At 35.6% G+C, this 72089-nt stretch overlaps 1 pseudogene; it reads right to left on the bottom strand.

Annotated features, from left to right (window-relative positions):
- Nucleotides 1-28132: 28132 nt before the first annotated feature.
- LOC149191010 (putative sodium/metabolite cotransporter BASS3, chloroplastic) lies at nucleotides 28133-35409 on the bottom strand (annotated as a pseudogene).
- Between the last annotated feature and the right edge of the window lie 36680 nt (nucleotides 35410-72089).

The raw sequence follows: 72089 nt of genomic DNA, 5'->3' as shown, positions 1-72089 counted from the left end.
TTTCATTAATTAAAATATCTACATACACAAATACTCATAAACTCTCTTCCTCTCTCAACCCTATTCTACATTCATTTGGCCATTAGCCCTTCCCCTATGGTTAAAATGATTAAATACAAAGTTAGAAGAAAAGTAGATTTTCCTACATCCATAAATCACTCCCTAATTTATACGCTAAATCTCTCATGCTTTTCAAGGTAAATTACATTTTTCCTTAGGGACAAGATCATTCCTATCCAAATATTTTCTAAAACTATAATTCATACTTTCTACAATAATTAAAGAATCTAAGATTATTTACAAATAAGGAATTAGAATTCTTTTTAAATGTTGAGGACCCTTTTGGATATTTATCTTCAAGAGGCCTTTATTTTTCAAAAATAACCTGTAAGTTTGGATGCTCCTACATCAAATTTGATCCATCTAGAGGCACTTGGTTAATCCCTCTAGGCACTTGGTTGATCCCTCTAGGTCCATGGTAGATCTCGAATCAAGATGAATTTATGGTGGTATAATATATTTGTCAAACATTGGTCAAAGATTATATATATATCATATATTATTAATAAAATAGTTTTCAAAATTACCTATCTATCAAAAGGATTTGGCAATTTCTTATAGATATAAGTTTAGGGAGTGTTCTTAAAAAATTTTGTGCATATAAGGAACGAAAGTGATGAAAAAATTAAAGAGTAGTTTCTTAAACAATATTTTATTCATATCCCATACTCAAAGATCAAATATCTTAAAACATTTTCAAGTTGATAATAAGTTTTTTGCCATCCCTTTCTCCTTTTCCTACTTTTATTGTTCAAGGTAGGTATGATTTGTGATCAAGATCCATTAGTAGATATTTGTATGAGTTACTTCCACCAAGATTTCTAATGTGATTAATATTTTTGGATTTTATTATTATGAACTATATTTTGTTACTTTATTATGTTAATGTTTACCTTCATAACTATAATATAGAAAAAAATTGTTGGAGTTTCTAATTTCTTGCCAATAGTGTAGGGAATGATATCCATAGGAACAATATCATCAATCTAAAGTACAAGGATGAGTAATACACTAGTAAGAGTCAAACCTAATTCTTCTAAAAACCCTTTAACATCTTAATGTGTATGAAAAGAGAGACAGGGGGCAAGACAAAATATTAGTTAACTCATATAAGGTATAACATTATTCTGAAACCTTAGCATAGTGGAATATAAAAACAAACTTTACATATTTAAAATTATTGAAAACATTAGTCCTTTCCATAACAACATAATAGAATCTAAAAACAAACATTACATATTTATAAATATTCTAAATATTGGTCATTTCCCTAGTTTTAAAATATTTTCTAAATTCAATGAAACAATATATAAGATTTATTTAGTTATTGTGACACTCTTTAATAATATTAGGCATAACAAGGTGGTAAATAGTTGAATGATATCTCCTAAATCAAGAGTGGTTTTTATCTCCTTTTGAATGTTCCTCTAGCCATAACTTCATCTTATTTCTCTATAAAATTTCATATCACTTTGCTAAAATGGGGAAAATTATCATTGTCCTGTGAATAAAGGGATGGTTTTTATCTCCACCTTTAAAATTAGGTACAATGATAATTTGAACCTATGAATTAGAGATACCTTTAATGACCATTAAATTGAAGAGATTCTAGATGTAAAACATGAAGATATACACTTTAATGTCTAATATTTTTTATTTGTGGCCTTTGATTTCCTTATATTTCCCATTTTAAAATAGCCTAACCCCAAACATTATGCCATATATTAAAAATAATTCTTCCCCTGAAGAAATAGTTGAATGTTGTCCCTAAAATTAAGGTATTCATAATGATTGCTAAAATAAAAATTATTTTCCCTAAATGGAGTTGTATTGTTTTCCTTGTTTATATGTCAAACTTTATGTAGACAATTTCTTAACATCTAGTTTAAATAGGTGCAAAACCTTCTCTTCTTTTATATTTATTTAAAATATTTTTTCTCTTTTAACTAGAATCTTGTATTTATTAATTCACGGACTCATTAAATACATATGCAATGAATTTTCTATAGTAATTATACTCTATCTTATACAAGGTTGACTATTTTATTTTTCCTTCTATAAAAAACTTGTTTTTAAAATAAAGAAAATTGTAAGAAAAGTATGATAAAAATACTCAATACTAGCACAACCAGATTGTTAAATGTGGTTGATATAAACCGATAGGTGCCAATGGATATGGATTTAATATCAACATTAATATTGACATTAATAAACATATAATTATAATAGCAATACAATAATTATTATTATATTATAAGATATTATTATCATTATATTATAAATATAATAATAATTACAACAATTATAATGGTAATTTCCAATAATTATTATCATATTATAATAATATGATAATATTATTGATATTATGAATAATATAATAAATATTGATATTATTAACCAAACAGATTATTAATATTATAAACCCAAGGGAATGGTATTAAACATTTCAAGGATTAATATTGAGAACCAAGAGATTAATAGTATAAACCCTTGAGATTAATATTATAAACATAGGCACCTAGATGCGGGTGTCACTGCAGTTCATTTATGGAGGAATAACTCCCCGCGGGCAGCTGTCCCTGCACTTGGCTCGCGGGCGCGGATCCCACAAACCCACCGCATTTGATATGAATTCTTCAGGGTACAGAATTATGGTCACGCATTTGGTATTGAATGCACGCTCAGCTCGAGAGGCTGCGCAAGGTGATTTATCCATGGCTTGGTCTCTGGTTCATGCAATTGCCCTCCTTGGCTCCTTCCATTTCCGTCCGGTATTCTTCCCGCACCCCTGCTTTGTTCAGGCTTCTTGGAAGCTCATCTGGTTTCTGATTTTGGCCTGGTCCGCCTGCGCTCGGCCCTTTCCCATTTGGTCCTGTCGAATTCCCTTCCCTGGTCTCTCAGTTAATTTGGAAATGGTTCGTCGTCATGGAGTTTCTCACCGTGGAGGCACCACTGGCAATCGAGGCCGCGCTTCTCAGTCTGCTCCCCAGAACATTGTCCCTCTAGCCTCTGCCTCCCCATCCTCTCCACCTTCTGGTCATGCCAGGCCTCTCCCGCACAACTCCTTCCAAAAAACCCGCTTCAAATTCCATAGTAGGCTCAATAGGCCCGTTTTGTCAGTCAGTATTGTTGTAATCCTTGCTGAGGAGGAGGATAAGCCTAGCAGCTCGGCCCACACCACTACGTCTCAATCTCAGGATGATAGTGTTCTTCAGGGAGAGGTGGCTGGTGTCGTGTTCAATGGTGACAACATGCAGGAAGAAGGTAATGTGCCTGAAGCTCCTCAGCCTCCGGTGGACTCTACTCAGCGCAATGTGCTTGCAGGTGAGCCGGAACATCCTCCCAGCGGCATTCTGAATTTGGAGACTCCTCCAGGTGGCGGCAACACGGGAGATGCAGACAACGCGGTCGTCACGTGGATTGGCTCTCCTAGCCAGGTGGAAAAGGATGCTCTCGACTCTCCTAAACATGTTTAATGAATTTGGTTCAATGCCTACTGATGGCAATTTCTCTTCTGGTCTGTTTCTTTTTCTGTTATGCGTCTCTGGATATTGCCAACTCTGTTTTTGCTTCAGCTCTTGGTTTTGTATCGGTGCGCGCCATTATAGTCCTATGAACTGTAACAGGTCATGGCTCAGCAAGCCTTGTTTTTGGTCTAATTTTGCATATGGCTGTCAAGGCAGAATGTTTATCAGCAAAGCCATAGTCGGCGATAGTACTGTAGTGTTAAACACAGCTCTGGTTTACACTTTTGTCTGTCAGGGACTCATAAATTATGCTTCAAGGTCTCTCAATCCCGGAAAGGTTGTCAAAGGGGTTTGTGTGTATCAGAATTTCTGGTTGAGGGCAGGCTTCAGCCCCCCTCTGAGGTCTTGACCTCTTTGTACATATATTTTCTCTTTTTTTTCAAATAGAAATAGCCTTTACGCAGAATATATATATATATATATATATATATATATATATATATATATATATATATATATATATATATATATATATATATATATATATATATATATATATATATATATATATAGATATATTATAAACATAGGCAGTCTTGGGGGGTAGCTTAACTAGTAATGTGAGATATGTGAAATCGTTGAAACTTGAGAGACCAAGGTTCAAATTCCCCCTGTTATGACTCGGTCTACGAGGAGGAGGACATACCTTAGCCCTGAGTGGTTTATTAGTAGTTATGTGTCAGATAGGCTCTTGGGTTCCTATAGGTTACAAAAGAAAAGAAAAAAAGAATAAAAAAATTATAAATGTAAACAATTATTAACATTACAAACCCAAGGGATTTATATTAAAACTTAGGATTAATATTATAAACCCTATCAATAATATTATACCATAGGAATATCATCCCTTGGATTAATAAAATTAAGGGATTGATACTACAAACCTAAGGCACTAATAAACCCAAGGGATTAACACTAAAATCCCATGGGAATAATATTAAACTCAAGGGATTAATATTGTAAACCTAAGGTATATAAACCCAAAGTTACATATTTTAAAGCCTAAAACAAACATGGCTGACCATGGTTGACTTTTATATTGAGACAATCTTTGTCACAATGTGACATTGGACCATGGTAGAGTAGGATTGATTTTCATCTTAAGAGAATTTTTGTGGGAATGTGATGTTGGATGATGATTGACCATGGTTGACCATGATTGTCAATGATTGGCCATGGTTGACCATGCTCAATTTTCGTATTAAGACAATCTTTGTCACAATGTGACCATGGTTATTGACAATGGTTAACAGTGATTGACCATGGCTGACCATGGTTAATTTTCATATTGAGACAATCTTTGTCGCAATGTGACCATGGTTATCGACCATGGTTGACCATCAATGACCATAGCTGATTTTCATCTTGAGATAATTTTTGTCACATGCAACATTGGACTATGGTGAACCATGGTTGACCATAATTGATGATGGTTGATGATCTTTGATTTCTATATTGTGACAATCTTTGTGACAATGTGATGTTGAACAATGATTGACCATCGTTGACAATGATTGGCAAATATTAATGATGTTTGATTTCCATATTGACTATGATTGATCATGGTTAAGCATGATTCACCATTTTTTAACATGATTGATTTTAATATTGAAACAATCTTTGTCACAATGTGACATTAGGCCATGGTTGACCATGGTTGATTTTCATATTGTGACAATCTTTATGAGAATGTGATGTTGGACCATGGTTTACCATGATTGACCATGGTTGACAATGGTGAATGATGGTCTACCATGGTTTGTTTTCATATTGAGACAATCTTTGCCATAATGTGATGTTGGACCATGGTTGGCCATGATTATAAACCTAGGTGATTTATGTTAAACCCTAGGATAAATATTATAAACCCTATGAATAATATTCTACCCTAGGAATATGAAAACTTAGATTAATAAAGCTAAGGGAATAATATTAAGTCCTATGTATTAATACTATAAACCCAAGGTATATAAACCTTATGATAAATATTATAAACCCTAAAATGAACATGGTTGACCATGGTTATAAACCTAAGGGATTTATATTAAACCCATAGTTTAATATTATAAATCCCATGAATAAAATTATACCCTACGAATATGAACTCTTCGATTATAAACCCAAGGGATTGATATTATAAACTAAAAGGATTAATACTAAAAACCCAAGGGAATAATATTAAACCCACGTGATTAATATTATAAACTGAATGTATATAAACACTAAGATAAATAGTATATACCCTAAAATAATCATGATTGACCATGCTTGATTTTCATATTGAGATATTCTTTGTCATAATGCAACATTGGACCATGGTTGACCATGGTTGACTATGGTTGATTTTCACACTGAGATAATCTTTGTCACAATGTGACATTAGACCATGGTTGACCATGATTGACCATGGTTGATGATGGTTGCAAATGGTTGACCATGCTTTATTTTCATATTGAGACAATCTTTGTCACAATATGACATTGGACCCTTGTTGACCATGATTTACCATGATTATAAATCCAAGAGATTTATATTAAACCCTCAAATTAATATTATAAACCTTATGAACAATATTATAACCTAGTAATATGAAACCTTAGATTAATAAACCCAAGGGATTGATAATATAAACCCATGGGAATAATAATCCCAAGGGATTAATGTTAAAACCCAAAGGGATTATAAACCCAAGGGAATAATGTTAAATCCAAGGGTTAAATAAACCATAGTCAACCATGGTCCAACATCGCAATAGGACAAATATTTCCCCAATATGAAAATCAACCATAGTAAGGAATGGTGAACCAGCTTTATTGTAGGGTTAAAATATTTATCTTGGGAATTTTATACCTTGGGTTTAATATTATAAACTCACGGTATGAAATTTTGAAGATAAATATTATAAACCCTGCAATAAAGATGGGTCACCATTTTTTACTATGGTTTATTTTCATATTCAAGCAATCTTCGTCACAATACGACGTTGGACCATGGTTGACCATAGTTGACTATGGTTGATTTTCAAATTCATACAATCATTGTCCAAATGCGACATTGGACCATGGTTGACCATGATTGACCGTGGTTCACAGTGCTTGAAAATGATTGACCATGGTTGGTTTTCATATTGAAATAATCTTTGTCACAATGTGATGTTGGGCTATGGTTGACCATGGTTGACTATGACGATTAACCCAAGGGATTTACATCAAACTCTAGAATTAATATTATAAACCCTATGGATAATATTACGCCCTCGGAATATGAACCCTTAGATTAATAAACCCAAGGGATTAATGTTAAAATGCTAAAGGATTATAAACCCAAGGGAATAATATTAAACCGAAGGGTTTAATATTATAAACCTAAGGTATATACACCTTAAGATAAATATTATAAACCCTAAAATAAACATGGCTGACCATTGTTTACTATGGTTGATTTTCATATTGAGGCAATCTCTGTCACAATGAGATGTTGGACCATGGTTGACTATGGTTGATTTTAATATTGAGACAATCTTTGTCCCAATGTGACATTGAACAATGGTTGACCATGATTGATCATGGTTGATTTTAATATTGAAACAATCTTTGTCACAATCTAACGTTGCACTATGGTTAACCATGGTTGACTATGATTATAAACCCAATGGATTTATATTAAACCATGCGATTAATATTATAAACCCAATGATTAATATTGTACCTAGGAATATGAACCCTTAGATTAATAAACCCAAGGGATTGATATTAGAAACCCAATGGATTAATGGGAAAACCACAAAGGATTATAAACCAAGGGAATAATATTAAACCAAAAGGATTAATATTATAAACCCAAGGTGTATAAATCCTCAGATAAATATTATAAACCCTAAGATAAACACATTTACCATGTTTTTCCATGGTTGATTTTCATATTCAGGCAATCTTTGTCACAATGCAACATTGGGCCATGGTTGAGAATGGTTTATTTTCATATTGAGACAATCTTTCTCTCAATGTGATATTGGACCATGGTTGACCCTCATTAACCATGGCTGAAAATGGTTGAACATAGTTGACCATGGTTGATTTTCATATTGAGACAATCTTTCTCACAATGTGACTTTTTACCATCATTGACCATGATTATAAACCCAAGGGATTTATATTCAATCCTACGATTAATTTTATAAACCCTATGAATAATATTATACCCTAAGAATGGAGAGGCTAGAGTGGGAGGGGTTATAGTAAACCTCAAAGAAAAGGCATAATTAAAGTTCACAGGTGGACTAGGAAACACCACGAACAATCAAAAAGAAGCTCTTTCCCTTGGCAGGGTTTGAACATCAGTGTCTCTATGGGTACCAGGAACATGATAATCATTGGTGATTCTATGATGGTAATGCAAAAATGCTTGACTCTTACCAAGAATGAGAACCTCCTTGAATCTGAATCCTCCCCAATCATTATTAGGATAAATTATATTTTAAAACAGTTTGAAAATGTTAAAATGTTCCATGTGTTGTGAACAAACAAGCATGTGCTGAACACGCAAGCCAACATCAACATGGCTTCATATCAAGGCTCCTTACAAATTAGCTACTTCATTAGAATATGTCACAACCCTTGATTTGATATAAATATTTCAGACCAGTGAAATACAATTGGGGTATGGTCTCCAACACATCAATCTGGCAGTTATTATAATCAGCTTCCCGATGGCCTTCTGTAGTGCGTTGGGAGTAAGGGAGGTTACTAGGAAGTTATGGAACAAGCGTGATAGCCAGAATTCGAAGGCCATGATTTGTGATAGGTGGGAGATGTGTCCTTGGTTATTTACCTATAGATTTAATACAATTCCATTAGTGGGTTGGGTAGGTACCATCGCAAATTTCTCCAGGCTTGTTTCAGCAGTGCAGGTGATGGAGGGTAAATGTTATGCCATGATGCATAATTGATTCTCATTAATTAAAGGTAAGATGTGAATGAATGTCATGATGAACCATGCTATTATTTATATCACCTGGTTACATATGGTTAATCATAAGAACTGATCAGTTCAGGGTAGAGTCGCCAAGAAAATGGCATCTGCTAGCAATGGAAGTGGTGGCAAAGCTGGGTCAAGTCGCAATGGGGATTTAGAGGACATGGTTGATATCTTCTACAATAATATGATAAAGGAAATTATGAAAGCAAGTAATGAGAATATGGTGGTTTTGTATGCCTAGTTATCGGGTCTTGGAAAAGACATGGAATTACTGTAGTAAACTATGGAGAGTTTATGTATAGACATGATGAATCTGGGTCACAAGGTGGAAAACATTAAATTCAAAGTTGAGACTGCCATAGTCGGGGTGTTCAAAGAAGTATTCAGATTTAGGGGCAGCTTTGTCCATCATGTTGAAGGTGTTGCGGGTGCTGTTGTTAGGGACCTTGAACCTGGGGTTGGCAGTGTTGAAGAACTAGATATGACTGCAGACAAAGCCTTGGGAGAAATCAAACCTGGTAGAAATGTGTAGAAGTTTCCTTTTAATTTATATATATGTTTTGTCAATCTATAGAATATGGTGGAGTCTCTCGGAAGGTCTCTAGTATAAGCTATTTTAAAAGCCCGTTTGTAAATAATGTTGGTAGGAATAGGGTCCTTCTTTAGTTGAAAATGATGAACATTTCTGAGAGCCTTCTCTCCAAGGTTGTAAGGGACCTGGCCCACTTCCAATTTATCTAATGAAAAATCTACTATTCTATTTAAAAAACAAATTATTATACCCTAGGTATATGAAACCCTATATTAATAAACCCAAGGGATTAATATTACAAAACGATGGGAAAATAAACCCAAGGGGTTAATACTAAAACCCACAAGGATTTAAAACCCAAGGGAATAATAATAAAACCAATGGATTAATATTATAAACCCAAGGTATATAAACCCTAAGATAAACATTTTAAACCCTAAAATAAACATGGTTGACGATGGTTTATTTTCATATTGAGACAATATTTATCACAATGCGACATTAGACCATGGTTTATCATGGTTGATCATGATTTATTTTCATATCGAGACAATCTTTGTCACAATGTGACGTTCGACAATGGTTTACTATGGTTTACCATTGTTGATTTTCATATTTACATGATCTTTCTCACGATGTGACGTTAGACAGTGGTTGACCATGATGGACTAAGGGATTGATATTATAACCCCAAGGGAACAATAAAGCCAAGGGATTAATACTAAAACCCCAAGGGATCATAAACCCAAAGCATATAAAACCTAAGTATATAGACCGTAAGATAAATATTGTAAACCCTAAAATAAGCATGGTTGACCATGGTTGACATAAGATTAATATTAAATCTAAGATTAATACTATTATCATATTATCGAATCCTAGGATTAATATTAAATCTTAAGATCAAACCCTAAGAATAAGATTAATACTAAACCCTAGGATTAATATTGATTTTAAAATTAATAATGTTATTTTGATTTTAATGTTATTTTAATTTTAATATTATTTTAATATTATTTTTATATTAATATTATTTTAATACTAATATTATTTTAATATTGATTTCAATGTTAGTTATACTTTATAGTGATTAAAATTAAATTAAATTTCATAATTTATAATTAAAGTTCTTTTTTTTTTTTAAGTTAACAATTTCCCATAATAAATTTAATAAACATTTAAATTTATAAAACCAAAAATATTAGTTATTTATTCATTTTAAAGTATCACATACTACGATAGGAAAAAAAATAATTAATAGTAAAATTAATTACTATTAACATTAAAATATTAAAATTAATTAATTAAAATATTAAAATTAATATTAATATTAAAATTAAAATTAAAATTAAAATATTAAAGCGTGGTAGGAGGGAGAGGGACTCTCACTAACCCTAAAGGAATAATAGTCAACCAACAGGCCTGGTGTAGGAATTTACAGGGTAAGTTCCTCAGAAAGAACACCAAAAGGACACCGCTCACAACCGGATCACAGATCAATACACCAGTATTTTTGACATGGTTAAAACCCTCAAACAGGGAAACAGTCCACGGCCTGAGCCAACGCGGCCACTTCAGGAAATTTATTAATCAAAGAATGAAAATTTACATAAGCTTCTCTCATGCACGGATTACCCTACAAATGACCCTCCATGTGCTTTAAATAGAATTCATGGACCAATCAGGTGTCAAGCCACGGATCAAGTGTTGGTAATACCGAGGAGAGAATGAACCGTCGGATCACTACATATCGTGACCGTCAGATTGTAAGTTACAAAATGTACAATGGTAAAGAAACACACTTTACCTAACTCTACACTAGACCAAGTTGTAATTAACTATTTCCTATGTGTCGGAATATCCTGACATCCCCCCTTAAGAACAACTTGGGATAGGATTGAAGGATTTACAGATATGACACAATAGGAGAAGGAAGGAGGCACTAGAGCCTATCCCCCCTTAGTGACAACTTCCTGAACTCCAACCATAAATCGAAGTTTAGTGAACTTCACCTCTGTGAGAGCATTTGTGAAGATGTTTGCAACTTGATCATCTGTTGAACAATATTGCACTTCAAGAACATGGTCGTGAATGAGCTTTCTGATGAAGTGCATGTGAAGTTCAATGTGTTTGCTGCACTGATGTTGGACTGGATCTTTGCATAGCTGAATGGCACTTTGATTATCACACCAAAGTGTAGTCGGATGCTGCTACTGAAGGCCAAATTCTGACAGGATCTGACGAAGCCACAAGGCTTCCTTACTAGCTTCTACGGCACCATGATACTCTGCTTCTACTGATGAAAGAGAAATGGTAGCTTGTTTCTTACAAGCCCATGTAATAAGTCCTGAACCAAGAGTGAACACATAACCGGCAGTAGACTTCCGATCATCAGGGTCACCAGCCCAAATGGAATCAGTGAAACCAACCAATAGAGGAGATGCTTTGGCACTGTAATGAATCCCAAACTGAACTGTACCTCAAACATAACGAAGTATTCTTTTAGCTGCTTTCCAATGACTTTCACGGGGGTTTTGCATGAACTGAGCAACAAGGCCAACAGCAAAGGAAAGGTCAGGACGAGTATGGGTTAGATACAAAAGTTTTCCTACAAGTTGACGGTATAAGGTAGCATCAACTTCAGGAGAAGTACAAGTGACTGAGAGTTTGACTCCAGACTGAAAGGGAGAAGGGGCTGGCTTACAATCTTCCATGTGAAAATGATGTAGAATATCACAAGCATACTTGGACTGGGAAAGGGAAATACCCTCCTTGGATTGCAAGACTTGAAGACCGAGAAAATAGTGTAAGTGTCCTAAGTCTGTCATTTCAAATTTCCTTTTAAGGCTAGACTTCACATGGTTTATAAGGTTGGGATCACTACCAGTAAGGATAAGATCATCAACATAAAGAACAAGGATGATAAGAGAGTTGCCCACTTTCTTGGTGTAGACAGTATTGTCAGAATGACACCTAGAAAAGCCAGATTCTAAAAGAAAGCTATCCATTTTGGCATACCAAGCCCAAGGAGCTTGCTTGAGACCATAAAGGGATTTCTTAAGTCGACAAACAAGGCTGGAGTCTGTTTGTATGAAGCCAATGGGTTGTTCCATATAGATTTCTTCATGCAAGTCCCAATGCAAGAAGGCAGATTTAACATCCATCTGATGGACTTCCCATTTGAAAGATGCAGCAAGGGAAAGAACAAGGCGGATAGAGTTCATTTTGGCAACAGGGGAGAAGGTTTCAATGTAGTCAATGCCTTCAACTTGTGAAAAGCCCTTAGCAATAAGACGAGCTTTATGTTTATCAACTTTCCCATCTGGTCCATACTTGGTTCTGTAAACCCATTTGCATCTAACAAGTTTTCGTCCCTTTGGTAAAGGAACAAGATCCCATGTATCATTTGCCAATAATGAATGATATTCTTCATTCATAGCTGCTTCCCAATCTGGATGTCCTGAAGCTTCTGCAAAAGTGTCAGGATCATAATTTACTGGAGCTTGAGCCAGTAAAGAAGAGGCTCTCTCGAACTGAGAACGTGTGCGTCGCTGATCTGTAGGATCACCGGCAAGATCACCTGCTGCATCTCGAGTAGCACGAACCCATTTTGGAAGCTCAGGAGCTGAAGGAGGATCCTGAGATGGTGGGGGAGGATTGTCATCCTCACTTTCATCATCTAAAGAAGAAATGTTTTCAAAGGTAGAAGAGATAGGGAGAGGTGGCACATCCGCCGGACTAGGCTCGCAGGCCGATATATTTTCATCAAATTTTACATCTCTTCTAATGATAACATTTTTGGACTTAAATGGAATAAGTCTATAGCCTTTTACATCTTCAGAATATCCAACAAAAGTACATTTTTCACTCTTAGGTTCTAAAGCTTTATGCTTTTCATCTGGAATATGGGCCCACGCTTCACTTCCAAAAACACGAAAGTGACTTACATCTAGTTTGATTGAACTCCATGCTTCTTCTGGAGTGATATTCTTTAAAGCCTTAGTAGGAGAGCGATTTATTATGTAATTTGCACAGTTAATTGCTTCTGCCCAAAAACTAAGACCAAGTCCTTTAGATTGTAGCATACAATTAGCCATTTCCTTTAAGGTGCGATTCTTCCTTTCAGCTACACCATTTTGTTGTGGAGTATATGGAACAGTATGTTGCATTTGAATTCCATTCTCAGTGCAATAGTTGATGAATGTGTTTTTAACATATTCTCCGCCATTATCAGATCTTAACTTAAGAATTTGATGTCCAGATTGTTTTTCAACAAAGGCCTTGAAGGCCAAAAAAGTGTTAAATACTTCACTCTTGAGTTTTAAGAAGTATACCCAAGTGCGTCTGGAGAAATCATCAATGAAAGTTAAGAAATACTTGCAACCAAAGAATGACACAACTGGAAGTGGACCACATAAATCACTATGCACAAGTTGTAAAGGGGCTGAGGCGTGCCAAGAGGCACGTTTTTCAAAATTGTCCCGATGATGTTTTCCAAGTACACATCCGGAACAAACACCATCTCTGCAAGATACCATAGGAAGACCTGTCACCATATTTTCTTTACATAGATGCTGAAGGGAGCGATAGTTTAAGTGACCAAATCGCTCATGCCAAAGTTTGCTCACTTCATCGTTATGAGCAACAAATACTGAGGGAAGATTTGATGACCCAAAGTTGTGAAACTTATACAACCTTGTAGAATCATCAGCAATGCCAGTAGCCAAAATCTGTTTAGGATCTTTTAAGTCCTTGATTACAACATCATGAGGTGAAAATTCAACGATTTTACCTTCACCTGAATGAGTTATCTGATATACAGATAGAAGGTTGCAGGATAAGGTTGGGACACATAATACATCATTAAACTGACCATTGTCTAGATGAACAGTTCCACTCCCTACAACATTAAGAGATCTATCATCACCAACATATATATTTTTGGTGTTACAATCATTTAAAGAAGAAAACATGGCTTTGTTTTTGGCCATGTGATAAGAAGCTCCAGAATCAATGAGCCACTCATGAGAATGAGAAGAAGAAGATACATTTAATGCATAACCAGACCGAGATGATTGACAATGACATGCAGAAAGTGTCATTCCTGAAGATGAAGTTGAAGTTGAAGATTGCCCCAAATGAATGTTATGCTTCTTCATTGCTGCTTCCAAGGCTTCCATCTTTTTAAAGCATTTTGATTCTAAGTGGCCATCTCGATTACAAAAATTGCAATGTCTATCAGTCTTCTTCCATTTGTTTTTATTGGTCTTATCATTTTGCTGAAATGATTTTTCATTTTGGGGCTGAAATTGCTTAGGACCCTTGTTTGGTTTAGGACCATTCTTTTTAGGATATGACTTCTTAGGATTCTTTGAATTTGGTTGTTGCTAGGCGGCTAACGCTTTCTTGGAAGAGTTTCCAAGATTAAGAAGACTAAGGTGTAAGAGTTTTTCTTGTTCTCTTATTAAAGAATCACAAAAAGAGTCAAAGGAAGGGGGCTTGTAGTCTTTTCCTTGAGAAATGAAGGCTTCTCTTGTAGAACGGAAGGTGGAAACAAATACAGAGTAGGCTGGTCCCAACTTAGTAAGGATGGAATAAATAAGGTTACTATCTTCTTTCTTAACCTTAACACCTTCCAAAAGATATCTAAGGGTCTTGAACTTAGACAAGAAATCTTCAATGCAAGAAAAATTATTAGGGTCCAATGTAAGCAACTCATTTTCAAGTTGATGGGCTCTAATTTCATTTTTAATCCCAAAAACTTTATTGATTTGTTCCATTGCTTCATGACGAGTATCAAGTTCTGCAATATGGAATCTAAGATCAGGAGAAATAGACATCCCTATCAAACCACATGCTTGATCTTGTCTATTTTCCCATTTAGCAGCCTTGTCTTCATCTTTCGATTTCTTTTCTTGGCCTGTGGCTATTCGGTAGAGACCTTTACTTCTAAGTAAATCCTCCATGTAGGACAACCATTGGAAGTAGTTGGTGCTGTCAAGGGTAACTTGGTATTGACTTTCCATTTCAACAGAAACTGAAGCTGAAGATGCTTAAAGTAAGTGTTCTAATGGATAGATCTCGAAAAATTAGGCTGGTTTAAAAAAAACGGCTCTGAAAAAGGCTTCCGGATGAAGAAGTTATGGCTTTTTGAAAAAAAGTTGTTAAAGTTGCCGACGAAGTGCGGGAATGTGCAGAAATGAAAAAGTCCGCCCCCACAAAATGGAGACTTGAACCCAAGACCTCTACTCTCTTAAAATAGCTTTGAACCAATTGATCTATACAAAAAATTTGAGAGAGAGAGAGGGGGGGGGGGTGCTTTGGGTTGCGTGCTTGCTTTGAGAAAGCTCTTTTTCCCTACAAAACAAAAAACACAAAACCCAACACGGACATGCAAAGAAAACGGACCTTACGGCTCGAAGTTAACTTTACCCAAAAAACTAAATATTTTCAAAAATGAACCTTGTGGCTCAAAGTTAGCTTTAGCCGAAAAACTAAATATTTTTCTCAATGTTTCTGATTTTCCGAGATCACAATAAGGTGCAAGGAAAAGAGCATACGAATGAGAAAAATCCTTCCTTTCTGTTTCTGATTTGCCCAGATCGCACAGAGTCGCAGGGCAAAGAGCATACGCAGAAATGAAAGGTATAGATCCGGTTTAAAAAGAGCTAAATAAACCGAAACGGAAATAAGCAGAGAGAAAATAACAGTAAACTGCAAATAAACACTGTATACCTCCAGATCTAAAAAATGACACAGCTAGGGCTACCGGAAACCTTTTCGCGTGAAACGAAAGGGGTTCCTCACTGGAACAGATGCCCCGAACACAACAGATCAATCCTCTCGGCCCGAAAGCAGTCAGAAATAGTAGATCTAGGAAACGGTAGTCGGATGCAGTTCTACCGGCTTCAAATTTGGATCACCAACGGACGCGACCCTCAAATAGCTCTGATACCATGTAGGAATTTACAGGGTAAGTTCCTCAGAAAGAACACCAAAAGGACACTGCTCACAACCAGATCACAGATCAATACACCAGTATTTTTGACGTGGTTAAAACCCTCAAAGAGGGAAACAGTCCATGGCCTGAGCCAACGCGGCCACTTTAGGCAATTTATTAATCAAAGAATGAAAATTTACATAAGCTTCTCTCATGCACGGATTACCCTACAAATGACCCTCCATGCGCTTTAAATAGAATTCATGGACCAATCGGGTGTCAAGCCACGGATCAAGTGTCGGTAATACCGAGGAGAGAATGAACCGTCGGATCACTACATATCGTGACCGTCGGATTGTAAGTTACAAAATGTACAATGGTAAAGAAACACACTTTACCTAACTCTACACTAGACCAAGTTGTACTTAACTATTTCCTATGTGTCGGAATATCCTAACACTTGGGGCTCCTAAAAGAAGTCCAACAACCAAGAAGAAGCTTATGGCCTATATCTAGGAATCCTTTTGGCCCAAAAAAGGGGAGTTACAGATGTTACAATCTTGGTAGACTATTTCTTGGTCATCAAGAACCTGCACTCCAACTTTTCTGCCCAAAAAAAATAATAAAATTATATCAATTGCTTCAGCGAGCCCATGGAATTCTTCCTTTCTTTTCTAACATACAATTTTACCATATTTTAAGAGCGTTAAACTCTGAGGCGGATTTGCAATCTAATAAGGCTTCTCAATTAAATGAAGGGCAAACAATTGTATAATAGTCGACTAATAGGCCTGGGACTTAGAAAAGAAGTCCAATAACCAAGAGGAAGCTTATGGCCTATATCTAGGAATCATTTTTTCCCAAAAAAGGGGAATTATGGACATTACAATCTTGGTAGACTATTTCTTGCTCATAAAGAACCTGCACTCCAACTTTTCTACCCAGAAAAGGAAAAAATAAATAAATAAATAAATTATATCAATTGCTTTAGTGCGCCCATGGAATTATTCCTTTCTTTTCTAACATACAATTTTACCATATTTTAAGAACATTAAACTTTGAGGCGGATTTGCAAGCTAATAAGGCTTCTCAATTAAATGAATGGCAAACAATTGTCAACGAACCTATGATTTTCTACCTATCCCTTAGTCTCATTATGAAAGTTTATCTATTCTATTCCCCTCCTCTAGGACTCCTACTATTAAGGTGCACTTAGAACCTAATCTCCCCTCCCTAACATACGCCCCCTTCTTGGCCCCTCTTTTCACCATCTCCCCTCCCTAACTCCCTTGGGCTCTCCCCTCTGACATCTCCACCTGGCACAGTTCGATGATCCAACTTTCATCTCTCCTTATGTGAGGCACTTTGCAAACGACCCAAGTGAAGTCTCCTGGATTGAAGGACCTGATAAGCATGGGAGCTCTCTTATCTGTCTCTTTGATTATGGTTTCTCACTAAAATTTTGATGTGCTCCCCATGCAAATTCCCTCTATGAGGGAGCCACATTTAATACTCTTGGTCCATATCAAATGGCTCAACTACTCGAAGGAAAGGATGCCTAAAGTGAAGGTCAATTCGGGTTGCAGAGAAATTATGGAGCCACCATGGGATCCCGGGGGCACACAACCCACTCCTCTATATCGCACGAGGCTCCTATATAGCTTATTCTATATATCATGGGGGTGCAGATTGAATTTCTTCATAATATTGGAGCTTAGCAGGCAGGGAAGGGAATTACCTAGAGTTCAACTCCTTTAGGGGGGATTTGGAAGTCCCTGGCTTGCCAAGGTTATTTTTTAATGCGCTCCACTAGAACTGGCTTGGGGTTGTTCTTATACATAGCCTTTGGCGTCTTTGCATTCGGAGAAGCTTTTCTGATCGGTCTCGGCTTGGAAAGAAACTGGAGAAGTGGTTAGAAGATGCTTAAGAGTGGTTCTTTAGAGGTTCTCTACAATGTCACCAGGTTCATAGGGTTGTCATCGTCCGCGCTTAGGCAAGGTCACGAGGGACTGCTCCCAAGATTGGGCCAAGGTTAGGATGTGGCCACCCCTAGCCTCCTACTCTCCACTATCCTATGAAATGTGTTCTAGCGAGCAGGTGAAATTGTGTGCATAAATTTTGAATCGTAGGTGCTTCTTCAACAACACAGGGAGTCAACTGCTGAGAATCAAGAAATGATTGTGGAATAGAGCAGTCAAATTGCATGCCTGGAAGATGAGCTCGGGGTGCTCAGAGGCATGCCTAAAGATCTCCAAATCCAGTTCCCCAAGTGGAATTCTATGTCTGTAGAGGAAACTCAAACCTAGACCTTAACTTCCCTATTGTTCCTGAGGACTAGTCTGTGTTAATAATGTTTGGTTTCCTGTGTATCTCTCTGTTACCGCAGTTCTCTGGAGTATAGACTAGTAGAATAATATGAGTGTTACTCAATTTTGAAGTTTTGTTGGATCATGAAACCCAATGATGTAATGGAACTGTAATTTTCCCAGATATATGTCACGTATAGACACAGACTTAATACAAACAATATTTTTTTGTTATTAAAAAAAAAATTAAACTATTAATATAAATATTAAAATTTAAATTTAAATTAAATTAAATTAAAATTATTATTATTAATATTACTATAAAAAAATAATTTTAATATTAACATCAATATAAATACAAATATGAATATTAATATTAAAAATAATATTAATATTAGAATATAAATATCAATTACTATTACAATTAAAATTAATTGAAATTAAATTAGTAAAATAATAATAATTAATAGACTAAAACATTATATAATAATACTTACCTAGTTTAATTATAACATGATTTATTACCAATTATAATTGATTTAAGATTATATACATAGATGGTAGGTAAAGCTATTTATAGTATAATTCAATATTAAAAACGTGTATTTATATTATAATGTAAAATTAATGTAAAAATAATAATTTAATATCAAAATAATTTAATCAAATAATAATTTAATATAATAATGAATGTATTAAAATAATTTAATTATAATTCATCCTATTCTACACCTACATATACAATAATCAAATCCTAAAGTCAGTTGCATATTATAATTTAACCATACATCCAAATAATGAAATCTAGTTCGATATTATAATTTACTCCACGATCTATTTATATTGCTTAATCATTTCTTTGCGCATGTGCATACGTTACTAAAAGAATTTGAAATGGCTCGGATGCAAGTGTTGAATACACCAATAGTAGCAAGATATGCTTTTTTTTTTTTAAGCAATGACAATTCAACCGATCGCAGTTATTCATTATATAGTGAAACGGTTGTGTAATTTGAACAATTGCATCCATTAGCTCAGAATTTAATAGTTTATACAAAATAATTTATACAACATTTATATATATGAGAAGGAGATCAACGGTCGTCTTGAATCACCGCCATGAATATGAAAAGATTGAACATGGTGATTAAAAATACAATTATCTGGAATACAGATCCATAATTTCCATTTCCGTTTTAAAACCCTTATTACCTCGGAGCACACCTTGTCGCCGGCATGGAAGAGAATTTTTTCATTGATGAATATGCCCTCCAACAATCTGATATAGTAGGATAACTTATATTCTGAGCAAATGTTGCAAAAATTCTCAAATTCTTCAGCTGTTGGTCAGCCAACTTTTAATTTTTATCTGCAAAATAGACTTTGGGCAATTATCTGCCACTCATCTAGAAAGCTAATTGCCATCTTCATCTCCAAAGCTAATGCACATCTTCACTACCGTTCATATTGCCGCCAACTCATACCTTCTCACCTCAATCATGATTATATTAAAATAAAAGCTGCATTACAATAAACTGGAAACACTCCAACCTTCTTTAGCTTAGATGTGGTTGCAGCTTCTATCGATTACCGAATTACAACAATAAAGAAGAAACCTAACAAAATGAACGAAACACTAAGGAACGTCCTTAATGAAACACTAGCAGGCGCCCTTGATGCACTTAAATATATCCATTTCACCGTGGTTTGAAGGAAAAGCCACATGTGCTCAGGATTACACTGTAGGATATAAGACAGATGGACGTGTAATGTCCACGCCTCTATTGCTGTGTCAAACAAACATTGTATTTCTCTGTGTAGCGAATATCGTTTGCAAAAAATGTTGTGTGAAGAAAGCTGCCACCGTTTGCTCACACAAAATGACTTCCATTAAAAACAAAAGTTTCGTCGCACAGAAAGCTCAAATCACACATCTCGAGTAAAAAAGGCTTTCAGCACATTGAAGGCAGTATTAGGAAATTAAAGATTTGAAAGTCAATGCACAAGATTGAGAAATATATATATGTTAATAGATTTGCCAGCGATAAAACAACGTAGGATTTTATGTTTTTAGCATTCATCAACCAAGTGCTGAGAGGTTGTGAATTCATTGTAAACCCTATAGCACAACTAATACCAATGGAAATTATCCATTCCTTATTCAGAGTTGATCTTCCGGGCTTGATACTGAAGAAATAAATCCGACTTTCTAAAATTGCCCAATCCATTTATTAATAAACCGGAATTCACATTTTTCACATTGATGTCCAATTCGGCTTAATTGTTAAGTCTAATTTTTCCCAGACTTAACAATTAGAGTGCTCCACCTTACTCAACCCGTGAAACGGTCCATTCGAGCCACCCATCTAGTACAAATCTAGTGCACAGGCAAGTTGATGAATGAATGGGTTACCTACTAAATTAAATAATTTTACATACAATCATTTCAATTTGCAAAAATTATTCATACATACAATGAACTCTCCCGAAAGGTGTACTATCGTGTGAGGTGCTGCATGCCGTGGCCCCGCATCTTCAGCACCATGATGTAGTCACTGCAAGTGATTGTCTTTGAATCGAGCTAGCGTATTACACAAAATTGGTTGGGTGCTAATTGTAATTAAAATGAAATCTGAATTGTGCTGAAATTAAGAAGCTTGCTAATGGGTGTTAAATGAGCGGGCCTTGTATGTTTACCTTTGTATTTTTACATGCTGATTATCCTACGGTAGATATATACAACCCTCTCATTTAATGGCCATTGGCTAACTATATATTTATTACTTTCAATTTGGTAGATCAAAGGCCACATTACACATGTGTGCCACTCATCGGCTAAACGGTGTTACAAGAACGGTAATTTGGGTAGATGAAAGGCCACATTCCACATGTGTGCCGCTTGTCGGCTAAACGGTTTTGAATTTTAATGCCACCATGCTGGAGGGAGAGAGATGGGGTGTCCATTCTCGGTCGAACCTTCTTGTAGATAGACTGTTTGGACTTTTTAATGTTTATCATATGAGGGATATAGGCCTAGTTCCGATTTCGCCTACCTGGAGTAATCGCAGAGTGGGGGATGAATACATTGGTAAGCAGCTTGACAGATTTGTCATTAAGGAGCAACTGGCTGATCAATTGGGGAATATCAGATCTTGGATTCATAGGACCTATCTCTCAGATCACATGCCTATTATGCTACAATGGAGAATGGAGGATCGGCGAAATGGCATTCCCTTTAAGTTCAATCGTATTTGGTTGGAGGATGAGGAATACAACAGGCTCGTTAGAACGACGTGGAATGATGTAAAGTCCCCACAAGTGGATTCTGCAATGGGATATATGATGGAAAGACTTAAACTTATCAAAGAGAAGACCAAGATTTGGGAACAAAACATGAAGAAACAGATGTACAAGGATCTGGAACAGATCACTAAGGAGATTGATAGATTTGGAAAAGTGATGGAGAAGAGACATTCGTCGTAAGAAGACTGGGAATATGTCGGTCTCTTAAAGGACAGAAGAAACAAGATCCTCCACACTCAGGAAGTAACATGGAAGCTAAAGAGCAAGGCAATCTGGTTGTGGGAGGGAGACCGCAACACCAAATATTTCTACAAATTTGCAAATCACAGAAAGTAGACAAATTTTATTTGGCATATTGCGGATGTGAATGGGCAGATGATATACACTCTGGATGGAATCCGTGCTAAGGCTGTCTGGTACATTGAGAATTTATATAAACTTCAGGAAGGGTGCAATTTGATGACTAGATGTGGGTATTGGAGCGATGCCCTCTGGTGCTTGATGCAGATTCAAATGAGGAACTCTTTCATCCTACCAACTTGGAGGAGCTCTTGGATATTCTCAAATATTTTGCCAAGGACAAGTGCCCGAGACTTCACGGATGGATGGTTGATTTCTTTCTACATTTCTATGATATCATGGGACAACACATTCTGGATATAGTGGAGGAATCCATGACTTTGGGTACGATCCCGGGTGCCATAAACTCTATCTTTTAGGCAATTATTCCCAAATTATCTAATGCCAATAATTTTGGTGATTTTCGACGCATCTCATTATGAAATGTTTTATATAAGAAGATCTCTAAGTTGATAACAGGTCGGATTAAAAAAATATTATCTTTACACATTTCTGGAGAACAATTCGGCTTTTTGAGTGACATGCTTATACATAATGCTATCACATCGGCTCAAGAAGCTATTCATACCATCCATACAAAGAAAAAAGAGGCTCTGATCATGAAGATTGATCTCCGCAAGGCATATAACTATGTGGATTGGTGCTATATTCACCCTTTGTTGCAAACTCAAAACGTTGTATGGATAACGGCCTCTATCACTTTGGCACATTTTGTTGTTCTGATCAATGGATTGCCCTCTCCTTTTTTTCATGCTGGAAGAGGCCTCAGACAAGGATGCTCACTCTCACCTCTCATTTTCATTTTGGCTTTGGATGACCTCAGTTTAAAGATCAAGGAGGCAAAAGAATTGGGATTTTTCCAGGATGTCAAGATCACTCGGCAGGTATGCATTACTCATCTGTTTTTTGTTGATGAAATCTTAACATTTGGTATTATTTCCAGATCCTAGTGGAGTTCCCTTCATCAGATACTTGGCAGATTTGGTGATGCTTCAGGGTTGATTACAAATGGAAGTAAATCCACTTTATATCATTCTAATGGGGACATGCAGGACATTGAATTTATTGTTGAACTATTTGATGTTCAGAAGGCTCCAATTCAGATAGGGTTCACTTACCTTGGCTTCCAGCTCAAGCCCAATTGCTATTATCCACGGGATTGGATGTGGCTAGTGGACAAATATAAGATGAAATTGTGCTCCTGGATGAATCACTTCCTCTCATTGGGAGGCAGACATATCCTCTCTCTCACTATCTTACAAGAGCTTGTTGTCTACTGGGCACATTTATAGCACATCCTAGTTTCCATACAAAACTAGATCCATTCTATCACTACACAGTTCCTCTGGGCTAGGAATATCTCGGGTTTTAAATACCACCTTTGCAAATGGGGTGCTCTGACGATTCCAAAGGACTAGGGGGGATGGGGCTTACTACACCAATGCATATTTGGGAAGGCACTACTAATTAAATATTCGGGGCGATCAATGTGGGGTTGCAGGATCTGGCAGGAGATATGTAAACATAAGTACTTGAAAGCCCATGACCAAGAACACTTATATAGAGACATCAACATTTGTCTATTCAGAGGATCATTGATCTGGAGATCATTCAAAAAAAGTTGGGAATGTTGGTGCACTGGGATGGTCCGGAGTTTTGGAAATGGCCACAAAATCATGATAGGTTTAGATTCGGTTATGGGGGTCACCTCTGGAAATACATTGGGAGAGCAGACTTTGTCTATGATACATCGTGGAGGTTATTTCTACCTATCACAAATCATACACAGGTGGGAGACGGAATGCCCGGGTTCTGAAAATGATGAGGATTTACATCTAGTGGGTAGTTGAGCTATGGAAGGAATACATACATCAATAATTTGAACAATGCAGGGCCTTGTTTTGACGCGTGGGTGACAGATTATGGTGGTTTGGGAGGCTGGGAAAAGGGGCTCCTATTGTGGCCGATATATACAGGTGGTTGAAGACTCTGTATGAAACCCCATTAGAGAGATCATTCTTTGCCAGGATATGGAAATGGAAGATCCCCACAAAAATTATCCTATTTGCTTGGCTAGTTTAGAGCAACAAGATTCTCACTTGGGATAATATGGGAAAAAGGGGACATATGTGGTCAGGTATATGTATTTTTTGTATGGCAGAGTCTGAAACAACACTACATTTGTTTTTCTGGTGTACTTTCGGTATCCACATCTTCAGATTTCTTGCTGATGTTTTTCAGTTCACTTTCTGGAGGATATGCAACTTTGAAGAGTTCATGATTGAATGGATGAATGGTTAGAAGGATCATAGGACCCTCCCACTATTCATCATCTGGGAAATTTGGAGAGCTCAGAACAAGTTCATATTTGAGGGACGTAAAGTTGAATATTCCTGGTTAATACACAAAATTCTAACTTGGATGAAGGCCACCTCCTCTGATACTGAAAAGTATATTGACCAATCCTACACGATGAGGCTTATGGCTTATATACCCCTTGTTGGTTTCTTTGATGGTGCTGCCCAATTAGGAGACTATGGGTGTGGTGTTGTTTTGTGCATTGACTGGATTATTGAATATCACTTGTGGTGGCATGGAGGTTCTGGATCGAACACCAAGGAGGAGGCTATGGCTTTATGGGGTTTGCTCTAGTTCGCTACACAAAACAATATTAACTCTCTCAATATCTATGATGACCCTAAGGCATTGATAGATGGCATCATGGGGACTACTAATTCCCCCCCCCCCCCCCTCCCCACCACCACCTCTCCTAGGGTGGCTCAGGGGGATCAATCACATCCTGATCTTGCTTCTCACATACACCATCACACATATATATAGGGAAGGTAATACAAAGGCTGATAGCCTCTCCAAGGCTAGTGTGGGATGCGATTATGGAAAAATACAATATAGATTCTTGGTTGGAAACAAGATCCTAGAAGAGGGTTGGTTCTTCCTGCCTTGAACATCTCGTCTCCCCACATACGGGCCTCTATATTGCTACAGTTATTCTGATGTTTTCTGGCTTTTAGTATTTACATATTGTGGCAATTTTGTTCCACAATGCTCAGATTATGCTTGATTTTGCGCTGATTTCGGATATTATCTTAGTTTCTTGGTTGGATAGTCTAGTTTATTTATTTGATATTACTGTGGAACTTTCTTATCCATCACTTTGTTTGACTAGATGGATGAAGCAATAAACCACTTATATGTACTGTTTTTATTTTATAATAGAAGCAACTTTTTTTCTTCTGAATAAACAATAACATTTTATTTGGCCCTCGAAACCCCTGAACCGTCAATTTAGGATTGAGAAAAAAAATATCCTTAATATATTAAAAAAAAAAAAATCAACAAACCTCTATCCAGGTTGAAATATATACATATATATATTATTTTTACTTACTAAAACACTTAATATATTATTAATATTTTTTAAAAATATCTCTTTTTTTCCAATCTAATTTTTAAAAATCCATTTATAAATTATCAATTGATAAATCGATGACGAAAATAATGAGTTAGGTCCATCTTTATGCCATTTGACCTAACCGCTCTTTTAAAATGAAAAAAAAAATTAGAATTCATATATTCACATGAATAGGTATGACTTCTTCTATTTCATGTCACATATGAGGATGGCTGTTTTTTAAATTTAAATTAAGAAATGTATTTTTCATACCATTATTTTAATTTAGTTAATATTAACGATTATTATTTTAAATTAAAATTATAAATTTAATTAAAAAAATTAAACTAAAATTTATAAATACTAAAATAATTTGAAATTAAAATACAACATATAGACATAATTACATTTTTATAATAATTTTTTTAGTAACTAAATTAAACTTGGAATTACATTTTTATAATAATTTTTTTAGTAACTAAATTAAACTTGGAAATAAATAGAGTTTGGAAACCAACTTCAATATTGGGTGGTGGTTCCATCGACAAGCACTCCAATAAAATTTAATTGAAAATTAAAATTAAAACAATAAAAAGTAAACCTCCAACAATTCTACAACTCACATTACCCATTAATCATGAATTTAGGATCACCGGTTATTGAATCTCATAAGCCATAATAAATATATGTACGAAGACTTCATATCAATAAGAATAAACGCACGAAGATATATTTTTATCAGGAAAATAGATGTTTTTTCACCACTATTTGGGGTTCCAAAAAGTACATCACAAAACAGTGTTAAGTGCTATGGATCCAGAAAGTTGAAACCTATTGGAAACAACTCATCTTATTTTAAATACAACGATTTTCTCTTTACTCATGTAATTTATTTAACAAGTCGGAAAAACTATGAAAATTCAGGCATGGTTTTGATAAAATCGGGCGAAATAGAAAATACGTGATTTTATCTCGATAAATTTGACCCTCGTTAAAATTGGTTCATAGACTTCTCATCCGCCCTCACAAAAATGTATTCATCAATGTCATGACCAATATGGCAATATTTATTGTCTTAATCGTCGGACCAATTAAAAAGGGAAAAAGATATCATAAAAATATCTTGCAAGGTTCAGTTCACCGGAGATGTGGAGATGTTGACTTTAAGGTAAACCTTTGGGCAAGTTTGTAATTAACGAAATTTTTTAATTAAATTTAATATATATGGTTGTGTTTTTAGAATAATAGTTAAAAGAACAAATTAAATGTTTCATATTATTTTTTTAGTTAATTAATTAGCAATTGTACCACATGTTGTAATGGAAACCCCTTAAAGCAGTAGCATAGGAAAAAGTAGCCACCGCTCAACAATGACTATATGAGGAATTGTGATAAATAAATAAGAAAAATTTTAATTTCTTTGTCAAACTCAAAAGTCACAAATTAGATTTAAATGTTTTGGAACAATATGAAGCATAACTTTTTGCAACTGAATTTTGATTTTTTTTAAGGGGGAAGGTATTTCGCATTAGAGTGAAGTTTGATCTGTGAAATGACATATTTTTTCAACTTCATACCATTAGTGGTAGGTTTTCTAGTGATTCCTAGAAAGCAATTTGACATTATTTAGTTAGCATACATGTGTTTCTCGTCCATCCTCTTGCTAAATTTAGTTCAGACCTAATTTTTATTTGTAACAAAACTCTCTTCACATATGTTGCTATGTTGAATTAAATTGGTCTAGAATTTGTCTATTGTTGATTCACATGCTTATCGAGTTGAAATGATCATTCGGTACTCATGAATGCAATTACAAAATATCCATTAATAGACAAAAATGCAGCCAAAGCAGATGAAAATGTCATTTAAGGTTTTCTTGGAGTAGATATGATTCTTGTCAAAATCAATGTTCAGTTTCAACAAGCAGGGATACCGAAAATTATCACAATACTTAATTAACATCACAACAATATGATGTTGATCACAACTCAAAACTTCCACCTCCGAACATAACTCCAAATCACCTTGAGATCTTGCAAATTTATGCTGTTTAACAACTACATCATGGCCATCGGAAAGTATACCTTTATGAACATACCCAAAACCCCCTTCAAGTACAGATTAAACCAATTAGCAAGATATCAAGACATAAATTTATGTTTCCCTAGCAGAGTCCAATACAACAAAGAAACCAAATATTTTCCCCCTTAGTTCATGTTCCAATATAAATTTCTTAGGTATGCTAATCATTTCCATTACTCAATTTTATTGCTAAGCCATGCTATTCAAATTGAATACATATGTTGAAGGAATTCCTCCCTGATATTGTCAGAGCTTTGTATTATCCAAAATCAGTATCGTAATGTTTTAATGGAATAAGATTCCCCTGCTAGTTTTGCTAGTCTTAGGGACCTTTCAGTGAGCCAAGTTAGTCCTAACAAATTACATTCTCTAAAGCTAGGCCGACGACAAAATTTGTAGCTACTCCTTTAATATTATATAGTGAAGATTAAACCCATTATTCTATTATGTTTTCATGTCTGGCTTGGAATGGCACAAATGGATATACATGATAAAATTACTATACATTGATTCAATTACTTTTATTGTATGAATACATGGAGATTGATTGAATCACTTTTACAGTATGAATGAGTTGTGTTGGTAGGTATATGCTATGTGGTGGAAGGTACAATATTTTTCACTGGTTCTTCTTTAGGAGTATGCATTACTACTTTCTATATTGGAAGAAGTGCCTAGTTGTGCCAAAACTGTGGTTGGAAGGTGTGTGATCCTGGATCCTTTGCCCTAAAATGATGAAAGACTTAAACCCATGATAGCCATATCCAAAACAGAATAAGTTATCGAGGCTGCATTAGTACAGCCAAGGAACTGTGTGTCTAATAGTACATTAAGGGTAGATATTTTCATTCCATTACAAAGTGAAATAGTTCAACAAACATTCTCTCCTTGTCTATTGAACAATAAGAAACAATTAGTGAGATGTGTTCCACCAACACAATACAAAGCCTATTAACTTTTCATCTCAAACTGTACAGGTTTGTCTAATAAATGCATGCATCAATGGTATGAGTATTAAATAATAAAGAGATGGTGTATGACATAAATACCATTGTTATCCATGATTTCTCTAGTACATCACACTCCTTACATATGGAAATGCATAAAAGAAGCAAATGAAAGAACAATGCATCAATTAATTCAAAGAGGACTGCATGTCGCAAAGAAAAACTCTGAATGAAATAAATTGAATTAAATTCAAACAAACAAGAAATCACCTTAGCAGGTGAAATTTGACCACCCAGTAGCCAATCACGAATGAGAAAGTATGGAATGATAGTACCAGAAGCACTAGTTCGAAGCCTTCCATGGATATAATCTGACTTCAATTTAGTGCGTGTGGGGTTCCAATCAAGAGTGATGTGCAGACCTTGGCCATTGGCATGAATCGATAGATAAAATCTACAAAATATTTGGCATAGGTATATAGGACCAAAACCATGGCCACAGGAATATGAACAAACTGGAACACATGAATGCTGGAAAGAAAGGCTATGTATCAATAAAAGTTCGTAGTTAAGGGGAAAGTAATTATCATGGATTTACAATATACCTATAATATTGACTTGGAGATTTTTATTGTGTCCATGGGTACCAAAGAACCTATCAGAGGACTATTCAACACAACCGTAATGGTTAGTGCCACATCTCCTTTGATCAAATATCTTACATAAGTTGAAAAGTGGGCATGAACAACACATGTGTAACAATGAAATTGACAACAAATATTGGAGGTGACCAAAATCTATTGCCATCAATAGGCCCAAGATGGATTTCAGCAAATAGTATGCCAAATACCCAATAGCTAGGGGCAAAGGCCTGCAACATAAAAGGGAATTCAACCAAGTGTGAAATTCAACATTTGCATGGAACAATAGGTGTTCTTAAGAAAAACAACAAAATTATCCCAACCAAAGTATTTATAAGCCCAGTTCTCATAGTAACATGTTCCTTTCCAATATCATAATAATAAATTTTATCACATAACTAAAGCTCTTAGACAAGAGGTCTTGGCTATTAAATATAAAATCTCTACAATCAGTCATAGTTTCTAGGTTTTTGATTTATACAAGAAAGAAATTATTTCTCTTGCAAAAGTATAAGTTTTATCAAGAACATCATTATTAGCTAAAACAATTAGAAAATAACAAAGAAATTCTCTAAAGTATATTTTATTGAGCACATTTACATTAAATGTGGAAAAACTCATTCCAAAGAAAATTCTCATTAAAAAAATGGCCTTCTTACCAAGGGAAACTTCATAGAGCAATGAAAATGGCAAGAAGACATAGGTTTAAAAGGCTTCCCCTGCATAAAAAGCTTAAGAGCTTAGATGAAATATGTCTTATCAATCAATTATAAAAATATGAGAGAGTTTTCTGGAAATAATCATGTAGTCATATGAATTTATAGAACTTAAACAGATCCAATTGGTAGTAATATTCCATCTAATACTGTTATGTTCCTTGATTTTGAGCTGAAAGAAAATGATTTTTAACTAAGTTTCATAGGTTATTAGCATTTTTCATCTGCCTTTTTGTTTTTATGCTCTGCAAAAATGTTGCTTCGAAACTCTTTTAGTGCCATTATAAGATCCATTAATGCTCTGAAGGTGCTGGAGCCACATTCCAGCCCGAGCTATTGCAAATCTGTAAAGTTGTTTTGCAGCTCTTGTGCTTTTGGATTAGGGATTTGGGACTTGGAAGGCTAGCTCCATATGAGCTCCCCATAGAGTTTAAAACCAACCCATAAGGTTCTAGTTATTTTTGATCTTATAAGAAGTGAAAACCGATATATCTTGGAAAGAAAGAATGAGGTTCCGAGGCCTGGAAGAGGAGGAAAAGAGCGTTTTGGTTTGAGTCCCATGGTGATAAATTCACAACTAGTGAAACCATATTGACAAGAAAACAACAGTTATTAGAAATGCACATAGAAAGCATCATGGCCACCATGAATGTGAAGGTGGTATATTTTATGATCTCTTATCCTGCAAAACAAGAATTTCATTGCATCATTTAGCTTTGTGGTTCTATTACATCAACCAGAAGTATTATATTACTGAATAAATTTAACTGTGCACTACCTAGATAGTTGTTGGAAATCTTATCTTCTTCCTCTTTAATAGATACTTGTTGAAAAAGGTATGGTTTATTTTAATTATGGAAATAAAATTAATTGAATACCACCTCACTATTTACCTGTGTTTATTTTACATTACATTATTAGTGAATCACTAACTAAATTTAATTGAGCAATTCTGGGATAGCTGATGGAAATCTTCTCATTTTTCTCTTTAATAGATACTAGTTACAAAATCTATAGTTTAATTTAATTATGGAAATTAAACTAATTTAATAGCATCTCACTATCAATATGTATTTTGTTCACTTTACATTATTAACATAATTTAATTAATAGATGTTTAAATCATCCATCGTCTCAACATACTTATGTACCCTTCAAACCTGAATTTCATAAAACGATATTTTATGTACCCTTCAAACTTGAGTTGCATAAAACAATCAAATATCACTTCTAAATTAAGAAGCCAAGAAGACTTTGCAACCATCAAAAGCTCAGCCAAATGGAAGAAAGGAAACTTTAGCTTCCATCCATTATTAGTTTAAATAGGTTTCAATTGAAAAATTGATATGATCATAAGCTACAAGGAAAAACATTAAGGTCATCTTAACAAAGGGATTATTTTGGAAAGTTACAAATTACCACAAATGGAGATCCTTTAATGCCAAAGAAGTAGCACACAATACTAATGGATATCATGATCAAGTTTATATATCACAAAATCCTTAGAGTAATGACTTCCTTGAAATTAAAAAAAAAAATTGTGGTAACCTAGAATTTTTAGAAAGTGTTAAGGGATAGAAACAACAATAAGAATTAATAAATCTTCTAGCAAGAATTGTAGCTTCATTTAAGAGGTTTTCAAGATCAATGCCATTAAAGCAAGGTTTTCTCATTTCCACCTACTCATTCTGCAAAATCCACTTCCAAGATATAAAATGCATCCTATTTGTTGGTGGTTGTTTGTTAAGTAAACACATTCAATGTTCAAATTCAAACAAAATTAATTTGTCTTGGCCTTCAAAAGGTCAACGAATTTGGCCTGTATTATAATTCTAGACGAGGTGCGCAATGGATGATTTCCTACAATGTATTCATGCCTAAAACACTTTTGATACTAGCACACTTTCAACAAATGAAGAATTCTTCATGTGACCCACGACCGAGTTATAGAAACTAAATAATATAAAAAACAAATAAATAGGAATTGACAAACAATTGATAGAAACTAAATAATATAAAAATCGAATAAATAGAAGTCGACAGATAGTGGTGAGATCAAACGATGGATGAAATTTCAATCATCTAACAAGTGATATGACAGTGAAGATAAGATTCATGAATGAGCAGAGGGGAGTTGTTCTCAAAGAGAATGCCTTACAACATAAAGAGGGGAGTTGTTCTCAGAGGGAATGTCTTATGGTGTAGTTATTTTTAGCCTCAAAATTATGTCTTAAATATCGAAAACATAAATATATCATAAAACATGACATTAGAAACGATTAAGATGCATATATTTAAATGAAATATATATTTTTCTTTCCTTTCCTTACACTCAATAAGAAGAGGGGTAATCTTTTTCTCAATTATTGGTGGAGAATAAGAAAAATAAACAGTTGAAGGAATTATGGGTCCTGTTGCAGCCACAACCCCCCCCTCCACTACCATAATTCTTTCAACAAAATCATGGGAGCCCTTTATTGATTATGATTGATGTTACTCCCTCCTTGGAATGGGTTTTTGATAATTTGCCCCACATTTTGGATAAATCCCTTCTTTATCAGCGTTTGGGTGACTTATGATTTCTCTGGTCATTATTGATTGAATTCGTGATTTTTTGAGAGGTCAATCATGTTTTGGTTATCACCTTTCACATTCATGATGACATTGGCCATATGGCACCTTCAGTTGCCACATCATCTTTTGCATTTAATTTTGTGAGTTGGTGTCCTCATGACTTGACACACATCTGTATTGAAAAATAGGTAGATCATTAATTCATATATAATACTTACATTGTAATATATTGCAATTTTACGTATATTGTAATAATATAGATATATATTTAACTTTTTATTTTATAAACTTAAAATTAAAATTAAAATTAAAAAATTGTAAATATTAATTATCTAAATTAATTAAATTTATATAATTCATTTAAAATATTATAAATATATTAAATAAAATTAAAAGAATCTAAATCTCTAAACCATTAATGGAAACTACGTATATATACTATTAATTTATATTATGTCTATAATAAATTTTACTAATTTCTAAAGCTCAATTTCACACCTACATTATAACAACAATATGCACTTACATATAGGCCATATATAAAATAAACTTACCATACATATGTAAATATATTATTGAAAACCTATTAATATGGTAAAAATGACTATACATAATAAGAATAAAAACATTTGACTAAAACGAATTTTGAAAAATCCAAAACGACATATGGAGGAAGCATATAAAGTAAAAAGAAAGTTCGAAAATTGTAATGATTAATAAATTTTTTCATGAAAATGAATGATGTCTACCTCAATGAACGAGCTAGTGAAGCCAATAAAATTGCAGAAATAAACTATCCCAATGCCTTATTGACACGTGACTAATAACTAAACCGTAGAGATTTTTACTCTGGAGTTTTTCTTTAGATCACCAAGAAATCGACAAGCCTGTGAAAGTAGCGATCCCAAATAATTAACGCTGATTTTTTGTTCAGCGGTTTAACAAAAAATAAGGGCCTACCTGTTAGAAAATATTTGGCGAATTTAATTTTCGTTTTCGTGGAGAGGAGAGGCAGAGAGTTATAACTTTCACAAAGCTACTTTCGCGAAATTAGGTTCACGCACCGCGAAGCAGATTTCGCGGAGCTACCTTCGTGCACCGCGAGGCTAATTTCCCAGACTTGGATTTTACACACCTCGGAACTATTCCAGAGACTTAATGAATACTCACAGCGAAAATAACAAGATAGGTTTGGAGCAACACACTAAAACTTAATATTCATTTCTTAAACATGAAAAATACATTAGCATGAGACTGTGGCTCATTCACCAAGCAAAATAAAAGTCACAGTGATTTGAACTTACGCGGAATAAAACACAGTGAAACAAAGTCACTGTGTCGCACCCACCAAAAATTGTTCCACCATTTTCTCCATAGAGACTTGCACTCTTTTCTTACCTCTTACTCTTTAACCTCTCTACACAGTCTAACCCTAACAAAATGACTTTTACATTCATATATAACTCAACATACAATTTTACATTTAATTCATGACAGAGCGAAATTAATTTTGATGTTGTTGTTGAGTGTGATCAGAGTCGCGCAGGTGTTTTTGGAGTGTGGGAAAGGTTGTTGAATTAATGCTTGCCCATATCTGTTTACCTAAGTACATAAATTCTTTAAATGCCTTTGCTGGGTTTCTGAATGGTTCGTGTCTGACTTCAGACCTTCTATCTTCACACTGAGACGCAACCTGCAAAAATGTCTTCAAGCAGAGACACAATCTGCAAAAGTATCTGACATGTATGGTTGCAAAAGTGTCTGACATGTATGGCTGCTATCAGGCTATTTATTGTGGTGGTTGGAATTATTATTTCCGACACTCCCCCTTAATCACAACTACCGCCATTGACAATTCCCAAACAGTTTCTGAGATAAACAAAATTTTCTCTTGCCAATGGCTTTGTGAAGATATCAGCAAGTTGTTCTTATGACCTGCAGTGCTGCAACACAACTTCATCATTGTTAATCAACTCTATAATAAAATGATATTTAGCATCACTATGCTTGGTCCTTGTGTGGAAGACAGAATTCTTTGACAATGCAATTGCTGAGGTGTTGTCACAGAAAATAGTTGTTGCGCCCTCTTGGTTATGATGAAGATCCCTCAACATCCAAATTGCCTGACACGCTGCTGTTGTTGCTGTGACATATTCGGCTTCTACTTTTGGCAGTGACACTATTGGCTGCTTCTTGGAGGCCCATGAAATAGCTCTGGAACCCAAATGAAAAACATATCCTGACATGCTCTTTCTGTCATCGACACTACTTGCCCAATCACTGTTAGCGTAACCAACCAATCTGAAATCACTGGTTGCTATGTACAAAATGCCATACTGTTTTGTCCCATTGACATACCTCAAAATCCTTTTCGTTGCTTGCTAATGTGTCCCCTTGGGTGTCTCCATGAATCTTAACACCAAACTTACTGCATGCATTATATCCAACCTAGTGGCAGTAAAATACATCAAGTTGCCTATCATGCTTTTGTATAATGTCGGATTGACATTGCTGCTGCAATCTTCTTTGCTCAACTTCAACCCTATGACAGTTGCAGTTGGTGCAGACTTGTTGTTCTGCATTTTAAACCTCTGAAAAATTTCTGCCACATACTTCGCTTGAGAGATAAAAATGTCATTTTCTGTTTTCACTTCTATGCCCAAAAAATATCTTAACAATCCCAAGTCAGTGATTTCAAACTCGCTCTTCATGACTTGTTTGAAATTAGAGATGAGGAAATCATCACTGCCTGTAAAAATCAAATCATCTACATATAAGACAACAATGAGAATCTTACCTTCACTCTCTTTGATGTAGAGAGTAGGCTCACCATCACATTTGTCCAAACCATTGTTCAACAAGTAAGCATCTATCCCGTTGTACCATGCGCGCAGTGCTTGCTTCAATCCATAAAAAGCTTTCTTCAACAAATATACTTTGTCTTCTTGTCCTTCAATCTCATAACCAGGCAATTGTGTGACATACACTTCCTCTTTCAGCACTCCATTCAATAATGTTGACTTTACGTCCATCTGATACACTGTCCATTTATGCTAAGCGACGATCGCCACAACTTCGCGCACTGTCTCCATCCATGCGACTGGCGGGAGCGTCTCTGCGTAATCTCTTCCATGTTGCTGCTTGTATCCTTTGACAACTAGCCTTGCTTTGTGCCTTTCAATCTTTCCCTCACTGTTGCTTTTGGTCTTATAGACCCACTTCACTCCAATAACATGTTTTCCTTTCGGAAGGCTCACTAATTCCCATGTATCATTCCTTTCTATTGCTTCTATTTCTTCCTCCATTGCCACAACCCATTTTTCTTCTTTGACTGCATCTTCAAAGTGGATTGGATCATCTACATGGTAAAAAAATGCAAATAAGGAATTCAGACCTGTGCCACTATCAACTTCATCTTGCTCATAAATTTCATTTAAATTTCTGAATTTTGGCCTTCTTGTGCTTGTCGAAGATGGACTTGATATGTCACTTGGTGTTGTACTTCACGGTGTGTTTGGAGAAGCACTTGCTTGGCTGCATGAAATTGTCCTATTATTTGTTGATGGCGTTGCTTGCTATCTGCTTTGCTGCACTTGAATAGGAGTAGAGGGAGTCACTGTTAAGGAATTACTTGTTGTTGTTAATTCATCTCTGTCCTTATGTGGTATGCATGCTTTGACATTGATTGTCTTCTCTAAACTTCCATCCCACGCTTCCTCTTCTATGAACTGCACATCTCTGTTGATTATGACTTTCTTGGTTAATGGATTGTGGAGTTTGTATGCCTTGGATTCATCACTGTATCCAACAAATATGCATTTATCCCCCTTGCTGTCCAACTTCTTTCTCAACTCATCCGGGACATGTGCATAAGCCACACATCCAAAAACTCTCATGTGAGTGACATTATGCTTTCTTCCACTCCATGCCTCTTCAGGAACAATGTTCTGGATGCTTTGGGTTGGACATCTATTCAAGATATATGTTGCACAAGTGATAGCTTCAGCCCAATAATCATTTGGTAAATGCTTTGCCTTCAACATACTCCTTGCAATCTCCATAATGGTCCTATTCTTCCTTTCTACCACACCACTTTTCTACGATGTATATCTTGTTTTAAATTGCTTATGAATTCCATGTTACTTGAAAAATCAAAGGAAGTCATTTGAGATGTATTCTCCACCTCTGTCTGTCCTGAGGACTTTGATGAAATGCCCGCTTTGCTTTTCAACAAGAGCCTTATATTGGCGAAAGTGCTCAAACACTTCACTTTTATGTTTTAGGATAAATACCCATGTCTTCCTTGTGAAGTCATCTATGGAGGTCAATACATAGTGACTACCACCAATTGATGGTGTCTGCATTGGTCCACATAAATCTGAGTGGACAATATCCAAAGGTGCCTTTGCCCTCACTGACTTTCTTGCTGGAAATGTCTCTCTATGTTGCTTGCCTAAGATACATCCTTCACATATGTTGTCTGGTTTTTCTATGAGTGGTAAACCCTTCACCATGCCTTTCCTATGCAGCAAATTCAAACCTCCAAAGTTGAGATGTCCAAATCTCAAGTGCCATAACCAGTTTTCATCTTTTACCTCTACTTGAAAGTTTATTTGTGTGACAGCTGCCTCTTTTCTTCCATTTTCTTGTGAGTTCATAGATAGTTGTGCTTGTGCACCTTCTTTCTGTAAATCTGATATTATTTTCAGGGGAAACATTCTATTGTCTGTCATTTGAACCTTTGCAATCAACTATTTGCTTGGAGGCCTATCCAAAATTGTGCACACATCATTTTTGAAGAAGACATTATAGCCTTTCTGCATGAGCTGTCTAACGCTCATGAGATTATGTTTCAGACCAGGGACAAAATAAACATTAGAGATGTATTTCTTCTCCCCCTTGTTTGTTAGGATATTAACTCTTCCTTTTCCCATGACAGAGACTTTGCTATTAGTCCCTAATGTCACTTCAGATTTTACACTTTTATCTAGATAAGAAAACATTTCTATGTTTCCTGACATGTGGTTGCTACACCCTGAATCTAGATACCATATATCACTTTGTTTTTCTTATGCTACATTACAAGCTAAAAACATGCTATCACGCTTCTGATTTTCTCTTGTGAAATTTACACTTGGTTTGTTACTAATGTCATATTGCTTCTTTCTACATTCATTTGCATAATGACCATACTTTTTATAGTAATGACATTGAACTTGAGACTTATCATACCTCTAACCTTGTGCTTGATTTTGGCTTGGGCCTTGACTTTGATTTTGATTGCTGCCTCTTCCATTTGAGCATGAAGGGCTGCTTCTTCCACCTCTGCGTGGGCTTCTTCCTCTTCCTATAGCATATGGTCTTCCTCTGCCTCGACCTTGACCAAATGATACTTGAGTCTTGAAGGCATGCTCCAATGAGGAGCTTGCTGCTCTATTTAGTCTATGTTCATGAGAAATTAGTGATGCATTAAGCTCATCCAATGTGAATTGTGAGGGATCTTTTGTCTCTTCTATGGCCATAACAATGGCATCAAACCTTGCTGGCAGACTTCTTAAAACTTTCTCAACTATTCTTCTTCCCTCAAGTGTCTCACCATGAGACCTGATTTGAGTAACTAGCCCACTTACATGTGTAAGAAACAAGTCTATATTATCATAATATTTCATACAAAGTGTTTCAAAATCTCTCCTCAACATTTGCAGCTTTTGTTGTCTTGACTTTTGCCATGCTTTGCTAGGCTGTCTTGAGGATGTCCCATGCTTGCTTGGACTTCGTTGCTACTGCAACCCTTGGGAAAATACTTTCATAAACTGCTTGAAAGATATAAAATAGGGCTTTTGAATCCTTCTTCCTGTTGTCCCTTAACACATCTCTTTCTGGTTGAGATAAGGCATTGTATGTTGCTGCATCTGCTAGTTCTTGAAAACCATTCTCCACCAAATCCCAAATGTCTTGAGAATAAAACAAGGCCTTCATTGTAATAGCCCAATAATCATAATTTTTGCCATTAAACATATCTTGTTATTTTTTCCACTAAACAATAATGGCAATAATTTCTGTTTTCACGGAGGGGAGAGGCATAGAGTTAGAACTTTCATGAAGCTACTTTCGTGAAACTAGGTTCACGCAACGCGAAGCAGATTTCGCAGAGCAACCTTCATGCACCGCGAGGCTAATTTCCCAGACTTGGATTTCACACACCTCGGAACTATTCAAGAGACTTAATGAATACTCACAGCAAGAATAACAAGATAGGTTTGGAGCAACACACTAAAACTTAGTATTCATTTCTTAAGCATGAAAAATACATTTACATGAGACTGCAGCTCATTCACCAAGCAAGATAAAAGTTACAGTGATTTAAACTTACGTGGAATAACACACAGAAAAACAAAGTAATTGTGTTGCGCCCACCAAAAATTGCGCCACCATTTTCACCACAGAGACTTGCGCTCTTTTTCTTACCTCTTACTCTCTAACCTCTCTACATAGTCTAACCCTAACAAAATGACTTTTACATTCATATATAACTCAACATACAATTTTACATTTAATTCATGACAGAGCGAAATTAATTTTGATGTTGTTGTTGAGTGTGATCAGAGTCGCGCAGGTGTTTCTGGAGTGTGGGCAAGGTTGTTGAATTAATGCTTGCCCATATCTATTTACCTAAGTACATAAATTCTTTAAATGTCTTTGCTGGGTTTCTAAATGGTTCACGTCTGACTTCAGACCTTCTATCTTCACGCTGAGACGCAACCTGCAAAAATGTCTTCAAGCAGAGACGCAACCTGCAAAAGTGTCTGACATGTATGGCTGCAAAAGTGTCTGACATGTATGGTTGTTGTCGGGCTATTTATTGCGGTGGTTGGGATTATTATTTCCAACAATACCCGCCACGTAAACAGAGATGAGGCTGAGAAGCGGATCCAATATCTGAGCATAAACCTTAATTATAAAACTTTTATAACCCTATAATCTCTGATTCTCTAATTAACTACATGTTTTAATTAAAATTAATGCAATTAGAAGCAAATTTAAGTTTATGGAATGAATCTTCTACTGCGCCCAACATTCAAAAATGCACTATGCAGTTCCGAGTTGAATAAGTAAACCAATATATTATAACATTTATATTAGTTTACAGTATGACTACGCTATTATTTTCCCACTTCAGGAATGCCCAGTAGGGAGGCCTAGAGAATTAGGGCCAGCCACTCTACTGGGTACTGTAGGTAAAGTGCTAAGGAACCATTTAATGATAACATCTATAATTATAATAAGAACAAAATGTATCTAAAACTGGGGAAACCAATACAGAAGTGAGTTGTAGAAATGTGCATGTGTATAGGAGAATTGTAAAAGTACAAATCAACCACATAAATTAGATGGAATGCTAAACTATATAATGTAGAAACCATAATTCTAGACTATGGTTACACTAGAAAAACTGTAAAGAATACTCTGTATTGTTCCACGAACAACTATGGTATAAAGATAAGAGAGGAAAGAAAATATGATTAAACATGTGCATAAATCCAAGCTCTAAACCATAAATGGAATTAAAAATGCCTAAACATGCAAACAGTAAGCGAGAGAAACCAATTTATCGCATTTTAATAACCCTAAGAGTGCCCAACCGTTGTAGCCGAACCATTGACCGCCTTCTTAGAATCTTTCGATTCTTCCCTTTGCATTAAATTTAATTAATCATTTCATTGCGCCAGACTACCCGCAGGCTCGCTGCCAAGAAAATGTCCATTGTGGGCCTTATATTTCTAGAACTTTTCATATAGATGCTATGCCCCTTTAGCCGATCGAAGGCTCGGAAAAGATGCTACTTGTAGTGATAGCGGAAACTCTAATCTGAACTGCTCATGATATCTGATCCCAACAAACAATCTTAGATCCTCCAAAAAGAATTCAAAAAATTATGAAACCAATTTAGATTAAACTAGAATCTGATGATGGCCCGAATGTGAATATTTTTTATTAGAACTTCACAGAATTTCAACCCCAATCCAAGCTTTTTATTGGAATTTCATAGAATTTCAACCCTAATCCAAGCTCTCACGATGGCAGATAATGGCATTTAATTATGGGAGATGATGGCTCGTATGTGCAAATTCATAACTAACTAATACCATTTTTCAATCTTATGGCATATAATATTTCAATCGTCTAACACCAAAATCAATGGTCCATGAAAGTATAAGTGGCATGGGAGGGAAGTTCTTCTCAGAGGCAAACACCTCAGAGGCAAACACCTTACAACGTAATTATTTTAATTAAAAGAGTAAGAAAATTATAATCACTTTGAAAATAAAAAATTTAATACAAAACAGTAAAAATATCTTAAAATATTAAATAGAAATAATATACCAATTATTTATCAAATAATTATTCATAATTAAATTAAAAATCTTATACCTTATTCCAAAATAAATAATATAAATTAAATGTAATTTAATTTTTTAAAGATAAATATAGACGAAAATAAATAAATATAAAAATCTAACTTTAATCACCAACTTGCAGGGGCACATAGAAACAAATTTTGAACCTCGACATGGTCACCATTTACATCAGCCAACGGGTACATAGAAACAAATCTGGAACCTCGACTTGCTCACCATTCACATACACCCTTGAATTTTGTATTATTGTTACAAAATAAAAATGTAAAACTGTTAACTTTACCAAGAGAATACAACATCATGAATCACAGTCGGCCAAAGAGTACATAGAAAAGAATTTTGGATCTCAAGTGGCTCATCATTGATATATGCCCTCCAATTTTGTATTCACCAACTTGCAGGCCTTCACCTTTGTCTTTGAAATTTATATTCCCAACTTGCAGCCCATTCAAGTGTGCCACTGGATTTTCATTTGCAGTTCTAGCAACGAAACAACGATATTGCAATATTTTATCTCCGCAAAAAGAAATCCCAAATTGTGAGTGCGTAAGACTGTCTTTGATCTATTTGGAGAGATCGATCCCTGGCATGCTGCACGAAAGCTCGTTCATATGTCTCCAGTACGTTTTACTTGTATGTTTTCAATAGGTTTTGGTTATATGTTTTAAACATAAGGCCCTCTTCGAAGAGGAAGCAAGGGAGCGAATACAGGCTCCAGATTCTTTGTTTGATAACGTTGTATTCAAAATAACATAAAATATATACACTCAAAAGAAAAATTATATAAAATCATGAGAATAGCTGCGATGTAGCATAGTTCTTTCTTGTACCACGAATTAATTGAGCAATGTAGCGATTTTTTTTGCAATTGAGCAATGTAGCAAATTATATAAAATCATGAGAATAGCTGCGATGTAGCATAGTTCTTTCTTGTACCACGAATTAATTGAGCAATGTAGCGTTTTTTTTGCAATTGAGCAATCTAGCATTTGTTCCACATTTGATTGTTAGCTTGGGGTCCGCATTTCATCCTTATTCGAAAACTTCTTTCCCTTGTGCATAGCTTCATCTGCAACAATATTCTTTTCTTTCTTATTCGTTATTAATTACACTTTTCATTCTTATTCGAGAATTCTTTTCGCATTTGCAATTTGTCTTTATTGTTGCCTTTGTACACACCTCTCACACACACAATGAAAGACAAATTCTCATTGCAATGAAAGACACATTATCAGATCTTCTTCCACTTATGCACATCCTCTTCTGCACAATTACTAACGGTTTTTTCTCTTGTTCATAATTATTATGATTTTAGATAAGACAAAATAAAAGGAAACTATTTAATGCTAAAATATAGCCAATGTTCCATCGAGTTTCTAGGACGGGAATAGCAGGAGTGGAGATACCCAAATTTCACGAAATTGGAGGACGTAAAGTGACAAAAATTTGATTAAATAATCTCAACAATATGTCAATAACTAAGTTAGTAAATAGTAATTTTTAATAGTTCAGAATTGTACATCTAAATATGATAATTTCTTATTAGACTATTATGAATCATAATTATTGTTTGACATTTCTACAATCATTAATGAAAAATTGTAAATATAAAAGTAAATTATTAAATTGAATCCATCATTTGACATTATGCAATGCTCCATCTAAATTTATCATTTTGCAATGGCCATTAAATTTATGGAAGGTACATCTAAATTAAATTAATCATTTGCCAATTGAAATTACACAACTCACATCGAAATTAAATTCATCATATAACAATGACATTAGGTTGAAGTCTAAAATAGCAATAAAATATTAAACTAAAAGTAAACATAGAAAGGAGTCAAATACTAGTAAATATCTAAAAAGGTATTAAATAATAAATCACATTTCCAATTCGGTGGCTCCAAGTCACAAAATGAAAATCACAGCTCTAAGTCGCAAAATCAAAATCACAACTCCAAATGTCTCAGGCTGCTGGTTGAGGGTAAATTTGAATTAGAACAAATTGTGGATGAAGAATGTCGAGCGGGGGTAGAATGAAAATTTCGGGCGACAAGGTAAAAGAACAAGAAGAAGAATTTTGGGTGATAATATAAAATCATAGGTTAATGAAAAATGAATGATAAATGTGAATTATTATGTTTTAAAGTTTTAATTTATCTGTCACGGTGTGTTTTAATTCTTTATGTTTTTAATTGTTATTAGCAATAAAATTGGGGGGATGCGGAAGGGTTTTTCATCACCAAAAAAAATCTCCCACCCCCCAAATATTCTCGAGTTTCACGAAAAAAAGGGGACACGCGGAAACATTTTCCTAGGGTTTTCCCTGTCTGAGGAGCATGGGGGAGCGAGGAAGTGCATCCCCCACCCTGGGAGTACTTCCCCATGGAACACTAAAGATAACACCTCTTTAAAAATAGATAAAATTATAGTTTTTCATTAATAAACTAATGACAATAATTTGTAATATAGTGGGGAAGGAACTCATTCTGAGGAGGTGCAAAGTATCTCATCTTCTCTAAACAATGAAACATTGTCTATATTTACCATACAAAATAAGTTTAAGCTAATTGTAATCATAATAATGAGCTAAAAAACTACCAAATGTGAATCGTTAATGTGGGGTTCACATTTCATTATTATTATTTCACATTTGCAATATGCAATTATTACTCACTCCGTAAACAGATAATGAAGTCCGCCTTCCAACATCTTATTTCGGTTCCGCAAAGCTTCGTCCGTGCAACTAGTCATTGTATCATTTATTCATTTTCATTGTATGCACTTTGCACTAGTCATTGTATCATTTATTCGTTTTCATTGTATGCACTCTGTACTATGCAAAATATTTTAATAATAGAATAAACACATACAACTATGTTCACACAACTACTTCGCACTCAATAATGCCCTTAGTCACTACTTCGCACTCAATAATGCCCTTAGTCATTGACATTCAAAATTGATATTAATTAATGATTTTACAATGTGAAATATGTTCCTAAATAAGAAATTAAAAAATGATTTACATATTTATTATTTTCATAAACTTTGCACAAAAAATTTGCATAAGATTCGCACATGGACACTCACCCCACATAACTTTATCCATACAGTGACATCCGCTCTCAATAGCGCCCATCAATTAGTCACACAACTCCTTCCGCTAACTACTTCCGTGGTTGCAGAAAATATTCCTAAATAATAATTAAAAAACGAACTTCTATATCTACCATTTAAATAAACCTTGCAGAAATCCTTATGCACATTCGTTTGGCTGCACAATATTTGTTTCTTGACACATTCTTGACACATATCTTGCACTGATGGCCATTCTCAAATGAATATAATGGTATGCTAGCCATAGCTGATAACGGTGGCTAGAGAAGCATATTACTGAACGCAGTTCCCATTATGCTCTCTCGGATGAATTACAAGAGAGTTAAATTGCAGCAAGCACGCGATTCGGTTATTGCAATAGTCAATTGAATAAAGGTTGTATATACTATGATTTTTTTTTGTACAAACCACATTTCATTGAACAAAATCTTTGTTTAGCTAATTGCGGAGTCTGTAGCTTGTACTGAAGGATTTTATTACTAATATTATAGTATTAGAACATAATTCATATTTTCTCTTGAGAATAACATTATTTATGTTTATATTATTCATAATATTTTAATTATAAATAATGCATTTGACTGCTATGTAAGTGATTCTCTATGCATGAATATTTTCGCACAGTGCAAAGCCAGTCACTTCCGCAATCACATTGGAAGTTATTATTAAATGATAAATAGATTCAAGTGACTTATCCTTCTTTATGCTCTTGTGTGGAAATGTGGAGGAAGACCATTGCACCAAGTTTTTTTTGGCGAAACTCTGCACTTTGCACTAAAAGCTTGTATTGGTTATATTTAGTTATAATTAATGCATGTCTTCGTGTAGAGCATTCATTCTCGACATTTTTGTAACCTCACACTAAAGGATTCTATTTCTAATATTTTTGTATTAAATTATCCATAATTGTTGTGGGCAAGTTCAATTTTTTTTAGTGTGGAGCTTTGTCTGAGTGTGAAGAAAGAGTTATTATACCATACCGCAAAAAGTTAATATACCATACTGCAAAAAGTTATTCATTACAAACTTTTTCTCATGCTATTTAGAATATATTAGAACTCTAGAATGTCAAAACGCAAACACAATTACCGATTAATAATAAATAATGCATATTTCATTAATCAATTTGTGTAGCATACGCAAATCTCACATACATTTTTTTTTTCTTTGTCATAAATGTTACCTAGGGATATCATATCAATTTACTGAAGTCATGAATATATAATTCAATTTTTTTCTTTTATTTTTTCAAGTATTGCAGTGGATTTTTTATTTTTGGTTTAGGTATTCCTGGAGATATCTTTATTACAACTAAAAACATTCTGATGTAGCCCTATTCTGATAGGATACTGGATAATTTATGGTTTGTCCAAAGCAATCGAGTTGCCCCATTTTCTCTTCATAGAAATATTTCCTATTTTATATTATGTGTAATGGTCCAGACTCACCATATCTTATTTCTCCTATACTGATACTTTGTGATCCTTAGAAATGTAGTCATCACTACCTCTCCTCTAAGATGATATCACTCATGGTTTATCTATGCCAACATATTAACGTATAAATGGTTATTATAATACTCAACTTATTAGCTTTTCATTCCATTATCGAAACATTAGTCTACAACATGGTATTTTTTGTTTTTTATTTATTTAGTTCCCTATACTTCTACAGAACAGCCACACAATTTTTTAGGGATTCCTATCTGAGGTTTTGGGTTAATCTTTAGAATGAAGTTTAGTTTGTCGTGTTCCTTTCAGGTATACACCTTTCAACCCTTCATTGATTCAATAATAATTTAATTGAGAAAGGTTTCTCTTTCTTTCTTTCTTTTTCTCTAATTCGCTCTACAGTTATTCTTTGTATAGGAATAGACAATTTCTTTTAACCGTGGTGTGCACTACATTGCCCACTTTTGTTTTGTGAAGCATAAGGTGAAACCCTGTCTATGTTGCCATAACCCTTGGTTAGGCTTTGATATTCCAAGCACCGTAATAAGGTTGGATATGTTAAGGATTAACACATTTTCTTATCTCGATTGGGCGGTAACCCTGTTCGTCGTTCTCCAATTATTTTGTTTTTATCCCTTGTCTGTTTAATGAAAATAAATACCCATCAGTTACTGTTGGACAAACTATCAATCTTAAAAAAATACGGTTTTCTTGATTTCTTATTTTAAGTTGAAGACACCTCGAGATTTTTTCTAACCTACACTTTGGTTTTATATCTGTCAATTGTCGAGAGATGCCTGACTTCCAACCTCGTCTAGGCAACTGTTCGTTTCCTTTCTCAAATTGATTCCCTTTCGTGTATAACAAAAAAAAAAAAAAATCATCTCTAGTTCATCATGTAATTTGATTGTTTTCATTTTGTGACTTTCATGGTAGGTACCCACCATTAAATACACCTTGTGTTAAGAAACGAGTTTGTTCTCTTCCTTCCAAAAGACTCCAAAAACTAAATGAAGCTCTCCCTTCCATGTTGGAAATTCATATTCCACTCAGTTGCCTTGTGGATGACCACTTTCATTTTTGGTTTTGTTGTTCATGACCTCTATTGAGTTCAATCCTACCATGGTGTCGAATCCCTAATATGGAACCAGATACAAAAGCCAGCGATGGATTATTAGTTTAACTTTTCTTAAAACGATGGTACTGGTTTCAGGTTTTTAAAACAACCTTTAGTTTAATAAAGTCTCTGAAATTATGTGGTCAAAGAGGGCCTACAAATTATATGTGTTTTTCTCATTTCAATGAAATGGTTTAGAAAACTTCTGGTTCTTTCCTAAATTTTTTACTTCCCTTAGCTTTTGTAATATACAATTGTATATTATGATGTGAATAGGAATGTCTTCGAATTGTCATTTTAGTTGGATTATAATTATGAATGGTCCTTTTCCTAACTTACTCGCATTTACAATACTCTTTATTTGGTTTTCTCCTATAAATTTAATTTTTGTAATTTTTATTTACTTAGCTACTATGATATCTTTGCTTTCATAATGTTAGTTACCCTTTTTAAAATACAGTGAAGAACCAAATTCTTATTCATTATCTCAATAAATTTATTCCTTTTATATCCAGAAGATTTGGGGACCTTTATCCAGGATGTTTGAAGTTCTTGGTTACCTCTGGGTTGCACATCCTTGTATTCAATTTCCTTAATTTTTTTTATTTTATTGCTCCATCTACCTATATGAGCTATATGCACATCGTTACCCCTTTTGGCTTAACTATTAGAATCTTTTGGTCATTGTCCACCCATGAAGTACTATAAATTAAACTATAAGGAATAGGCTTGCACAACTTGGAATTGTAACTAAGATATATTATGAAAAGTACATTTCAATTCCATAGCCTATATATGGTTATATTTTAAATATTTTCTAGTACTCATGTGCTAGTACTCATGTGCTATTAGATCAATATAGAGTTCTATCATCAAAATGCCTTATCCACTTACACATTTTCACTTCCTTTAAAAAACCCTCCCATACTTTAGTTAAGAGTAAAGGAAGAGAACTAAGTCTTATGTTGCTTTATACCAAGTCCTTGAATGTTATTCTACTATTATCTAATAGACAATTATATTATTTTTTATAGTTAATATGCTCAGCACTTTAAATGGATTAACTTTTCCCTCGAAACATACTTACATTAGATGGAAAATAATCTAATCTACATGCACCATATACTCTTTTCTAATTCTCACCATGTATGTACAGTATTTTATCCACAAAGTCTACTATGTGCACACGTGATAATCGCTTATTTAAATTCACACATATAAAACTTTTAGAACTTATTGATTCCCTTAAGTTCTTATAGAAAGAGGTATATCATCGAATTCATATACTTCCATATTTATGGAATTTCCTATATTGTCATTAATATATGTACATGCATTCATAATGAGACATGCAAGTATCCTGAATGTATATATACTATGCATGTTGAATTGAACCGTATGAAAATGTATACTACATGTGGTTTCTCCATTAGTATACAACTAACTTATTATTTATCATTGATTATTAAGAATAAAACATAAATAAGGATTTAACCATAATTATTGCTCAAGAAATACTCAAGAACCCAGAACATTCTTCCCGACCATGAACATTCTCTACTAGTTCCTCCAAACTAGGATCCTTTTGCTCTTAAAAAACAATAACCCTTTTGAATCTTAGGTGGTTTATTTTATATATTCTCTTCCCAACAGATTTTAGCAACGTCATGCTTTATGTTCTTCCAACCTTTTTCCCAGGATTTTTATTTTTTATTCAAAAAATATTTTTTTTTTTCTTTAAAGCACACATTTCTCTTTTGCAATACTATATTTCACTCCATTTGTTATTTCTCTCCAAATAAGTTATTAACAAAATATTTATCTCCCATTATGTTAATTTAATTTATTATTATTATTATTATTTTCTCCTAGGGATTTTTATGATACTTTTAGGGAAGGTCCATCATGTGGACTTGACCACCAACAACTTTTTCTAAGCTGGAGAGAAATATTCTACACTCTAGTGCTTTTTCTTGAATATTTCCAAACAATTTATTTATTAACTCAAATAATAATAAAATACTTACATCATCACATAAGTCTCAACATGGCTTCCATCGTTGTTAAATCCAAAAATAAATCAATGTCTAAAAATAGTGAATGTGTAAAAAGCGGGTCCATAGGGGTGTTACATCTTCCTCCCCTTTTAATAAAAGACCATCCATAACGTTTCCTCAATTCTATATTTTCTTAATATGGAACGGAAATGCCTGCTACATTTCTTCTTTCATTTCTACAACAATATCTTCCATACTAATTCCTTCCACTTCTCTTTATCTTGATCGATGGTTAAGTTCCAGAGTAAAACATACTCTTATATTCATTTCATGCTTATTTCCTAGCATGTTTTCATACATGCTAAAGAAGGGCTACTTATTTTCATTCATGCATTCCACCAAGATATCATCCACCTACACCCAAACAAAACTATCCACATGCAATGAAACAAGGCCAACATCATCGACATAACATCAAAATAAGACCATAAATCCGTTTTTTACATTTCGCCATGGCTATGCCAAGTGATGTGAACATTGTTTAACATGAAATTCAAAATATGGAATTGGCACTTTTACTTTCATATCACTTACACAAAGGAAATAATAATTAATAGAGTACTTGTACCATTCTATGTTATGTTTTTATTTTGATACCATCATATCAAATACACACTTGTCATGGATACTCAAGTGTAGAACAACCTACTATCTCCACCACTTTCATGGTTGTTATATTTTCTCAATTTCATTCCAAAGTGGACTTAGTCGAGGCCATCTTGATTATTTCGCCCCTTGTTTCCATAACCTTCCCTTACCCAAAAACATATGAGGACATAAATAAGGAATTCATATTTCCAATATAGAAAATTAAGGAGTACTTTTATACACTTACATTTCATGGTTAAAATAAAAAAATGTAATTTACCAAATATACAACACTCGCTTTCGTTTTTGCACCTTATCCACTATTCTCTTTTATTTCACTCCCTTGAGTCTTCCAGTTTGGCTCACATTGTAGGTTATTTATAAAGATTGTGTACATCTTACTCCTATGTATAACGATGGTGTTTTTTCCTTTTTTCATTTCTATGCGCATCAACAAACAACATGTTAGTATCACTTTTTCATCGATTTTAAACATTTTCACAACTATATATATATATAATCAATACATTACTAGAAAAACATAAGTTTAGGGACTTTTCACCATGGTTATGGCTGCATTATTCAATATTTTTTGTCTTAATATTTCATCACTCTATTAGGCTACTCTAGTAATTCCTATCAACATTCCCAGTTTATCTGGTGACATCATTCCAACCAACCACTTCTATGGTCATTTTTGGCTCAATAAAAATCTAATTGTGAAGTTCTAACTAAACAATGATACTAATCTTTACTCCCATATAATTTTTTAGACCACTCGATTCCTAAGAATGATGCCAGTCAGGGATTTTCTCTGCCTTTTTTAGGGTTTATTGGAATTCCATCTAAGGGATTACATGTTTTCACTCTTGATTTTAACTTTGATCCATTTTATCATCATTCATTTCTATGTAAGGCGAATGGTTTCTACATATTTTCTTCTCTATCTATGAGTGCCCTTGTATTTTTTTTCTAGTTTCTTGGGGAAGTTAAAATGTCAGTATTAATATTATTTTTGTCTTCATAGTCTCCAATTATTCTATCTACTTTATTATTTTCATGATCAATTTTCCCCTCAACCACAATTTACAATGGCATTCTATCCAATCTTGTGTGTGTGTGTGTGTGTGTCTGAGAACCATTTCATCATTCAAGTTTCAAATCAAGAATTCATTTTCCCTTTCCAAGCCTGTTGTAATTTCCTCTTAAGAATTTCATCTCTCTCTCTCTCTCTCTCTCTCTCTCTCTCTCTCTCTCTCTCTATATATATATATATATATATATATATATAATGTTTTCTTTTTCACAAATTTTCATTGCTCATATATTGTGTTCCAATTATTTAGGGTATTCCAATACCTGAACTTCAATTTTTAATCCAGAATGGAATTAGTTTTTGAGTTCCCTCAATTGTGGAGGTAACAAAATTATTTAGCTACTTCCTTGGTGACATATTATCAAATCCTCCATAAATGCTTATCAGTCATATGGACAAGTAGGGTCAGAACATCCATGGTCGTTTGATTTTCAGCCGTAAGCTATAACATTTAGAATACTTATGCTGCACTTATGCTATTAGTATCTATTTTCTTGACAAAAATGCTTCAATTGTGCTAATATTAATATTAAATAGCCTTAGTAAGGCTCACTTTTGAGTACCTATTGTATTGTGGTACCCACAATTGCAAGATACTAGTTCTAGATCCCTCCTTTAAGACATTTTATGTTGATATCTCTATACCTTACAGTGTCTTATATTTTATGTATGCACTACATGCTCCTCATTCCTAGTGTCAAAACACTTATTAGATATTTTTTTCACACGCGTATAATTATTTATACATATTTACTCGTGGATATGTTTTTTTTCACAATAACCTAATTTCTACTAGGAGATTCTTCCTGTTGTACATCAAATTTCTTCTGAACAATTTGTTCGTATGCACATTTTATTGTAAGGTTCTTGTACCACTTTTCTCTAGCTTATTAGTCTATAATACTTACCCAAACCTTTTATAATGAGATGATCTACCAGGTTCCCCTTCCACACTATCTTTTTCCCAAGTAGTACACATCATGATTACATGAAAATTTGCATCTTACATAGATACAATTATAATTATGTGGTTAGTTCTTCATATTCTTTTTCACATTATTTCCCCTTTATGGGCTTAACTCTATACTTACCCAATTAAACATAATTTCAAACCTGCTTATTTTATTATCACTTAACTACATTCTTCCCTATATATCAATTACTTCTTGTAGTCTGTAACAACTAATTCGCTGTTATTTACTTTATTATTACTCTTTTGATACCGCACTTTCCTTTCTATACTTTACGATTGCTAAATTCTCACTGTATGCATATCTCCATTTTCATCAAATAAAGAAATTTACTACAGTAACGATTTGTATATAATAGTAGGCCTTAACACATTTTTAGCTTATATACGAATATATACTTTAGTTTATAACAATTGATTTTATATACCTTTTTTTCCATTAACCTTTATTTATTAGCTATTGTTCCTTCTCTCTTTTCTCGCAACAACTTTTATTTGATTGTTCTTTGTACTATTATTACCTTTAGAACTATAAATGGAATCATCTCTTCGTCACTATACTCTATGCACATCAGTTTCAAGCTCAAGAAGGTGTGAAGAGTTTGTCTCTATTTTATAACTAATTTGTGTATATATTAACATTTTTGTTACATTATTGAGTTTACAGTACTCAATGCTAATGAAAAGTGCATAATTTTTTTACAAGATCTGTACACTCATTTCATCTCTCATCTATTGTACCTTATATACCAATACTTTATTTATCCATTTTCTTGATATAATTACCAGATTAACACTAGAGAACTTAGTCCTTTTGGCATAGCTATCACCAACACATGCCTTATCCACTAGCCTCATCCCAGTACTTTAAATACATTTAATGGAGTAGTGTGTTTAATACTACATCTTTTGTCAATTTACTTTTCTTGTTGCATATGACCCTACTAAGGGTATTCTTTTGAATAAATGTATTTGAACTCTTATTATAATAAAAAAAATAAGAGGTCTAGTCTTAATATTTATTTTTACTATTGGTTAGTTCAAGATTTGGAGTTTTTTACTCCTTCCAACACATATTCTTTTGAAGGTGATAATTCATCTTCCATTCACACCTAGGTCTACTCTAGACAATGCTTATTTGTAATGCACTTGACTTGCAAGGAAAACTAGAATGCAAGAAATACGAAAAAATATAGCCCGAAACTTAGAAATATCAGATGAATTGAGACAATCTACAAAGCTATTTAATTATTCATAAACTAGAATACAATGTTCACCTGCCTCTTCAAGAGCAAAACCTCTAATAGAGAAGAACTTGATGATTCTTCCTTTACTATCTAAGACTATTTATAGCTTTATGGCATCCAAAACCCTAACTGCCAGTGGTCCCTTGCATAATATGGGTCAAATGGTTTATTTATTAAATATGGCCCATTTATAACTAATTCTGGTTCTTTTTGCTATAATGCAGGTCAACCACATACAATTATTATTAATGTAGATAACCACTTATGGGCTTTATTGACTCAATTAACTAACTATGCCTCTAAGTAGCCCGCTTGGGCTTATTCAATGAATAAGGGGTTAGGGTTGGACCATAACATGCCATCCGCATCAAAATAAACCTTGTCCTCAAGGTCCAAGCTACGGAAACTACTAAAGAATAATGGTTGGTTCCCATGTCATATCTTCTAGAGAGGTGTCTTTCCACTTGATGAGGACTTCCTTGATCGTGTAGCCATATATATGTATTTCAAAAGTATGAAGAACCTTTTAAGGTCGGAGAAAAAGTGAAACTTCCTCATCCAATCATGGTAAACTTGTTTGAACCTTGCAATTGTTCTCGACAAGTTTCGTGAGGAATGATACATGGAATATTGGGTGGATTTTTGAAGTACTTAGCAGGGCCAATTTGTAAGCGAATGATCCTAGATGTTGATGCACCTAATAAGGCCCAAGGAGTTTTGATGTTGATTTATGGTAGCCCTTTTCTTTGAGAGAGGTCTACTTATAAGGTTTGAGTTGAAGGAACACTTGGTTACTTACTTTGAATGACTGCTCTGAATCGTGTTGGTTGTCTTGTTAAGTCATTCTATTATAAGTTTGATGTATATTATCTTTGAGATGAGCGATCATGATGGAATGGTTTTGTAGGAGCTGATCAATTGCATGTAGTTTGGAATATGCGGGGATATAAGAAGTTGGTGAAGGTGGGGGTCGGCTATACACTACCTCATATGGCATCATCTTGCCGGATTCATGATAGTTAGTATTATACCATGATTCATCTAAAGGAAGCAATTTTACTCATTGATCTTGATTGTCTGAAGTGAAGCACTGCAATTAGGTCTCCAAACATTCGTTGACTACTTCTGTTTGACCATCGGTTGGGGGATGATAAGTTGTACTCAATTGAAGTTGTGTTCCCTATAACTTGAAAAGTTCCTGCAAAAATTTGCTGGTGAAAGTGGGGTCTCAATTACACAGAACAGAAGTCGGAATGCCATGCAGTTTGAATATTTTTTACATGAAAACTTGAGCTACCAATGATGGGGTAAATGGGTATGGTAGAGCACAAAAATGAGCATATTTGGAAATTTTGTCAACAACCACCATGATGACTAATCCGTTTCCTGACTTTGGGAGACTTGTATTGAAATCCATGGAAACATTTTTCCATATGGAAGCAGGGAGTGGTAAGGGTTGTAAGGTTCTCGACCACTTAATTGATTCCCCTTTCTTGTATTGGCATACATTGCATTTATCTATAAAATTAAGAATGGTGTTCTTCATGCCAGTCCAAAAGAAAGATCGGCATGCCCGTGCATAAGTCTCCTTAAAGTCTAAATGTCTTACAACCGGAGAGGAGTGTAGCTCTTTCAAGATGCATGTTTTGAGGGTGGAGGTCGGGGATAACACTATTATAGCGAAGAACCTTGTCCTTCCAAGGGTATTCATCTAAGGAATCATGATCTCCTCATAATCTATTAATGAATTGGCACAAAGAGGGGTAGGAGAACCATTCATGATGAGCTTATTCAATACAATATGGTATGGGTAGAGAGAGAGATAAAAGGGTGTCCTCACACTAATATTTACCTCATAACTCATCGACAACAAAATTATCATGCCCCTCCCTGTAAATTATCTCATAATAATATCACAATATTTTTTTGAGCCATTGATTTTGTTGTGGTGATGATAGGTGCTTATCGAGGAAATATTTTAGGCTATGATGGTCAGTACATATTTTGAAATGATACCCCAATAACTATGGTTGCCAAGTGTCTACTGCATGTAATATGCCCATAATTTCATAGGTAGATTGACCAAGATTCTTACCACTGAGTTGTTGACTCATGAAAGCCAATGGTATACCTTCCTGTATTAATATTGTGCTAATGTCCATACTTAAAGCATCACATTCAACCACAAAAGTTTCTTTAAATTCTGGTAGGGCCAATACTATAGTGGAGAACATGGCCTATTTGAGAGCCAAGAAGGCTTGTTGAGCTACATCTGTCCAGAGAAATGAATTTTTCTTTAGAAGATTAGTGAGGGGTCAGGCAATGCATCCATAATTATGGAGAAATTTATGATAAAAGTTTGTGAGACCCAAGAATCCCCTCAAAATATTCAAGGATTTTGGTTGGGGCTAATTTGACATTTCTTGAATCTTTTTCAGACCAACACTCATGCCTTCATGGCCTACAATGTGTCCCAAATACTCTACTTCTACCATGCCAAAGGAACACTTGGATAATTTGAGAGATAGTTTTTTTATCTTGGAGTAGTTGCAATACTTGGTCAACATGTTGAAGGTAAGTATCCCATGTTATGCTGTAAATGACAATGTCATCTAAAAACACTAGGGAAAAATTTTTGAGATATGGCTTCAAAAGGTGGTTCATGAGGCTCTCAAAAAGGGATGGGACATTATAGAGACCAAATGGAATCTCCAGTAATTCATTATGGGCTTCATGATTGTGGAAAGTTATATTTGGAATGTCAACTTGCTTCATCTGTATTCGGTTATGTCCTGAGCAAATGTCCAACTTGGTAAAGAATTTGGCACCATGCGTTTCATGAAGTAGATCATCAACTACTGGATAGGAAATTTTTCCTTGATAGTGAGATTATTAACATCCCTAAAGTATAGACACTTGTGACATGAACCATATTTCTTTAGAACCATGACCACCAGAGAGAAATAAGGGTTGGTGCTGGAAAGAATAACACCATCTTCAAGGTGTTGCTTGATGACTTTTTAAATTTCGTTCTTTTATGAAAAAGGATATTGATAGGGGTAGACATTTGGCAGTTGGGTACCTAGGAGAAAAGGGATGATATGATCATGTTCACCGATAGAGCATGGGAGATCCTTAGGTTTTTCAAAGACACACTGGGGCAATCTAATTCATGTTTCATATCAATATGAATGGGAGGAGGAGTGGATTCAATTGCATGAATGGAATTAAATTGTGCTACTATCCCATGATGGCCCTTTTTTAAAAACTTCTCCATTTGATGTGTGTTGATGATAGTAGGAGCACCTTCCTAGAGTCCCCCCAGTGTATAGGTGTGGTTTTTCTTCGTAAATCTCATATGTAATTCCTAGAAGTCCATTGTGATGGGGCCTAGTGTTTGAATCTATTCATTCACAATCACCCATTTCAATGGAAAACATGTGGGTTCCCCCATTTGAAGCTTAATATTTCGACAATGTACTTCATATTTCATGATCCTCCCATTAGCGAAAAAGAATTTGAAATTTGGTTTCCCTCACAAAACAATGAATTTCTTATGCTACACTCATATGGAGAAATTTATGCATGCTTCCATTTTCAATCGATACCACTACTAGCGATGTTTAAGAAAACCTCAGATTTTGAAATAACTAGCCACCTAGGGCATGGAGTGAGATAACTAGATCATATGGGATAGTTGTAGAATTAGTGTTTGAGGTTGTTAGGGGTTCACCCTCTTCCTACTCTAGTACTTCAGTTGATGGGGATTCATCAGCAAGTCTGTTTTCAAGAGCGTCAATTTGAAATAATTTTGGTTCCTTGCATTTAATATTTCCCATGGAGTATTTGTCTTCATAGTTTTAGAAGAGTCCTTGTTTCCTTCTTTCATCCATTTCTTTTAGTGACACCTTTTAAACATTAAGTGTTTCGGTGGGGCCCATAGCCTAGGTGGGACATTCTCATGCAATGAAATTTGGATGATTTGATTGGGCATTTAATGTGACTTCTACCTCTTCAGCCTTGTTGCATGCTTCCAACCAAGTAGTTGGGTGATGCATTCAAACATGGGCTTGGATGGCTTTCATTAGGCCACTAATGAAACATTCCAAGTGAAAGGCATATGCTAGTCCTTTAGTCCTTATGGCCAAATTTTCAAAGGTTTCAATGTATTCCCATACTGTACCCATTTTCTTGAGCTTAGTGAGACGACCCAGAAAGTGAGTCTCGATCAAAGTGGTCAAAATGCATTTTGAGAATATGTTCCAAGTTGGCACCCTTGGATAGAATTTCTTATGCAACTTCCACCACTTCCATTGCTTTTGATTCAAGTAAATAACTCCCACATGTAATTTAGTTTCATCTTCCCATATATTGTTAAGGTGGAAATATTATCCCATTTCTACCACCCATACTACTAGGTTAGAGCCATCAAATTTGTACATGTCTAGCTTGGGTGTTTGGTTACTTGAATATTGGTCAACTCATGGAAATAAATGTGATGGATGGATTATATTTCTACGTGTGCATCAAATTGTGTTCTTCCCTCATGGGGTTGCGAGACATCCTCAGGGCCTCCAAAATTGTTGTAGTGATTCTATCGTTAAAGAATGCCTCAAAGTCATTGATTTTTTTCTCGAGGGCATTGAATTTCTCTATAGCCTTCTCTGTAGCTATAACTTGAGACCTACTACTATGCATACACTATCCCTGGTCAAATTTTGATCTTACTTAAGAGTAGTATGGTTGGAAATAGGGTGAGCTAAAGGGTCTAGTGATGTGCGTCACTTGAAGCCACGTCGTGAAAAAATTGGGACTACATGAAAATTTAGGGCTTACATGTGAATGCTACCACTCTGATAAACTTTTCATCCTGAATATTATGGGTTAGGTCTCTTGAAAGCATCTATTGATGGCCTCAAACCTTTTTTTTTTATACTCCGAAATGATTTTTACTCCCACCTAAGAAATCTTGCAGTAGCCGATGTCCAAAATTCTTGATACTGCATAGTATCCTACGAAAATAAAGGCTAGACTATAGCAGCAAAGACCCCACGGTCTAGGCACTACAAAATGTGTTGCAAAAATTTGATCTGGAATATGGAGGCCAAAACCCTCATTGCAAAAAGAGTCTGATTTGTGCTTTGAATAACCCCAAAAGTTGAATCTGATATGTATGACGGTGACAAAACCCCAAATGCTGGATGTGATTTGTAGAGCGGAAGTCGAACCCTAACTCTAGATCTCATATGGACAAAAAGGTAGCGGGTGATCTTCATATAGTTGATGGAACTATGGTCAAAAAGGAGTGTCAGGTGCTATATATCATGATATGTGCATGGGTCCAGCAATAGTACTCAACCCAATATTTCAGAGCACTAACTAAGGATAGTTGATTGTACCCTTAGCTGTACTACCCAACTACCCTATTGCATATGCGAGTAATCTCCCCAAGTGTTGTTCTCAGTGTATTGTAGAAGCAAGATGGTCGATGACTTATCTCAGGTTAGGTTTTAGATTACTCTTGGGGGGGCTTCCAATATACCCAACGGTATGTGGAAGTGCAGTCCATGCATGGTTCTTAGAGAAAAGAAAAAAAATGAAATATAATCTCAAAGAAAAGAAAAAAATGTAGATTTATGAAGTTAAAAGTGCAAAAGCTTCATGTGTACCCATTGAAATAATACCTAAACTCACATGGAATAATTACTTGAAATTGAAAACTACCTTTAGAGAGAAACATACGCTTGATAATGGAAAAAATACCCTAGTTCTAGTAATTGTACTGGACAGTGTTGGGGCAACAAGAGCTTCACTCGTGGTCAATCCATAATAAATCTCTAAACTGGTCTTCCCTAACCATTTGAAAAAATACTTGGTGATTCGATGCCCCAACCCTGTCTTTAGAAGGTTTCATGCAGAGAAAATAAATTACAAATAATGAGATGACATTGTTCTTGAAGGTGTTGAATGAAATAGAAAGTATGAAGGTATGAGTTATAAATATGATGGTGAGTTCAAGGAATTCCAATGCCCCCATCCATAAAAGGCTAAAAACAACCTAGGCATTGGTAGAGATTAACAAGGAGAGAAATTGCCATGAAAAGGGAATTAACTCAATTCACTTAAGGACTAGGAATCAAACAATGTGATTGATCGAAACATATATTATTAAGGCATAGGATTTTTTCCTTGCCACGCGGATAGCACTGCAACGATGAAATTGCAAATTAAAAAGTTAAATGAAAAACAATAATATTACATTAAATATAACCTAATAAAAACATAAAAATTGTAGATTAACTATTAGAGGGCTTGCATGTAGCCCACGTTTCTTCTATGGAAATCCCATGTTAACTATCATGGTTGTTTGAGTTGAATGATTTTCCGCCCAAGCAGTCGATTCAGACTATCCAATCATTGAAGGATGTCCATGGGAAAGAACTAATGCAATGGTTGGTGAAGTGAATGAGGACAACATTTATTTCATGGAGAGATGTTGTTAGATGGTGAGGGGATGAAATTAGATGTTTAGAGATATTTTTAAAGAACAAGGGAAGAGTATTTCCAATACCTATTAGAGTTTCCTCCTTTTGTAACTCTTGTAGTAAAAAAATCCATATAAGGCCACTAGCAATGGGAGATGCATTTAATCTTTTCTTTTGTATATTGGGTTCCCCTTCCATTAAGGGACTTTACTAGACCAGTAGAGGAAGGCAATTTACATAGTACAAAATTGACGAAACAAGACGTTGTTGGTTTAAGACACCTGAAAGAGGTAAAAGAAGTGATAAAATGCATGCAAATTACAATTTCGATGACTAGTGGATTGAAATAGAATATGTGTTATCCGGTTAACTGGGTCGTGGCACTGGTTGGACCTTCAGAAAGATGGAAGGTACATGACAAAAAGATTGAGATCAAAGGTAAGGGCCATCTTCAAAGACTCTTTCCTTGTCCTCTGTGTTGGAAAATATATCATGTTGTTCTTTTTCATGCCAAATTTGTGCCTATGGCCTATGTTAACCCTTAATTTAGGGCCTTGTCGAATGAGCCCTAGTAGTGGTAATGTGAAGCAGGGTAAGAAATAAGTAGCGCGATGCAACACAGACTAACAGAGAAGTGCTAAAAGTTGTTGGCAATTTTTCAGGTAAACCTGTTTCGCGATTTTCCAGGTAAACATGCTTTGAAATGGAAGCAAAGTTGGAGATTATTGACCTGCATTTCAATGTTTTGAAGATATTCTCCCCTTGTTTTTCTGTTGGCTTCTCCTGCCTTTCCATAGTTGGATTTTTCTACTTGTCCATAGTTTATTTTCTAGTTGAATGAATTCTCCGTGTCACTCCCTCTATTTTAAGGTTAACATAAGCTCTTTATTTTATTGAGGAGAAAATAGGCCTCTCTGTGGCTCCCTCTATTTTATGGGAAAATAAGTTTCCCATACCTATATCTATAGAGAAAAAAGTAAAATTAAATCCACAACAACAATTATGTCACTCTCAAATAAAATCTTCACTCCCTCTTTTTCGAGCACACACGCGTTTCATAGTGAACAACACCCATCATAGGCCTCTCTGAAGAATTTGTTTGTATGTGAAAACACAATTCCAAAAATTCCATAATTAATAACAGTCACAATGAGAAAAGACCGATTGGCTAAGAAATGGACCCAAGCATAATAGACCCAATATAATTACTCACCGAAAGAAATGGTAGTAGCCAACAGTGACAATGTTGTCACTCGCAAGTGTGGTACAATTGTTGTAGGTGGACAAACGTAATGGAAGTTGTAGGTGCTGAAAATAAGAAAAGAAGTGGAATTAATGTCACTTGTGGACTTAATGAATTACAATAACATTAAATGTCTTCCAACTAATGCCAATGTGAACCTACAATTATCTCAGTTTCAATGAAATTGAAAATTTATTATCCTAATTTTTAATGAAATTCATACATGTACCTGCAATAAGAGTTAAAAAACCAAACATTGGATAAATTTTCTTTTGGCATTTAAAAATTTGGTTAAATTCACCTTAGCACAAATGATCAACCCAAATTATTATAGAGTCAAACACCAACAGATCGCTATAGTCCCTTATTTACCGTAGGCGGGGACTAATAAGGGCTCAATCAACCTCATCAGATCGATGCCAAACAACAAATATTTTTAAATGATTTTTAAATTTCTTTTGAATGTTTTAATGATGAGTTATTTAAATTTTTTAATGAAGAGATATTTAAATTCTTTATTAATATATTTCATATTCATTATTTTAGAGATAAATAAATAAAAATATTATGTCAATTTTTAAACTATCATTATATGAATATCATAAAATAGAATAACAATTTTGCGACATACATATCAGGACATAAATATTTAAAAAGACACCCATAAGTGATTTACAATATCTCAGTCAGGTGGCATTCAAGATCAAAATACGTAGAACTTTAGTAATTAATTCTTGTAGCATTCCTTCCACGAAGGGAAAATTATGTTACCTTTTCTAAATATGGAAAATAAATAGAGTAAAAATATATTTCTATTAATTATATGGTTAAAAATTTTATGAAAATAATTCTTAAGAATTTACGAGTGCTTATAATTTAGTAAGATATTCATTAAGATTTTATAGGATTTTTGGGCCAAAGGCACTGTAAGCCTACTATGAGGGAGATGTTGTAGTGTCTGTAAATGAGTGTAAATGTTTAAATGTCGGTTTAATATGGGAGATATGTTATAATGTGTGGAAAATAAAGCATTGGATCAAAAAATCATAATAACAAAGCATGGTTTTGGCATAATTGAAAATGTAATCAAAAGTAAAAAGTAATAAAAATAATAAATTGATTGAATTCAATTTCTTTTATTGTAGCTTTTTTTTATTAATAAAATCACAAACAATTTTTTTGAAGGAAAAATCATAATATAGATATCTTATTAAAATTAATTTGAACAAGCGAAAAAACTGTTGCAAGGTAGCTTACACCTTGCTACTCAAGTTAGAAATTATGAAGATTTTTTATTTTTTATTTTTCAATTCCTATTTTGTAGAACTAATAAATTCAAATGTGACACAAGGACTTACACAAATTTTGGTGGGTAGTAACCTCTACAAATTTAGAATTTTACTCCTACATAAGTGTTGAGGAAAACAGGGAAAAACTGAAAATCTCGGGGAGAGAAGAGCTAGGGTTTGAAGCAGAAGAGCATTGTTGGCCAACATGGAGAGGCGAGAGGGGTGGACTTCCACTCCCTCCTACAGTCAGGCAGTATCTAACAGATTCAAGAAACCTTTGGAGGCTGAAGACGAGGTTTTAGGAGAAAGAAAACAGGAAAATAGAGGCACTCAGGGGCAGGAAATTATGCAAGAAGGAACTAGTAAAGGAAAGCAAATAGAAGGAGAGAATCAGAATGTTGATACCAGAAAGAGGACTGGACCTTGTAAGCCTAAGGCAACCATCATACCCCAAGTGGTGTTAAGTGATCCAGCGATACAATCACACGGGGAACACATGGTGAATTGGTGAGCGCCAATATTGCAGCAAGAATGCTGCAACTCCTAGGCTACCAACTTTACTTTTATCAACCTGGTAGTTCGTAACAAACTTGGAAGAGTTAGTGCTATATGCACAAGTACTATTTCTCACTACAGGTTGTCACTTAGTCAGCCGGCACGAGATCACTAGGAGGAGCTCAAGCCAACTTCTATAGATTTTAGAAGAAGCTCTATGTGTGATGAAATGAAAGAAATATTACTCTATAGATGCTATTCTAATTGCAGAAAGGAGAAAGACTAGAATGTAAAGTAAAACCTAGTAAACCCTAATTAACAAGCTAATTCTACTTTTGCCAAAAACATTATGAAAACTGTGAAAGAAATTCCATTACCTACTGAAGGAAGTAAAAAACATCTAACCATGCTATTTCTAGAAGTAAATAAGAAAAAAACATATTTTTTTATTTTTATGTGAATTTAACATGCATCTAATTTATTGTGTGTGTGTGGCAGCGAACAGGCAGCGTTAGAGGGTCGTTTTGGAGCTTGGGAGGATGTAGGATGGTGTGGATGGGTCCTAGGAGGTCTTAGGTGGCCTTCTGGAGGCTTTTCCCACACTCAGTCTTCAAAATAAAACCTACATGAAAAACTATAGGAGGACACGGGAAAACTACAAGAGGAAAACAAGGAAACTATAGGAGGCCTACAGGAGGAGGCTGAGAGAAATTTACGCTATTTTGAGGGTGTGAGAGTGGGTGGAAAAGGTGGATGAAGGTTGGAATGAGGTGTTCGGGCACCTAAGGTCTACCCTGAATCACCTGGAGAGAGAAAGATGATTGGGTTTGCTCAAGGAGAGAGGAAGAAGTTCTATGAAAAATGAAGGAAACTAGGGCAGAATTGAGGTGAGGTTTGGGAGACCTATAGGGCATGGATCAGATGGAGGATGTGATTGATAGTAAGTTGGCCTACTACTGGAAGAGATATTCTACATAGAAACTGATAGTCAACCAAGAAAATCAAGCAACCAATGAAATGAGTGCATCCTAGGAAAAACAGAGTTTTGCATTAAAATGGCCTAAACTATGATGTATAGAAGGAAATGCTGGGAAATGATGTAAGAAAGGAAAGCATGCAAAATGACTATTGCAAATTAGGAAGTGAACATGATAAAGAAGATCTAAAGAAAAACAAAACTAGATTATCAACCTACTAGAGCACTGCAAACACTAGAAGTCCTAGGAATGAGGAAAATTTGTGTTTGTGGGGCAGCAAGAGAGTCTTTAACTCAAATCATGGTCCCAGAGGGAGGAAGAGAGGCCAAGGCACTAATGCTAGCCTTTTGAATCTTTTCTGATCACTACTTAACCTACTATAGAAAGTACAAATGGAATCAAGCTACTAAATCATCAAAAGAAACCTATTCTTAACCATAAGAGAAATACATCTAACAGCAAACTAATATACAAAGTGAAGTTAAGCATACAAATACAAGCAAAGAGAAGCTTGGTTGCTTGGATTGGGCCCTAACCCAAGAGCTTCAACCCTCTAAGGTAACTTAGTGCTAGTTCAAAAAGGATTCCATCTTCATTATCAAAAAATAGCAGGATTACATAAAACTGTCATAAAACAGTAAGCTCGAAATTTGAGCAGAGTTTACACAAGCAAAAAAAAGTTGACCCTAGTGAGGCCCTAAGCCTCTCTACTTATACATCTGAAGCTACCAACAGTTTCCTTAAAATCAGGGAGGCTTGGCTCCCAAAACTTGAGATAACTATCAATCATCTTCCACTTTCTCGGCTGCCTTCTAGTGCATGATTTGGCTGCTTGTACTCTGAGCTGAATGAAGGAGAATTTGAAGTGAGGAGCAATAAATGAGGGGAATTCCCTCCTATAAGTTCTCTCCTCTATCTACTTTGAGTTATTGATACAGTTTGACCACTAGATCCTTGGCTTTGACCTCGAAATCCATGAATAATCTGCATTAAATACATGTTAGACCACATGGCATAATAACTAACTCAACTCACCCTATAAGCATAAATATAATCAGAAAATCATACAATAAGCTAAGAGAATGGTTGATTTGACTAGGTTAGGAGGTAAAATGAGCCCATATAATTACCCATTTATGAGGATCATCATCACCCCCCTACTGAAGATGTTGCGCATCCTCTGAGCAACCTAGTCAACCTCTTGGTCTTTCATGGCCCTAGTGGCCTCCCTAGCATTCCAGGCTTCTGATGTGGTCTGCTCATGTTCTCCATAAAATCCTATCTTTTTGTCTATGTCCTTCCACTGCTCCTTCTCTTCTTCTTCTCTTCTTCCTTCCAGCATGCCTAATATGAGTGGAGGACTCAATTTGAGGCCAATCTAGCTGACCTTCAGCCTTTGCATGGAGTGCTTGTACATTAGCACTATTTTCAATGCCTCCTTCAACCTCATGGGGGAATGGTATTCTCTAATCTGTAAGCTATGGGGTAGGGTGTTCCATCTTCTCATGCATGCATGCACACAGTCATCCCGAAGTAGCCTAAGCATATCTTCAAAGTGTCCAATGGCTTGTTCTTGATTGGATGGATATTTAGGGAGAATATAGGGTTCATTGGTAAGCAGGTTGTGTGTGTTGATGAGTGCCATAGGATCGGATGGCTCAGCTCTTATCATCAATGGTTCATTCTACACTCTTATTAACAATCTTTTCATTTCTACTACCCTCAATTCTTCATGGTTCATCCATGACGCCATGGCCATTAATTGCATATCCCCTAGCTTGGCATTATGGTCCCACACATTCAGGTCTTTGAGGGCCATGTTGTGTAGATAGAACTTTTCCATCTTTTCTTTGTCCTCGGAGGTGCTTTGGTCACACAAATCAATGAACTACCTGTAGTCTTGGAAAGGCATTATGCCTCTTTGTGCCAAAGTTTTTATTTGGAGTTGAAGCCATTGATCCTTCAGATAGAGGCCATAAGGTTTGGCTGGTGTTCTGCATTGTAATGCTTCTATGGATAAGTTGTCCATGTATGCCGAGTGAGCCTCTTTCTCCTGCAACTGCTTCCTTAGTAATTCATTCTCATTCTCAAGGTGGCTTCTTGTAATGGCTTCTCTATCTTTCAGAGCACTCAATTCCCTGCCCATTTCCCTGAGTTTGTCTTCCATTTGGCCAATATCCTCTACTCCTTTGGGCTTGGCTATCTGCATCCACCTATGGGTTCTCACTCTCTCTTTTTCCAATTCGAAAAACAGTGCAATTGCAAATTTCTGTGGGATTATCTTGCCTCCCTCAAGTATGTAGAAATTTTGAATAATATAACACTTATTCACAGAGATTATCCTGATTATACACTATTTGCAGAATGCATGCATAATACATAACATCCTCTTTGTTGATCATCAATTTGCAGAATCAAAAACAATCGCATGCGCACATTGAAACATCAATCACACATATCAACACAGTATGTACTGGGGAAAGCATGCAGCTAAAAACCCCCAACTATCTGTATATTATAATGATAGAGAACATGTAACAATACATAGTACAATACTCCTCACAAGTACTCAATACTATCTCCACTTGCTACATACAAACTAGCTCAGATCTGAACAAGTCACGGGTTCAAATCTCCTCCACTGTTTGCCTGCCTCTACTACGCAATCCAAGTTGAGAATAGATCAAATCCAAGTTTGAATTCCCTTGGCTTATACTGCGCAATCCTCATTGGCAATCTCAATCAATGATTGTGCAAATCTCATGCACAGCTATAGTCACAACTGATAGTAGTCTCACCCTTTCACCCACCTCTAACACTTGTCTCCACTAAACTGTGCATGCACTGAGTTAACTGATGTATTCTTTAGTTGATTTATGAGTTAATAATTAGCGAATTAATTAATAATTAATTCACATCACTGATCACTAGTGTATTTGGCAGTTAGACTAAATACAACTAGTTCAACTAAGTCAAATTGAACACAACTCCATCAACTCCTCAATCAACTCCACCAAACTCAATCACTTGAGTTCTAACTGAAGTCCATCATGCAATAGCTCAACTAACCCATAAGAAAAGTGTATTTCCTCCTGGTAGTTGCATGTGCCACATCCGTAGCTCGAACTGAAGTGCTGCAAGAGGATAAGAGAATGTTTATAGTCCAAATACTATTAAGAGCTAATAATATTCGATTGTTCTATTTTTAGACTGGCAGTCTAAAAATAGACTCCGCCCATATTTCTAAAAATAGAGGTCCATCTATTTTTACCAACATGACCAATCATCCATAAATAGCATCCTGCAACTCATAGACCATGATCCATATGTCTGAAAATAGACTTTGCGCCAAAAATAGCCTGTGGGTCCACTTAGTGAAGGCGACTTCTTTTCACTAAGCTCCATCATCTTGTTGCATTTTCAACACTCCCTCTCAACAAGATATGGATTATCTGCAACTCCTATCCTGCAACTCTGGAGTGTTCTGCGTGTAACACATTTTCTGGGTCCACTTGCTCCAACAACACTTGGAACAAAAACACTCCCAACTGACCACTCTGTTGGGCTAGGAACATACTCTGATGCTGAAGCTCTACCTGTTGATGACAAGTGCTCCCTCTCTAACATCTGTGCTACTGCAACATCTCCATGCATCTCACACCGTTGCACACCTCTCTGTGCCACCTAGCACTGTGCAAAAACACTTGTGCCTCTTGCATTGTTGCAGCCTGCTAGCTATGCGTTGTCCTAGGATTCCCTACACTGTCGCTCTCTCTGCCACTCCATCCGCATCTGTCTCTACCCAATCAGCCAATTCTTGCTACTCCACATTGGGGCTCCTATAGCAAGGTCTCATCCAAGAGGTTTGGTACCTCAAGGATCCTGCCCCTCTTCCTTGGGACGATCACTCTATATCACCCCACCTCCTACCTGGAGGTATGGCTGCATGTGATCCCTCAACCCACCTGGCTCGAAGTTTCCCCCTACTGGAGGTCTTTCCATGAGTAGATGTCTCTACTCAATCTCCTCTCAGCTTCCCTTGTTGTGGCTGCTCCACAACCTCCTGAAACTGCTGCACTAATCGTGGCTCCTCCACAATCGTCTGAGACTTCTTATGGCTCTGCATGTTGAGAGGTAATATATGCTCCCTCTCAACCACCAAGTCTCCATCAGTTGCCTTGCTGCTCAAGGCTTTGCATGCATATTGAACCTCAAGAGCATACAGGTTCTTGACCCGTGAACCAATCTGCTTCACCTATCTAGTGATGATGTGTCTAAGGAAAACCTTTCCCTTACTGAAGACTACATCATAGCCTCTGTCTTCTAGCATCGCGATCAACACCAAGTTTCTCTTCAGTCCTAGTACATACTTGACATCGGTCAGGGTAAGGCGAGTTCCATGCTCCCTCTGAAAAATAATTGTGCCTACATCTGAGACACTATACTTCTCATCATTACCCATCGCTATGAGTATCTGGAGATTATTCTCCTCCAAAGTACTGAACAAACTCTTGTCACCGGTCATGTGGAAAGAAGCTCCACTGTCAAGAAACCAACCACTTCCCACCATGGATGAAACCATGCATGCAAAGAGTGTGAAATCCAACTCAAACTATGAAGCAAGTGCCTCACCTTCAGATCCTCCCTTGGATCCCTTCTTGGATTTCCTCCGTGGACAATTTGCAACATAATGGCCCACCTCATGACAACGAAAGGATCACACTTTCGATTTGTAAACCTTCTTCTCATCATTGGAAGAATTGGATTCGGAAAGAGAAACCTTCTCCTTCCCCTTCTTTGCTTTGGCAGCCAAAGCGTAATTTTCTTCATCAGATGCCTTTGATGAAGATCCGTCCCTGGTATTCCGCCTGATCTCCTCTTGCACAAGATCAGACCAAAGTCTCTTCCATCCTGGCAATTTCTCTCGACCATTGACTGAGTCCTGATAGGAATGCCAACTCTTCGGAAGACCAGGGAGAGCCAAGCTCACCAAGTCCTCATCATCGACAGTCACCCCCACACTTCCCAGCTCATCCCGGCATTGGGTGAACTTCGTGAGATACTTGGGCATAATGTCTCCTTTCTCACACTTAATGTTCTTGAGTTTATACTTGAGCGCCAACATCCTCTGGTCGCTCTTGCTTTGGAATAAATCTGTCAATGCTTTGCACATCAAGTATGGAGAAGCCTTTCCATGCAGGCTGGATACAATGTGATCCTTCACGCCCTCCAACAGAATCCTTCGACACTTTGCTGTCTTCTTTTGCCAAGACTCAACGTGAGCAGCATCAGTAGGCTTTGGGACCTCAGCATCTATGAACTCCTTCAACCCATTGTCATCTAACACCACCTCCATCCTGTCTTTCCATGCAATATAATTCAAGATGCCTTCAAGGGCATACTCCAATCACAATCCGTTGAAAGACATTTCAACTTCAACACCAAGAAAACACTGCTGCAAATTCGAATTCCACCAGCTCAAAACTCAACCACTTCTAATCTAAAATTCGTGAGAACAAAGTATTTCTTGTACAGAGATTGACTGTATGGGCATTTACCGGATATCTCACCTTCCAAAAGAAGGATGAATCCAGAAGCTACTTGGCCCGATTACAGACTCTGCGTGAAGAAATAAAATGTAATCACTTTCTGAATAATAGATCTGATGATCAACTTCGCTCTGATACCATGTAGAAATTTTGAATAATATAACACTTATTCACAGAGATTATCTTGATTATACACTATTTGCGGAATGCATGCACAATACATAACCTCCTCTACGTTGATCATCAATTTTTGGAATCAAAAACAATCGCATGCGCACATTGAAACATCAATCACACATATCAACACAGTATGTACTGGGGAAAGCATGCAGCTAAAAACCCTCAACTATCTGTATATTTTAATGATAGAGAACATGTAACAATACATAATACAATACTCCTCACAAGTACTCAGTACTATCTCCACCTTCTACACACAAACTAACTCAGATCTGAACAAGTCACGGGTTCAAATTCCTCCACTGTTTGCCTGCCTCTACTGCTAAATCCAAGTTGAGAATAGATCAGATCCAAGTTTGAATTCCCTTGGCTTATACTGCGCAATCCTCATTCACAATCTCAATCAATGATTGTGCAAATCTCATGCACAGCTATAGTCACAACTGATAGTAGTCTCACCCTTTCACCCACCTCTAACACTTGTCTCCACTGAACTGTGCATGCACTGAGTTAACTGATGTATTCTCTAGTTGATTTATGAGTTAATAATTAGTGAATTAATTAATAATTAATTCGCATCACTCATCACTAGTGTATTTGGCAATTAGACTAAATACAACTAGTTCAACTAATTCAAACTGAACACAACTCCATCAACTCCTCAATCAACTCCACCAAACTCAATCACTTGAGTTCTAACTGAAGTCCATCATGCAATAGCTCAACTAACCCATAAGAAAAGCGTATTTCCTTATGGCAGTTGCATGTGCCACATCCATAGCTCGAACTGAAGTGCTGCAAGAGGATAAGATAATGTTTATAGTCCAAATATTACTAAGAGATAATAATATTCAACTATTTTATTTTTAGACTGGCAGTCTAAAAATAGACTCCGCCCATATGTCTAAAAATAGAGGTCCATCTATTTTTACCAACATTACCAATCATCCATAAATAGCATCCTGCAACTCATAGACCATGATCCATATGTCTAAAAATAGACATAGTCTAAAAATAGACTTTGCGCTAAAAATAGCCTGCGGGCCCGCTTAGTGAAGGTGACTTATTTTCACTAAGCTCCATCATCTTGTTGCATTTTCAACAAAGTAGTCCGTAATAGGAGTCAAGATTAGGCTGGGGGTTAGGTTCTTCTAGCTCTTGTGCTTCCACTTTCACCTCTGGCTGTCCTCCTATTTTTTCCTCAAGTTTTTGTGTCTCCTATAGGACTATTTTAGCCTCATGTAGGTTTTGTTTGGGGTCATGTAGAATTGCCTTTCCCTTCCATGTAGAAGCTCTTGTAGTCCTCCTTTCATAGGTTATGGGTGTCCTGGAAGGAGATTATTTCTCCTTGGCAGATGGTGAATCTTCAATGTTAATGGGAGTCTTTGATGAGGGCTCAGGTTTGCCTATTTTAATTCTGGTACTCTTCCTTGCCCTCAAATACATGGAGGTTTTTCTTTTCCTCTTTTGCTTCTGCTTGACTGGTGTATTGAGGGCAGTGAGGGCAGCTGCCGCTTCTCTTTCCCGAGTTTCAGAGGACTCTTATCTTTGCTTTGCCCTCTCTGCCCCCTTTTATCCCTCTTCTATCTCTTTTCCCTCCTCTTGCTCTATCTCTTTTTCTACCTCTTGTTCTGTCTCTTCAACTCTCCCCTCCTCTATTTCTTTTCTTTCCTCCTTCATCTCTTGCTCTGCTATGTCACCACTCGCTTCATCTTCTCCTCCTTGTTGTTCTCCCTCCTCATTGACAGCAGGACTGAAATCATAGGTTAATGCCTTGATGTCACCCTCAACTATCAAATTTTTGAAAACTTCCCATGCTATAGGGATTGTAAGGGTATGGAGGGCTTCTTCTACTAGGATCTTGATTAGGCCATGGTGAGCTAGCTACTGTGAATTTCCTTCTTGTACCTTGGTGTTGGAGTCAATGAGGGACTGAAGGAGAAGGTAAGGGATACTGAGCTTTTGATGTGCTGGGGTATCCATGCCATATCTCAATTCTTGGAGGATTCTGAAATGATATCCATAAACAATGTTGTGCCTCCCTTCACAACAAATGTATTTGATCACTTGGTAGCTAACCTTATCCCAAGTATATGGTACACTAGCCCTCCTAATTCCATTTTTGTCTTGAACAGGGGTTTCATTATCATGGAAAAATCTCCTCTTGCTAGCCTGGCCAATTATTTTCTCATCTTTACTCCAAGGCAGCCAAAGAGGAAGGGTAGTGACCTTACTGATGAATTCAGGGGTTATTTCGATGGAGAGGCCTCTAATGGTTACAAAAGCACGAGTTCTTATGTGAGGGACTAGAGAGAGAAAATTCATGGGCAATTTCATCATCAAACCCTCTAAACTTCTCAAATAAATTCATCCAGTTTGCCCTTGTAAATATTTCCACCACTTTAGGATGTGCATGGAGTCTAGTGGAGTTAGTGGGCTCTTTTCTCATAAACCCCCCTATCATACTTCCTGTACTTCTTTTGAAAAACCAGATATGGAGGTGGTTGACAAAGAATTTTGACTGTAATAGAAAAACAGAGGGGACTGTGTTTTTTTTTTTTTTTATGTATTTCTACCCTCTTAAAGACTCATTTTATCTTCAATTTGAGACCAACTCTTTCACATTTTGATATTCAACAGAGGGCATTCATGAACCCTACCTCTTCAGACTGAAATTCGTGCCAAAAATCACGTTTCCTCCCTTCAAAATGACTCACTACCCCTCCTGTAGAAGCCCATTGTCCCTCCTGTAGATTTCCTATAGGTGCTCCTATAGAAAACCTGTAGGGCTCCTGTAGAAGATGCCGAGAGCAAAAATATGGAGGAAATCGATGGAGGATGGTGGATATGAGGCTATGGGGGCATAAGAAGACTACTGTGTGGCTGAGTTACGAGGAGAAACTGAAGAAAAGGTGGTGAGAATGCGTGGGGAGGAGTGCTCATTACCTTTTATGGCTGTTTTCGGTTATGAGTGCTGAGCTGGCAAGGTGTATGTTGCCCAGATTAGGACCGTTGGTCCCCACCTGCTTGGTCATCATGACCCCCCTCGTAATCATCCCCTCATTAATGCATCGGAGTTAGCTCTTCCTCCCACTACCTATCCTTCGCATTTTTTTCTTGAGTTGACTGTGCGCACGTGCGGGGGATATCTCAGTTAAGTGGAGTCAACTAAATGAAGGTGGCCAAGTTAACTGGCCACCTTTCCCTCTTTCGATTTCAACCATATTTTTTCCTTCGTTTGATTCCTAACTACAAAAGTGTAGATAGAGGAGTGACTTAGCTACTTAATTGTAATCCAAGTGTTTTTGCTGCCATCGACTGTGAGGTGTTGTTGCTTTCTCTATTGCATGCCTTCATTTTCCCTCATGCATGTTGTCTCTACTTGCTGATGTGTTTTTGTGTGTTTTTGTAGGTTCTTCTTTTGC

Source organism: Pinus tabuliformis, chromosome 3_1 (genome assembly GCF_031772625.1).
Source record: "Pinus tabuliformis cultivar Carrire ecotype Pingquan chromosome 3_1, CPIR1, whole genome shotgun sequence".
In the NCBI taxonomy this organism is placed as follows: Eukaryota; Viridiplantae; Streptophyta; class Pinopsida; order Pinales; family Pinaceae; genus Pinus; species Pinus tabuliformis.
The sequence above is the reverse complement of the archived record's forward strand: the minus strand, read 5'-3'. Positions and strand labels throughout refer to the sequence as shown.